Raw genomic sequence first — 72,089 nt, forward strand, 5'->3', positions numbered from 1 at the left:
CGCCGTGCGAGGACCGACAGGGCTGCCCCCAAGGAGCAATGTGAGGCCACTTCACCACCCACACCATCTGGGGGAGGCAAGGGCCCGAGAGCCCCATCAAAGGAGCGGAAGGGCAGCAGGAGCGCGGAGAAGGTGGACCCCACATGCCACATCCCAGCTGGGAAGGAGGACACTAAGGAGGCCAGGAGTCCGTCCCCGAAGGGTCCAGATACGTCACGGTCCGAGGGCGACTGAACAGGGAGTCCAGGCCAGGTCTGGCTCCCTTGACCTGCTGGATGGGCACCGCTGAACAGGGCCCGCGGTGCAGAAGAGTACCGCTGAACAGGGCCCCGCCGTGGAGATAGGCACCGCTGAACAGGGCCCGCGGTGCAGAAGAGTACCGCTGAACAGGGCCCCGCCGTGGAGATAGGCACCGCTGAACAGGGCCCGCGGTGCAGAAGAGTACCGCTGAACAGGGCCCCGCCGTGGAGATAGGCACCGCTGAACAGGGCCCGCGGTGCAGAAGAGTACCGCTGAACAGGGCCCCGCCATGGAGATAGGCACCGCTGAACAGGGCCCGCGGTGCAGAAGAGTACCGCTGAACAGGGCCCCGCCGTGGAGATAGGCACCGCTGAACAGGGCCCACGGTGCAGAAGAGTACCGCTGAACAGGGCCCGCCGTGGAGATAAGCAGCGCTGAACAGGGCCCGCGGTGCAGAAGAGCACCGCTGAACAGGGCCCGCGGTGCAGAAGAGTAACGCTGAACAGGGCCCCGCCGTCTCAAGCACCGCTCCGCTGGGCCCCGCCGTCTCAAGCACCGCTCCGCTGGGCCCTTCCTCTCAAGCACCGCTCCGCTGGGCCCCGCCGTCTCAAGCACCGCTCCGCTGGGCCCTTCCTCTCAAGCACCGCTCCGCTGGGCCCCGCCGTCTCAAGCACCGCTGAACAGGGCCCGAAGTCTCAAGCACCGCTCCGCTGGGCCCCGCCGTCTCAAGCACCGCTCCGCTGGGCCCTTCCTCTCAAGCACCGCTCCGCTGGGCCCCGCCGTCTCAAGCACCGCTCCGCTGGGCCCCGCCGTCTCAAGCACCGCTCCGCTGGGCCCTTCCTCTCAAGCACCGCTGAACAGGGCCCCGCCGTCTCAAGCACCGCTCCGCTGGGCCCCGCCGTCTCAAGCACCGCTCCGCTGGGCCCTTCCTCTCAAGCACCGCTCCGCTGGGCCCCGCCGTCTCAAGCACCGCTCCGCTGGGCCCCGCCGTCTCATGCACCGCTCCGCTGGGCCCCGCCGTCTCAAGCACCGTTGATGGTTCATTGTGCCCACCATGCCTCCTCCTTGACCAGTGGAGACTGTCATCCACATGATGGACTGTTGCTTTGCACTCCCCAGGATGGTCCAGTGGGCAATCCACCCACTGCAGAGACTTGAGAGACTGTGGCTTTGCACTCCCCAGGATGGCACATTGGGCAGCCCACCCACTGTAGAGACATTGAGAGACTGTGGCTTTGCACTCCCCAGGATGGCACATTGGGCAGCCCACCCACTGTAGAGACATTGAGGGACTGTGGCTTTGCACTCCCCAGGTTGGTCCAGTGGGCAGCCCACCCACTGTAGAGACATTGAGAGACTGTGGCTTTGCACTCCCCAGGATGGCACAGTGGGCAGCCCACCCACTGTAGAGACATTGAGAGACTGTGGCTTTGCACTCCCCAGGATTGAACAGTGGGCATGGTGGCTCCTCGTGGATCTGGCGTCGTGGACTCATGTGGCTGTGGTGCCCCCCCCTTCCCTTCCCCCTGAGGTGCCTGTAGTTTTTACATCTGATGCCCCTGCAGTGTTCTCTCCAAAGGACTCAGGTCTCCTGTGTGGGCTTTGCCCTTGTTTCTCAGGACTTTGGCCCACGGACATGCTGAATTCGTAGGATGTGCAGGACTTGGTACTTCAGTTATACACTGATGTGTATGTCATTAGTTTTGTTGTGGATATCTTTCATGGTTGTACGCTAATTTTCTGGAGCTTTTTGGTACATAAATATTTATTCCAAATATGATTATGTCCTAGCATTTTTCAGGGGTGTTTGGGTGGTGTCACTGTGACTTGGTGCTCTGCATTGGTGAGTACATGATTGGGGGGGGGGGGGCGCATATGTGTGTGCCCGTAACCTTTCGTCCTCCCCCTCCCGTGTGTCATAGGTGCAGTACTCACCGTTGTCGTCTGCGCCGGACTTCGTACTCGTGGTAGATGAGAAGGTAGACGAGAGCAGGTATGATGTTCAATTCGGGTTCCATGCTGTCCTCCGTCCTCGTGGAGTGCGTAGAGGTGAGCGTTTTCCCGTTCGTAGTCTGTTTCCGCCGTGTTTTTATCGGCGGTGCTCCCGCCCCGGAAAAGGTGGCGGATTGGTGAGTTATGATAGTGTGGGCGGTACATTGTCTGCCGCCTGCCTGTTGGCGGTGACCGCCGCGCTGTTTGTCTGTACCGCCGCGGCGGTCGGAGTGTTAAGTTGGCGGGCTGTGTTGGCGGTTCCCGCCAGGGTCAGAATTCCATTTTTTGGACCGCCAGCCTGTTGGCGGGTTGGCCGCCACTTTAACACCGACCGCCAGGGTTAGAATCACCCCCTATGTATCTACATTTAATGCACTCAGCACTTTTTAGACATTTGTATTTTAATTACAATCAAGCAGGACCATGCAGGACCAACAGGAGATTTTAACAACATCCAAAAATAACATCCAAACAGGACCTCTGTACACTGTCTAAGTATCTAAATCTTATGCACTCAGCACTTTTCAGACATTTATGTTTTAATAATACTTCAGGGTACTGGAGGAGCGCAGGGATCTCCGGTCCAATAAAGAGGACTGTGATTGGTGTTTGTGCGGTTCATTGTACGAAATGATGTGATAATACTTATTATAGTATATCAAGAAAGTGGTGGGGTACTGGAAAGATTGGGTTGAATTGTAAGACAGTATTTTTAGTCTAATTGCTTTTGAATAGTTAATGATATTTAGAGATGTTTTATATGTGTAACTAGGATGTGTAATAAGTGATGAATGAATTTTGTGAGTTACTGGACAGCTTGACTTTGTTACCATTTTGTGTGTTTTATGTATTAAGAGGGATTATATAAATAAGTAGCAGGTCTTTGAATCACCAAGGCTGCAAACCCTGAACTTCTAAGGTTGTGAACAATAACATATTTTACTTACTTACTTACCTACTTATGGTGAAGTAGGATTTTATATTACAATTGTGAAAATGCCCCTTTTAGAAAGTTGACATTTTCCTGCCTTAGCCATTTCGTGCCTGTGGCCTGTCCCTAGGTTACATGACTAGGTGTAGTTGACAGTTGGGATTTGTTTATTCCCCCTAGACATCCACACACAATAGAGAGCTTAGGTGTGCCTGGATGGGCCATCACTGGCAGAAAGGGAGGGAATGGCTGAGCACAGCTCCACTTACACCTGAATAGGCTGTGTCCTGTCTTCATACAAAGGGTTGCAAAACCCCAGTAGTTAGTCTGAAGCCAGGACAGGAAAGACAGGATGCCTGAGGGCTTCAAAGAAAAACCTCTCAAAGCTTCTCCCCACTTCAAATGCACAACTTTGTATAAATACTGGACCTTAGACACCAACTCTACAGTACACGTCTGGACCTGTGGATACTCTACCAGGAAAAAACACTGCTGTGCTGTTGGAACACTTCATCTCTGCAGGATTGCTGCCCTGCTGGACTTCTGCCTTGCTGAACTGCTGTCTTCCTGTGCTGTCCTGCTGCCTGTTGCCTTCTTGCCTGGGTGAGATCTGGACCTGCACCTCTTGAACCCAGAACCCCATAGTGACTCCAAGGGCTAGTTAGCTAGCCTCCTGATCTGAAGTCTCTGAGACATAGGCCTTCCAACAACTTGACACTGCACCTGGACTCTTCCATCTGTGAGTCTGCCCTGCCAAATGATTCCACCCAAGTCCTGGACTCGGGTGGAAGTGGGCCTAAGGTTCTGTTCCAGACTCTGTGGACACATCTACTCTGCTGCATGGCGGACCACTGAGTATAACCGATGCAGCGGCACTGCTGCGCGGATTGGAACTGCCTCAAACACCCACATTGCATGGCAGCTCATCTCCTCATTGGAACCGCTGCTGCACGATGTATCCTCAGCACTGGCCCTCGCATTCCATGTCAACTGCAGCATGGACAATTATTCTGGACTCTGCATTGCAGCTCCTCAAAACAACGCATTGCGCTGAACTCACAACAGATCCTTGATGCCAGGTTTCACATCACAAGCCCTCATCAATGGGATCCTTGATGACAATGCAGGACCTCATGCCACGGCCTTGCCACATCTCTGAACTGATGCATCCCTTAGGGCTGTGCAGCTCATCTGTGACATGAGTTCTTGCAAAGGTTTGCAAACTAAGATTTAGGGTACTTTGTTCATCAGGCCTTCCGAGGTCTCTGTAGCCAGCCTACGCTCCATGGTGGTCAGCCTGAACTTGTGCCTTTGTCCCGGTTCAGCGTGGCCATATCCACAGTTGGCGCTTGACACCATTTGGTGCTATTTTTACTAAAATCTATGAAAGTGAATATCTCCGGTTCTACTGATTGGATTGGATTGTTGTATTTTGGGCTTGTTTTATTTATTCAAACTTACTTTATTTTTCTAACAATATTGTGGGATTCTTTTGTGGTGTGTTGGTACTGTGTTGCTGTTTGAAGTGTTGCACAAATACTTAACACATTGCCTCTGAGTTAAGCCTGACTGCTCTGTGCCAAGGTACCCGATGGTTGAGCACTGGTTAGTTTAGGGTTTGCTTGTTACTTCAGCCTGAGAAGAATTGTGGTTGCTGCTTGAGCAGGGTTTTATTCCCCCTCAATCAGTAACCCAATTTCTTACAGGAATAGTTGAAATCAAAAACTTCAGTTCTGTGCCAAAAGAGTGAATTTTGAAAAGAAAGCGCAATAAAATGTTGCCTCAGAATAATTAGTTAATTGTGGCATATCACAGGTATGCTTGAAGCCCGTATGATTATGCACCAGTTATCATGCACTTTTTCAAAAGGATGCCGCTTGGCGGTCATTCATTGCCAGGAAAGAATGTGAACTGGAGACAAGTGTACTTTATAGCACAATTGTTTAGTTTAACGTTTTTATCACATTTATTTATTTATTTAATGTCATTGTATTTGGTAAGGCACAATCACCCCACCTATCAGGGTGGTGGAGGATATCATCGCCATCATCCTGAAAAGTTTAGAGATGAGTGTTCTTCCAGGGTGTGACTGATCATTATTTTTTTCTGTCCTTCATCACCAGGATTTTCCTGGCAGTGACAGACAATAGGGCAGGCCACGTAGTATCCTTCCTCTGACAGCCCCTCATCCGTCATGCCGTTGGAAGAAGTTCTTATTGTTAGCTTAGGCAACAGCAGCTCCATTATTGGAAAACTATAGGTCTGCTCATCTCTAAATGAGGTGAGCACACTGAAGGTTTGGTGGACAGGATACTTAGTCACATTTGCGACAGAGTCCCCTGTTCTTTAAACTCTAAATTGGCCCCAGACTCCATAGATTTTGCTTGCACATTACAATCTGAATGCTATTGGATTTAAGTTGTAAAAAGTCACATTTTTTATTTATTTTCAAAATTTGACATGTACAATTTGATGTGTACAATTTCTGCTTCAATATTAAAACTGATGGAATTCTAAAGAGTTGACACGGAAAACTCTGCTGCCCTTCTTCTTCATGTTTGAAGTTCCATTAGGAACTGATTTGTGGACTTTATCTTTAGTTCTGCAGGCGCAGTGGCACTATGGGATATGGCTAAATACCAAACACCAAAAGGGCATGTATGAAAGTAATTATCTTATCACTCTCTTGGGGGAAATGAGAAAAACACCTACTTAGAACTTTCAGATTAAAAATACCAAGATTTCATCAAATTTGCCACTTGATCTACTATTGGCCAATTTGAATCAATCATGATGCCAAGATTTCTTATTAGAGATATTGGATGAGGACAGGAGCCTTTGGGTCTGGACTGTAGGTCTGAATCCCAGAAGTTCAATTACAGGTGGCTAGTACTTACTCAATTTTGGACTTTCGTCTATTTAAAGTGGTTTCTTATTCACCTCTTGAGTGCCAGCTGGCCGGATCTTCGTCAGTGTGTTGATTCTGACTCCCTTCTCTACAGCTGGTTCTATACTCCTTGAGATGAAAACAATAAACATTCTTGATCTGTCAATCCTCCTCAGTGGTGAAAATGATCTCTACAATTGCGCTATTATGTTATGTTGGCATACCTGATTTCACTGCCTTGCATCCCTGGTTCCATTTATGTCACCCTGGAGCAGTAGACACTGCAGAAATCATCCTGGTAAGAGCGGGAGATAGCTGCTTATAATGACATTGTTCCACATTCCAACATGTTGAAGATCATCAGTCCTAAGGGATCATTCCATCTCTCCCAGTAAAGCCTTAAAGAGGAAGAGATGTCCTGCAATCTTATGTCACAACATTTTTTTCCTTTCCGGTGTATTGCAAGCATTTATTTTTTTCCACCCTGGAGCAATACAAACACTTTTTGGTAATTGCTGGCAGCTACAGTGGTTACCCCAGGAAGTATCCCGGTAATCCTCCAGTCATTCCGGAAATTATAGAAAACAAGTAGGCAATCTTCTGCTGATGAATAAGACTTACAGAAACAGACAGTACTACAATATTTTGCAAATATGATCTACAACATAGCCCAAGTCAGAAGAAAATGAGATGCTTGCCTTCAGTCATTGTTATTTTCTGCCATGCTGTTCTGTTTTCTGACAGCCATAGGCAGTATTGGTGTAACATATATTTGGGATAAAGTAAATAAAAAAGGCGATCTGGTACTGCGAAGATGTAAGTCATCAAACAAAAAAAGAAGTCTCAGGCCTCACATAGGTCCCACTCCAGTTGAGGACACACACCCAGTTCAATTCCTGTCACAATTCATCTTTGCGGTCTAAGACCCCAGTAAGTTAAATTGCAAACAGAAGCGCAAGAATGTGAAGCAGGACTCTACCACATCCCACCACTCTCTAAATACAAGTAAAGAGGGTGTAAAGGTTCTGATCGATGTCCATGATCTCTGATCGAGGATTCAGTTAAGCTGTTAATCCTGATGCACTCTGTATTCTCTGGGAAATAGGGGATGTCACAGCTGGTTGAGGCTTTAAGGTTGCCATGCTGTGTGTCTATGCCACTCTTCAAGCTCCCTCTGTATGCCTTCAGGCCTCAAGGTTCCACAGCCACACTCAGATAATTACCGCCAGCTGATCCATCATCAGTGCAGTCCAAGCCCCTTGAACCTGCACCGACTCTAATCCAGGTTTTCACCCTGGCTCTGAGACATGCATTGATTGGTTCCTCCTTCATCCATGCCAGTGCCAATCAATTCTGTAAGAGCTCCAATGCCTGACCCTGACTGAACCTGGTACAACACACCTTGTACCCATACAACCTGAGTCTGTTCCTGTGCTAACACTCCTGAAATGGTACCCTGAGAGGCTACATTATCTGTTTGAATTCCACTTTTACCAGAGCTTGCCACCACTCAGCAATGACGATGAAGGTGATGAAGAAGATTTGGCCTCCCTTTATAATTATGACATCTTTTACATGGATTTACAGGAGGCAAGTGGACTTGATGCTTCCTTTATTACAGGGTTTATTTCACTTTTGGGCCCCTTCGAAAGAGAGTGCTTCCTCTGCTGTTGTAATTAGTTGCACAGCAGAGGTCCTGGACCTACAGCTGCCTTTAGCTGAATTTAAGACAAATGTCCTTACTGAGGTTTTGCAACCTGGAGCAGCCTCATCTGAGCCCTAGCATCTGTTCAATGAAGCCCTTACTAGTACTTTAATGGGCATTCAGTTATAACCCTATTTCTGTCCACAGGTATGTAGGCAGGAGGCCAAACACTATGGACCAGTTCCTGAGGACCCCAATTCCTTACACAGCACCCTACAACAGAGAGTCTGGTGGTCCAGGCTTCTACCAGAAGGTGAACCCCAAGTTGTCTGCTACAACTCTCTCCTCCCCCAGACAGGTAGTCTTACAGGATTGAGGGATTTTGGAAATTGCTATTCTCTTTGGCCACTCTAGCACTGAGGGTCAGTATTGTGGTTAGTTTACTGGGATATACACACCCTATGAGCCTTGGCCAGCAAGATTGTGCCGGCGGTCCTGGAAGGATATCTCTGGCTCAAACTATTGTCGATGGTCATCGATGCAGCCAAATACATGATTCATGCTGGCCTTGATACAACAGATTGTCTATGATGGGTGGTTGGCACCAGTGCGGTGCTCTGTTGCTCTGTTGATGACATTCAGTGGCAAACATTGGTTCCGAGACAAGGCTGATTAGGCCCTAGAGTACATTAAGGAGAGTAGACCCAGGATATTCTGAAGTTAATCCAGTGGTTTGGCATACAGGTGTGGTCAGACCATAAATTCTAACACCAAAATAGATTCTTCAGTAACACACCCACGGGTGGATGGGTCGGGATGGTGTTAACCCTCAGTTTCATGAGGCAGAGTGTCCGGAGAAAAGGCAGCACAAAAATACAATCAATTTAGTAAGGTCAGACTCAGTGAAGGAGTGGAATTAAAACTGTAAAGACATTTATTATAGAAATTCAAAAGGCACTGTACCGAAATTGTAAAGAGAAGGTGCATAACTCATCGTCATGAAGCCTGTCAATAATATGACATTCATCATGGTGTGAGCAAAAGAGTTACAATTTCAGCGAACCGGAGCATGATTTTATTAGTCATATTGCCTTACCATCTAAGCACTATCCCACTTCATGAATATTGATCTGCTAATAACAGTTACTGCCCAAATCGTAAACCAAGATCTGTATTTGGGCAGTTCCCTGATGCTTCATGCAGAGACTCCACCTGCTGAGAGCAGGCAGAGACTCCAGGTGAAATTCCAAGAAAAGGATAAGATTAAGATTAAGAATTGCTATGGAATCAGGACCGGAATTACTGATTTCCCAGGTAATTTCTCATTTCTCAAAGGAAACTCATGTTCCTTCTTGTAATTTCCTTTAATTCCACATCCATCCCCCTAAATTACAGGTAAATAGACTATTGGTAATTCGAGGGGGGCGAGAATGTTTATGCTAGAGATAACGGGAACCTCATAATGAGGCCCAAAGAGATGCGTCCTCTGTGATGTTCAAGGCTCACATTCTACCAATTCCCTGTTTGAGTGACTCCATATTTACCTATACTCATTGGCCCTTTGTATTCTTATACAGCATCAGATGTACAGCATTTGAGAGTTCATGCTTCTCAAAAAGCAATCACCCTTAATTGCCAAAAATGTCCTCCCGCTCCCAATTTCCATGTACAGCAAAGAGTTAGCTAGAGCACAGTAATACGATTTCCACGCGTCTTTGTTGGGAAGTAAAGTATGAGAAGTCACTCTTTTACATCTCTTTGTGTGTGCTGGCTGGTTCTGCTAATGTCTAAATCAATCATCCAGGCCATCTATTTTTACTTCTTTCGCTTTCCCAGGACCTTCCTCGCTGTCTGGAGCTCCTAATGCGCCCTTCTTGGCTGCACTGGCTGAGCTGGGAGCTGAATGTTGCTCTTGTGTTTCCGCTCGCATGACATTTCCACCGCAGTAACAGATTGTGCTTATGCAATTCTCCAGAGGTATGCTTGATACGATGCACATAATTATATTGGTAGCTGGCTTGTTTTTCTGCGATATATTAAGCTGCGAAGGTACTGCTGAGAAATCGGCTGAAATACCTACAACGGACAAAACAAGCCAAGGTCCAGCGCTGCGGCTTTGTAATGTGCTGCGCTATTTTTTTTAAAGACTCTCTGGCTAATTAACTACTCTGTCTGTTGAGATGATTAAGGCGTCAATGCCAGCTGCAGAAAAAGTACTTGAGAGAGGGGCATTGCCCTTATTTGTTACAGTCTTTGTGAGGCATAGTCATTTATAGGTTCAGTGTACCAAGGTGAAGTCACACCCTTTAAGTTACCTCGCACTACCACTTCACATGAACCTTGCTAAATACCCCGCTTTCACATAGCAAAGCACAGATTTTTCCTCGTCTATTGCCCCGCCTGGGAGGAGCCTGGTAAGTAGAGGTGCAGATACCAGTGCTGGAGTACACAATATATTCATCCCTTTTTCTAAGCATCGCGAGTTATCAAACCCGGAATGGGGAAGAACATGATGAAATCGGACTTGACAAGACCAATAATTTACCCACTTCTATGCCGGTGTTCGCGCACATGTTCCTTCTAATTTATGTAGTCGAAAATATGCCCAGAAACACATTTGATTTTACCACAGCTGGTAAAACTTTGATTGTGCAGCACTGTATCTTCTAGAGAACTATTGCGCCACTTGACTCTGAATCAGGTCATATACGATGTTATTACAATCTGTTAAAATCATCCAATTTACCAGAACAATGGAAGGTTACATTTGCTTAGGGAGGCTTCCTCTTCTTAACTTGCAGATCGCAACCACTGCCAGAGGCAAGTTTTTACCTTAACTAGCAGTCTTGCCAGCCCACTCTGTCTCAAGCTCTGAATGTCATGTAGGCATTTTATAAGCGCAAATCTTATTACCAGAAAATAATGTGTTTTAGCTTCTTTTTGGTTATAGGGTTATTTGATCACCAGATCACGGAGCCTTCAACTCTGTATGCTTTCAGGCTTTTTCCGCCGAATTCTGTAGGCAAATGATCACCTAGCAATAGCAAAGGTGGCATTGTTCTCCTCCAAGTCTGTGTTCCATAATGACAGTAAAGGGAGTGAATTGGGAGTGTGGAAATGAGAGAAGGTACTTGTTGGACTTGGGCCTCTCTGTATTGTCATGCCCAAACCTTTTGCCTTCACTCCTCTTGTTTTTCTCAACTCGTTTTTGTTGGCCTTAGGACTTCGTGCACTTTACCTCTGCTAGCCAGGGCTAAAGTGCTTGTGGTCTCTCCTTTAAACATGGCAAAACTGGCTTACTCCCAATCAGCACATTAAATTTACTTATAAGTCCCTCGTAAATTGGTACTACATGTACCAACGGTCTGTAAATTAAATGCTACTAGTGGGCTTGCTCTTGCGTCTTGTCCTTAGTAAGTAAACTTACAAGGGGACGCGTATAGGTCGATTAATCTTTTGGATCGCTTAGAGTATCCTAGTTAAGCGGTAACCAGTGAAACATCAAGAAACATCATAATCAACATGTAAAGCCATAAAAACCTGATCTAATAGGAAAATACCATCACTCTCAAAAGGGTTTATTCGTTTTTTTTATTCCCTATGAGTTACAATTCTAATCAAAACCTTTATTTTGAGAATCAATGTCATCAAACTTTATTAGCATCATGAGCAACAATTCACCAAGATTTATTAATAAGTTAAATAACATCAACCTAAGTCAACAAATCTTAATCATTAAATAATTCAGCAATGCAAGTCAGACAGTCAAACATCACCATTAATTTGCCTTTGTCAGCCTACCTATTTCAAATTAGCATCAGAATGTGGGTATTCATGCAAAAACAATTTAGTCAAAAATCATTAATTTGGAAAAAATCTAACTAAGAGAGAAAACATTTTAAACAGTGCAGTTGGTACCTAGAAGAAAAAGCACATATTAGTAAATCAGCATTTTATAGTTACCTATCCAAGAGAGATTTGCAACGAGTCAGTCTTCATCTCCAGGTCATCAGTCATCGGCAAGGCTCGGGCTCACAGGGAGCAAGCCCAATTTTCAGCACTTCGGACAGCGTCTCCTGACATCATCAACATTCGCCTCACCACTCTGATTTCCCTTCTCGTGTCATGACTTTTTATTAGGGTCTCTCAGTCCGTCCCACAAATCGCTAATTGGTCAACCTTATCTGGGGTCATGATTCTAACCTATAGTTTTTGTTTACCACTTGTTTGCATCAGTTCAAGCATCAAGTTCCATTAATATGATTGGTCCTTCTGTCGATGAGAACATCATCCGGCTCTTCAGGCAACAAAATTGTTGCCCACAGTCTTTTAGTCAGTGCTTCCATTGTTCAAGTCCTGGGAAAGTACATTTAGCCTACTCTACATATAATTGTATAAATGTATTCTGATTGTCTCCTGTCTGTTGGTACATTGCAGAAAATTCTAGCAGAGCTCATCTGAACTCTGTACAGTTCAAGGTCATTTTCTCCAGTTCCAGTCCTCGGCGGCTCATCGCGTCTCCACGTTTAAGCAAGCAAGGCTCAGCGCTGACCAGGCCTCTAGTTCGGCTAAATTAAGGATACGAAGCATCATAAAACATAGTAATCAGTTATGACATATTAATACATAATTCTTATATTTTCACATTATTTTAGTACTGTTAACATATGTGGTGACCACTACCCATGGGCACATTTTACTCATTACATGTTATTTTCAATTATTAGTTTCATTTGTCATTATTTCTCATTAGTATGTATACGCAAATCATTAGAATATTCTCATATTAGCATATCTGCTCCAACAGTCCCTCCTCTGATGACTAAATATGTCATCACACCTTTCCTTTGTCAATCATTTACAAATTACGTTCAGCTACATTTTGATCTCTTCTGCTTATATTTTCCCTATAGATTCTTCTTCTGGGTTGTTCTTCCCTCCTCTAATTATTTTTAGCCCTTTTTAGTTGAATTTTCTGCCATAATTTACATGCCCCGATAATCCTAATATAGCAATGATCACAATTAATATTCCCTGGACGATTTTCCACAATATCCCACACCAAATTTGACTAAACCAATTACCTATAGTAAGAAATCCTTTTCCCAAACTCCTGGTTTCTTCAGCTCCTTCAAATCCTTACTTGCATTAGTTAAATTAGTAAGCACATCTTTTACCTCTTTCTCACTTTCAGGTATATATGAACAACAGTGCCATTCATTAATCATTTTGCAGACCCCTCCGTCCTTTGTTAATATTATGTCTAAAGCAAGCCTATTTTGAAGCGTCATAGCTCCATCCGCAGCTAATTCAGTGTTAAGTAAAAGTATAGCTCCTGTAAAATTAATTAACATATTATCTACTATAGTTGACAGCTTTCAAACTTTATTTGCATTAAACCTAACTCCCACAGAAGGAATTAGTGCTCCATAAATATCCCCTACTATTGCAGAGGTTGTTTCTCTCCTTTGTCTCATTTGGTGTAACTCAGTCATTTTCGGTATCTTTCCAAATCATCTATTTTATAGATCTTAGGGAACACTATTCCCAAGTAACATGTCCCATACCATCCCTTAGGAAGATGGTAAGAAGCAGTAAGTCCACAAATATAATACATTCCAGGAATCACAGGATCTGCACCATTCAGCATAAATGTCCACTTACTCTGAAACAAAAATACATGCCTACATTCACTCGTTCCCATAAATAGAGTGTCTATGCATGATTTTGGCCTATATATACAAAGCTTCCCTACATGTAATGCATCTAAAGCTAATTTCCCTTGTGTTTTAATGGTAGTGTAAACATAATCATTCTTGTAAGTTCTCTTCTCTAACCCTTTTTCAAATTTTTCTTTTATTGCTTTTCATCAATATGCCCAATAAAGCTCTTTTCCATAGGTGTTAATAAGCAAATCAAATTGTTGCGATGCGCATAAGCCGTGCAAAAGGTCAGTGTAGGCTCAAAGAATCCTCTAACTAATACTATATCATGATCCTTAGCTATCTTACTCAAATATCTAATTATAGGAAAAAAAGAAAACACCACATCATAATTAGAATAAAAATACTGAATATATTCCTGATTATAGAATCGAGTTAGTAGCAAACTACAAGTTATTCCGTAAATCAGAGGAAGACTATGATAAGTGACCCCTTCTTCCACAGAGGAAGGTATTTGCGTACACACAAGACAATCCCTTGCATTCATCGTTTCTACAATAATCACTCAATAAACGATAAAATACATTAGAAGACAACTCTCCCTTTGCATTAGTATAATCATGCAAATATTGCTCATCTATTTTAAACCTCTCTATAGCTGTTAGTGTAGTAGTCTGAAGAACAGATGTAACTTTAGCTTCTTTGACCTCATGAATTGACATTCCCACAATAATTATTATAAACAATATTCCACACACATTCGCCATTCCTACACTCAAATATCTACAATACCTAATATGTCTAATGTTATTATCTAATCTAGCCATGATCTGTAAAAATCAGAAAGCAGAGTTTAACTCTTAATTAATATGCAACACGAAAAACCCAAAATCAAAAAAATATACTTCTTTTTCCCCACGTTAGCTTCACACAACAGGACCCCTTTAATTCCTTTGTCAAAATCGGTTAGCAGCTGGTCATCTCCAGGATGTTAAGTGTCATATCAGGCTATCAATGTCTTTTACGGTAAATCAATGATCTCAATGTCTTTTTCTTTTGCTCAACGAGTCAGTCTATTGATTTTCTCCTTCAGGTTGCATCAAAATACAGATTCGAAATTTCTCTATCGAAACAAAAGGACATAAACTTGTTTTGCCAATCACTTGTTGCAGCATATGCCCACTCTGGTCCTGTGTATTTTCGACTTGCTACTCTCTTTCTTTTCAACCTCCTTCTCCTCTCAGTTCTCCATCACTCAATTTGTCTTTCTTTGTGGTGTCTAGTTCTTCCTCTATTGTCTCATTTATCACCAAGTCCTCAGGCCAATGGGCTGCTTTTCTCACACCTTCTGTCAACAATCTCTTCAAGATCGGACTTTTCTCCTTCACTTTGTCTGAAGTGCCTTCTCTTGATGGACTTGCAACGGGTTCAGGAGGAGTCAGATCACTTTTGCTTCGACCTGTCTCAACTCTTTCCCCCTCAGGTTCTGGCACTTGGTCTGCTTGCGTTTCAGCACTCTTTGTTTTTGTGAGAACCTCTCCTGTGCATGGATCTCTTGTCACTTCTGCTGCATTTATTTCTGGTTCTTCTTCCTGATTTTCCACACTCTCGTCTCTTACTGGGGTGATCGATCCTTCTACCACCAATTCTGGGTCTCCTTCCTGCTCAACCTGCTCCGGTTCTGGTTCGGGTAGAACTATTTGTTTTGCAGCTGCTGGCGTTCTCAGCAACACTTCTTCATGATCCTGAGGACTCACTACTTTCTTTGTGTGGCTTGCATGTATCCAGTTAGGCAATCCTGCACAATTCAGAGCTGTTGTAGTTGTCAGCACCACTTGATATGGACCTCTCAAGCGTGGCTCTAGGCAAGTCTTTCGCACATGCTTTTTGCTCACAACCCAGTCTCCCGCTCTTAGATTGTGGCCTGGGTAATGGATAGGTGGCAGGGTAACGGCTTGCACCTGCTGAGAAAAAGATCGAACCACATCGGCTAGACCCTTGCAGTAGTCCAACACCATATCATCTGTGATACTGTCAAGAGCATTGGCTGGTATTGCTGGTAATCTCATTGCTCTTCTCATAAGAATCTCATATGGAGACAATCCTGTCTTCCTGCCAGGTATATTTCTCATTGACATCAACACTAAAGGCAATGCATCTGGCCATTTCAGATTTGTGGCAGCACACATTTTGGCAATTCTTGATTTCAGAGTACCTTTCATTTGCTCTACAAGTCCTGACGCTTCTGGATCATAGCTGCAATGGAGCTTCTGTTCGATGTTTAGTGCTGCACATAAGAGCTTAATCACTTTGTTATTGAAGTGCGTTCCCTATCTGATTTTAAAGAGATCGGGAATCCGAACCTTGGTATCAGTTCTCTAAGGAGTAACTTTGCAACTGTGAGACTATCATGTCTGCGTGTGGGGTATGCTTCAATCCAATGACTAAACACACACACGATCACCAACACGTACTTCAGTCCACCACATGCAGGCATCTCAATGAAATCCAATTGCATTCTGCTGAATGGTCCTCCTGCTCTTCCAATGTGACTCAAATTTACCACTGTCCCTTTCCCCACATTTAGTTGCTGACAGATTACACATCTGTGACACACTGCTTCAGCTGCTTGTCTAAACTTCGGATTGAACCAATCAACCTTGAACAGCCTATTCATGGCATCTCTTCCGATGTGTGCCTGACCATGGTAATACCGAGCCATCTCAGTCAACAGACAATTTGGCAATACCATCTGACTCTCCTCAGATACCCAGATCTCATCTGGTCTCTGTACACATTTCAGCTTTGCCCACAGTTTTTTCTCTTCCTTGTCTGCATTTTCTTGTAATGTTTTTAATTCTTCTAGAGTATCGATTATTTTCAATGCAAAACTTGCACAACTGGTCTCTTCTTCTGGCATTAATTCCCACTTGTCCTTAAACGATATACAGTTCAGGGCGCAAAACCTTGCAACCTTATCTGCATACCCATTTCCTAAGGAAATGTAATCTGGTGTTTTTTTGATGCACACTGCATTTTACCACAGCATTCTCTTCAGGTAATTGTATTGCATACAGTAATTCTTTTATCCTGTCACCATTTCGTACTGGGGTTCCACTTGAGGTCATGAAACCTCTTTGCGACCACAATCGACCAAAATCATGAACAATTCCGAATCCGTACTGACTATTTGTATATAATGTCACTCGTAGCCTGGTAGAAACATAACAAGCTCTAGTAAGAGCCACCAGTTCTGCTACTTGTGCTGAATATACACCAGGAAGGCAAGATGCTTCTAGGGGTCCTGTAATGGTACACACAGGAAACAACCTTAACAACTACGTTTGAATTACTACTTGCTTTAACAACGAATCTTGAAGAACTACTGGGTTTTAACAACAAACTTTTGAACAACTACTGGTTTAACAACGATTTTACCTTAACAACTAATGCCAGAACAACGAATTTTAAGGTAAGTGAATTATTTTTTGACGAATTTTAAGGTGAGTTTTGTGTTTTGTTTTTTATTTGTTTAGGGTTTAATTATTATATGTTTAGTTTTTTAAAGTATATTGTGTAGATTAAGTAATGGATTCTATGGGTTGTGGGTGTTATGGGTGGGGTATTGTATTAATACTCAGGTATTATTTTAAGTACTTTTGTATTTTTTATGTGTTGTAATTTATGTTGTGGGTTTAGGGGCGGGATATATGGGATGTAGGGGTTATGGGTGGGGAAGTGTATTAATACTCAGGCATTAATTTCAGTACTTGTGTTTTTTTATATGTTGTAATTTATGTTGTTGGTTCAGGGGCGGGATATATGGGATGTAGGGGTTATGGGTGGGGAAGTGTATTAATACTCAGGTATTAATTTCAGTACTTGTGTTTTTTTATATGTTGTCATTTATGTTGTTGGTTTAGGGGCGGGATATATGGGATGTAGGGGTTATGGGTGGGGAAGTGTTTTAATACTCAGGTATTAATTTAAGTCCTTGTGTTTTTTTATATGTTGTAATTTAAGTTGTTGGTTTAGGGGCGGGATATATGGGATGTAGGTGTTATGGGTGGGGAAGTGTATTAATACTCAGGTATTAATTTCAGTACTTGTGTTTTTTATATGTTGTAATTTATGTTGTTGGTTTAGGGGCGGGATATATGGGATGTAGGGGTTATGGGTGGGGAAGTGTATTAATACTCAGGTATTATTTTAAGTAATTGTGTTTTTTTATATGTTGTAATTTATGTTGTAGGTTTAGGGGCGGGATATGTGGGATGTAGGGGTTATGGGTGGGGAAGTGTATTAATACTCAGGTATTAATTTTAGAATTTGTGTTTTTTTATATGTTGTAATTTATGTTATTGGTTTAGGGACGGGATATATGGGATGTAGGGGTTATGGGTGGGGAAGTGTATTAATACTCAGGTATTATTTTAAGTAATTGTGTTTTTTTATATGTTGTAATTTATGTTGTAGGTTCAGGGGCGGGATATATGGGATGTAGGGGTTATGGGTGGGGAAGTGTATTAATATTCAGGTATTAATTTAAGTACTTGTGTTTTTTTATATGTTGTGATTTATGTTGTGGGTTTAGGGGCGGGATATGTGGGATGTAGGGGTTATGGGTGGGGAAGTGTATTCATACTCAGGTATTAATTTATGTACTTGTGTTTTTTTATATGTAGTAATTTGTGTTGTGGTTTTAGGGGTGGGATATATGGGATGTTGGGGTTATGGGTGGGGAAGTGTATTAATACTCAGGGATTAATTTAAGTACTTGTGTTTTTTTATATGTTGTAATTTATGTTGTGGGTTTAGGGGCGGGATATGTGGGATGTAGGGGTTATGGGTGGGGAAGTGTATTAATACTCAGGTATTACTTTCAGTACTTGTGTTTTTTTATATGTTGTAATTTATGTTGTGGGTTTAGGGGCGGATATGTGGGATGTAGGGGTTATGGGTGGGGAAGTGTAATAATACTCAGGTATTAATTTCAGTACTTGTGTTTTTTTATATGTTGTAATTTATGTTGTGGGTTTAGGGGTGGGATATATGAGATGTTGGGGTTATGGGTGGGGAAGTGTATTAATACTCAGGTATTAATTTAAGTACTTGTATTTTTTTAATATTGTAGTTTATGTTGTGGTATTAGGTGCGGGATATATGGGATGTAGGGCTTATGGGTGGTGAAGTGTATTAGTAATTGGGTGTTAATTTACATAGTTGGGTATTTTTATTTTGTTTTGTGAAATTGGTGTGGGGGTAGTATATTCATATTTGAGTATTTTATTAGGACTTTAAGTATTTTTTTAATCTTTTATTAAGGGTATATTGTGGATTAATTTTTGGAATGTATGGGTTGTGGTTGTTATGGGTGGGGAAGTGTGTTAATACTTGGGTATTAATTTAAGTAATTGTATTTTATAAAATTTTGCAATTTATGTTGTGGGTTTTGGTGTGGGATATATGGGATGTAGGGGTTATGGGTGGGGAAGTGTATTAATACTTGGGTATTAATTGAAGTTATTGTATTTTATTAAAATTTTGAATTTATGTTGTGGGTTTAGGGGTGGGACATATGGGATCTAGGAGTTATGGGTGGGAAGTATATTAGTAGTCTGGTATTATTTATTGTATTTGGTTATTTTTTTATTTTTTTTTATTGAAAGTATATTTAGAATTAGGGGTGGGATATAGAGGAAGTAGGGTTTATGGTTGGATATGTATTGATAGTTTATAATTTTTTATTATGGGTGAATTATTTTTTTGTGTTTTATTTTTAGGTTTTGTATTTTTTTGTTGTTGTTATTGAAGGTGTAAAAATAATACTGTTTAAAAAAAGTTATGTTTAAAAATGTATATTTGATTTTTTAATAGTATAGTAGTTGGTATAGTAGATTTTGGAATATAATAATGTTACTTTTTTTATTTTAAATATTTATTAGATTTTTTTTAAAAATTGTGAATTTTAAAATTTGTTAAAATGTTTTTTATTTTGTATTTTGATTTTATTTGTTTTTATCTGATGTTATTAATATTATTCATATTTTTTAATTATTTTTTGGATGTATAATTTTATACATATATTAATTTGTCTTAATATGATTTCTAAAAATTAATTAATTAAATAATTATTTGTAGATTATATATCGATTTTTTTTTTTTTTGGGGTGTTAGAAATGTTTGCATTTGCAATAATGTTTTTTTTCATGTAAATAAAAAAAAAAAAAAAAATATACCATTCATTTTTTTTAAATATATTTTTTATTTTGAACATAATCAAGTTTAAAAAATGCAAAAAAAATGTTTTAAATTATTGTTTGATATTTACAGATTTATAGAAATGTTTTATTTATTTTTTTATATTTCTTTATCTATTTTCTGTGGTATTTTCTTATTTTCCCTATTATAGTCTATGAGTGAAATAGTCAGTTTTCTATTTTTAGTGCTCTTCCATGTTTACGTTGTTTGACGTCTTCTGTATTCAGTTGGTGGAGCGTCGCGGTCAAGATAGGACGGAAGCGGAGACCTCGTTCAGGTAAGTGGGATTATAATTTTTTTTTACAGTATGCAGTAGGGTATTGTTATTACAGAAATAGTTGTCGGAGGTAGTTATAAGGTATGTAGTAGATTTTCGGTGTTTGTTATGTTTCTTATGTTTAATTATTTGTTATCGTATATTTTTGAATACGATAGTGGTTTCGTAAAAGTAAACAAATTTGTTTAGCAGTGTTTTATCTTAGAAATGATTATACTGCTTTTGTAGTAGTTGGAAAGAATTGTATATTTTTTTGATAAATTTAGTTTTGGGATTTTTGAGGGAGTTAGTTGTTCGGTTTATGAATTTTTTTTTAACTTCATTCTAATAGGTTTTGTGATTAATTTTTTATTTTGTGTTAGTAGTATCCTTTATATTGTTTTCATGTCTTTTTGTTGATAGTTAAAGTTTTAATTAATGATGTGGCTTTGGTTTCTAGGTGATTAATTTTTTTACTTTTTTTTGGTAAAAAAAAGTATATTTGGTATTTTACGTTTTTTAGATATTTCTCGAATTTCTGGTTTGGTAAAGTATTATATTTTATTTCTTTCATTGTTTTTATAGTATATTGAGTTGTTTTTTTTTATCATCCATGCAATATGAATATTTTTTATTTGTTTTTGGATGACTAATGTTTTTTTTTTCTTTTCTAAGTATGAGATGCTTCTTTCTATATTAATGAAGAAGATTTATTTGACATCACATGTTTGGATAAAGACATGAAAACTTGAAAAGTAAGAACAATTTTTGTTGTGTAAATTTAGTGTAAAGAAAATTTGAAAAATGCCAATTTAATTGATGGTGTTTGGTGTTTTTTAGAACTGCAAAGTAATTTTTCAGTAGGTTAGTGGTTGTTAGTAATGTAGAATATATGCTAGACTGTTGAGGTACTATGATGGTGTTATTGTATCAAATTGTTGTATTTTTGCCAAAATTCTTTCAGTCATTTCTTTGCTTTTTTTACTTGTGCGTGGGTTCAGGCTACCTGACAGTGATTGAGCAAGTCTCATTTCTTGGAAACTTTGTTCCTTTTTCAAAATTTCCATAAAATGATACAGGTTTGGGTGGGGTTTACCTATTACTTTATTGAAGGCCTTGTGCCATCCTTCAATGGCATTATTTGTCTTTGCACCACTTTCTAAACAGGTTTGGTAGCAGTTCCACCATTCTATTGGAAATCTTGTCTTTCGTCTGCGACCAGATCCGTTTAGGTGTCCAATCCAGGTTTCTTCGAAGTAATTTAGTAAGGGTTCTAATTTGTCTTCATTTTGTGTATAATAGTTAGACTCTGTTATTGCGGTGTAATACTCATCTACTTTTGTAGGTGGTACAAAGCATAATGCTGTGAGTTTTTTTAATTCAAATTGTAGTATGCAATCTGAGAAATATTCTCTACTTAGGGATGATTTTTGTATTCTACGCCAATATGCTTGTGAAAAGTGGAAAAAGCATCCTTGAATTTGGGTTTGTGGATATATGTTTAGTATTGTATTTATCATTGATAATTCGAAATCTAGTATTACTTTTCTAGGTGTTTTATTTAATGTTTTGTTTTTGATTGTTGATAAAAATTCATTGTATGTAGAGGAATGTTTATCAGGTAGTAATGCATATACTGGGGGGATTGTAGTGTTATTTTTAGTGGCATGTATGGTGTAAATTTGAGTGAATGGATGGGGTGTAGATTTAAAAGTGCCATCCATCATCCAAATTTCACTATTTTGTAGGATTAGTAAGTTGTGCTGAATAATACAATTCTTTTTTTAGGGTTTTCGTTGTCGTGAATGAGGAAAGTTTCTTTGGAGAAGGTAATTGTTAGTTCTGGGGGGATGTTAATGTCTTCATAGGTTTGTGGTGTTATATGTTGGGGATTACTTGCCAGTCTTTCTCGTTGAAAAATTCTCCTAAGGTTTGGTACAGAAGGCATGCTACCAGAAATCTGTACTGGAATATTTTGTACTACCTCCCTTATAGCTTGTCCGCAGGAGTCATTGGAGGTGTGTGCAATGTTTTTTATTTTTTTTATGTTTTCTCTTATCTCAATTTTTATTGCAGAGGCAGAGTGGTTGTGATCTGATGTCTTAACAACTGTGTTTTCTAGAGTTACAGCTCTGCCTCTACAATGTGAAGAGTAGAATTGTACACACCTCCAATGGCTCCCGAGGTTGACAACCTTGTCTCTGCAATAAAGATAACCTTCATACCTTAGTAGCTGGTTTCCGGTTCTTGAGGTTATGTAACTTGCTTCTCCTTGCGATGCCATTTGTGAAATATCTGTAAATAATATAAAAGAAATAGGTTAAAAGAAGTTTGCAGTTTTTATTATTAAATTTGTGGTGGATTTAGTTAACTACTTAGTAAGTTAATTAATATATAATGTGTTCTATTTGTAAGTGTTTGGTGTAGGTGGTTTGTTATCTTTTATATTTGGTGATTGTGTGTTATTTATTGAGGTAATTAGGTTAGTGGGGGTTTTAGGTTTTGGGGAGGGGGTGGGGGTTTAGGGGGTTTTAGATTTTGGGGTGGGGTTGGGGGGGCGTTTTTGGTTTTGGGGAGGGGGTTGGGGTGAGGGGGTTTTAGGTTTTGGGGTGGGGTTGGGGGGTGGGGCATTTTTGGTTTTGGGGAGGGGGTTGGGGTGAGGGGGTTTTAGGTTTTGCAGTGGGTTTGGGGGGGTGGGGTGTTTTTGGTTTTGGGGAGGGGGTGGAGGGTCAGGGGGTTTTAGGTTTTGGGATGGGGTTGGGTAGTGGGGCATTTTGGGGAAGTGGTGGAGGGTGAGGGGGTTTTAGGTTTTGGGGTGGGGTTGGGGGGTGGGGCGTTTTTGGTTTTGGGGAAGTGGTGGAGGGTGAGGGGGTTTTAGGTTTTGGGGTGGGGTTGGGGGGGTGGGGCGTTTTTGGTTTTGGGGAGTGGGTGTGGGGTCAGGGGGTTTTAGGTTTTGGCGTGGGGTTGGGGTGTTTTTGGTTTTGGGGAGGGGTGGGGGGGTAGGGGGTTTTCGGTTTTGGGGTGGGGTTGGGGGGTGGGGCGTTTTTGGTTTTGGGGAGGAGGTGGGGGTAAGGGGGTTTTAGGTTTTGGGGTCTGGTTGGGGGGGTGGGGTGAGGGATGTAGCGTGAATGGTGATTATTAGTAATGCTTTTATTAAGAATGCTTTTACAATGAAATATTGTTGTTAAGGCATTTGTGGTAAAATTATTAGTAGTAAGAACAAGGTTGGTGTTCTGTCCTTGTTGTTAAGGTACTAGTTGTTTTGGAATTTGGTGTTTTGTTGTGAAATTTATTTATATTTATAGTCCAGCAGCTGTTTAGAGGTAAGTGTTTGGTGGAGTTGTAATAGTTATTTTTTTTATATAATATATGTACTGTGTTTGTGAAGTGTTTTTAATTTTATTGAATTTATGTGTTTGGTGTTAAGTTAAGGGGTATTTGAATAAGAATGTTTGTTTAGTTTTATTTAACTAGAAAATCTGGTTGTATGTTATAATGAAAATATTATACTTACTTTGAGTTTATTTTCTTATTTCAGATGTTATTTTTTAAAAATTGATTTATTTCACTTTTTTATGTCTTCTGGTGTTTTTTTGGGTTCTTGGAGTCTGTAAGAAATAAGAAAGAGTGTATTTTTAGTTTATTCTTTTGTTTTATTAATTATTTAGTTTTTTTGATTTAGAAGTAATTTTTTTTAGTAGGTTTGAATTTTGGTGAATAATATTTGGTTTTTGGTTAAATTTATTAGGTGAATTATTATTTTTTTAAACTAATTTGTAGATTTTATATTTTATATACACATTTTAATTATATTAGTGAAATTGTTTTTGAATAATGGTAATGGTTTACCTTTGATGGTGAAGGTGTGGTGTTTATCTTTTTGGTCAGATTCTTGATATTTATGCCTGTAAGAAAATAGTACGAAAGGTACATTAATTATATATTATTTTAGCTGTGGTATAGGTTAGTAAATTTATTTATATTTATTTATGGATATTTTACCTTGTTATCTCAGTAGATGGCGGTGTTGGATAGATTATATTTTAATTATTTTCCGTAGTGATATGCTCGTCTTCTCTGTAAGTTGTTCGGTGTAGTAATGAGTAGAAAATGGAGGTTGTTGGTATTTATATGTGTTTTTGTAAGTATTGTTTTATTTGTAAATTGAATGTGTTTTCGATGTGTTTTTTTATTATGAATTCGTTTGTGATGTTAGATATATATAATTGTGGAGTGTATTTGTTTTGTAGTTTGTATTTTTTTTATGTTCGTTCTCGTTTGTTTAGTAGAGGAAGTACTTCATGGGTCATGTAGAAAGTGTTGTAGGACTATCGTTTTATGTAGGTTTTTTTTTTAGTGTTGTGTTTGTTTTATAATTATTTAAGTATTATTTATTTTGATTTAAAACGGTGTTTATATGTTTTGGATTTTTGTGATGTTTTGTTTTTTGTATGTAGGAAATATATTGTTATTTTCGATTTCGTTTATTTTTTACATAGTACTGTAGTGGTTTTAATATTTTATTTATTAATCGTTATTGTTTAGTTGTGATATTAATTATTAATATTTTTCGTTGTTTGGAGTTCGTTTTAAATATATTAGGTGTTTAGGCGTTTTCGGTGTTGGGTAGCATTTGTTTGGGTATTCGTTGTTTGGCTAGTCGTTTGTTTGGGTAGTAGTTATTTTAGGATTCGTTGTTTAAGTATTCGTTGTTTGGGTAGTAGTTTGTTTGGGTATTCGTTATTTGGGGAGTCGTTATTTAGGTAATATTTTTTTTGGGTAGTCGTTGTTTAGGTAGTAGTTATTTGGGGAGTCGTTGTTTAGGTAGTTGTTGTTTACATAGTAGTGGTTTAGTGGAATATTCGTGATTTAGTGGTTTTCGTAGTCGTTAAACAGGTGTTCGTTGTTTAGGAATAATTTAGTTAATGTTTTTTTTCGTTGTTTAGACTTCGTTGTAAAATAATTCGTTTTATAGGTTTTTTCGGTGTTGGTAAGTCGTTGTTTAAGTAGTAGTTGTTTAGGTAGTAGTGGTTTAGTGTCATATTCGTACACACAGCATATCCTGCTCTCGAGGTGCCTGTTCCATCTCTAAGGCATGAACCATCAACAGAGACAATTTGGTCATTTTCTAATCGAGTATATCTGATATCAGATCTAGGCTTTGTACATAACTCAGTCACGTTGAGACAATCATGTTCTATATCTTCCTCTTTTTCAATTTCAACAGTATCACTTGGCAACAATGTTGTTGGATTCAACACTGTACATCTTTTCAAAGTTACATTTGGAGCTCCCAATATGCTTGTCTCATACCTTGTCTGTCTGGCCCCGTCAAATGTTTTTGTTTTCGTTCTTGTCAATAAGATTTCAACAGAATGTGGCACCATTACCGTCACTGGATTTCCCATGACCACTCCTTCACATTGGAAAAGACTTTGACCAACTGCCACTACTGCTCGCAGACAACCTGGTAAAGCTGCTGCAACAGGGTCCAAGGCAGCTGAAAAATAGGCTACTGGGCGATAAGTACCTCCATGGACCTGTGTCAAAACAGACAAAGAACAAGCATCACGTTCATAACAAAACAATGTGAAAGGCTTTGTGTAATCAGGCATTCCCAATGCTGGAGCTTTGCACAAACTTTCTCTCAATTCAGTGAAAGCCCTCATATGATACTCGTCTAAGCTAATGTGATCTGTAACTCCTTTGTGTGTCAACTGCTGTAGGGGTTTTTCTATCTCAGCAAAATTCGGAATCCATTGTCTGCAGTACCCTACCATTCCCAAAAACATGTGCACATCTTTCTGGGAAGTCGGGGGATTTCTCTGCAAAATCATTGTAATCCTCTCTCGGAAAATTCTTCTCAGCCCTTTCTCAATTTTTTGACCCAAGTATTTGACAGATTTCTGACAATACTGCAACTTCGCAGGTGAGACCTTGTGTCCAAAGTCTCCCAAATGATTCAACAGGGCAATCGAGTCATGCTTACACTCGCCCCTTGTTCTGGAAGCAATCAATAAGTCATCAATATACTGCACAAGAGTCGATTGGCAGGGTAATTCCAATGAATCCAAATTCTTCTTCAAAATCTGATTGAAGAAGGATGTTGACTCCGTATATCCTTGTGGAAGCCTGCACCAGCTATAGACTTTATCTGGGAATTTGAAACTGAAAAGAAGCTGACTATCCTCATGAAGTGGCACTGAAAAGAAAGCTTGTGACAAATCAACCACCGTGAACCACTCTGCCTCACAAGGAATCTGAAACAGTATCACTGCTGGATTGGGCACTATCGGACAGCACTTAACCACCATGTCATTCACTTTTCACAAGTCCTGCACAACCCGTACTTTCCCACAAGGCTTTTTCAATCCCATTATCAGTGAATTACATGGGCTACTCCACACTTCCCTTAGAACTCCCTGTTTCAGGAAATCTCCAATTATCTGTGCCACTTTTATCATTACATCCTGTGCCATGTTATACTGTGGAAGTTCCGGGAACTCAACATTTGGCTTCAAAGTGATTTTAATAGGTTCCACTCCTTTGATCAATCCCACTTCTTTCCCTGTCAAATCCCAAACTTTCTCCTTTACTGTTCCCTGCAGGTCTGCATGCAACTCCTTTCTTGTGAACATCGGAATAATTTCAATCAATGGGTATTCTTCGTAAGCATTATTAAGTACCATGGCTGAAGCCTGTTCCTCCTCATCATCACTATTTGTCTGGACTTCTATCCCTGCATCTGTGCAGTTTATGGAACATTTGGTCTTGCACAATAAGTCTCTGCCTAACAAGGACACAGGACTTGAGTCGCACACCACAAATCTATGCAATCCCAAATAATTTCCGATTTCAACTTGCACTGGTTCTGTGATAGGGTTCGTTAACTGCCTATTCTCCACTCCCACAACCTGAACTGTCTTGCCGGAAAGGGGTAAATCTGGTACTTCCTCACTCCTCACTGTGGAGCGTGTAGCTCCAGTGTCAACCAAGAACGAGACCTTATGTCCCATTACCTTTCCCTTCACAAAAGACCCTCTCTGATCTACTTCTAGGGACGCAGCAAGAATACAAGCTCCTTCATATGAACTGCCACTCATCCATTCATCGTTTATTTCATCCTCACTGTGAAATGGGAACTGGTGTACTGTATTGTTACTATTATCTGGTCTCTGACCTGTGATCTGTTGAGTAAGCATAACTTGTTGCTGCTCCATCGGTGCTTGGGGTATGTGCATTTGCTGTCTAGGCACCATAGAAATATGCTGCTGTACTGGTGCTAAGGAAGTAAATTGTGCTCAAGGCACCTGTAACTGTTGCACGGGAAAGAAATTCTGACCTTGATTTTGAGCATTCAGAACTATGCCCCTCATTCTAGGACTCTTACAGTTTGAGCTGAACCAACATCGCTTTGCTGAACCATTCCTTCCTGCACCATCAATGGGCACTCCCGCTTCCAGGGTCCCACGTTTTTGCACAAATGACATGGCAACATCCTTTTCATGCCCTGCATGTCATTCTGAACAACCACAGTGCTTAGATCTGGACCACTCATCATATCCATCCCACGCCCTCTACCCCTCACTTGAGGTTGAAGCATCACAGCTTTTTGTTGCGGCGGAATTGGCGGCACTAAAGCTCCTTGTACTCCTGATTGTGCTGCCTTAATCTGCATTACCATTGCCTTTTCTTTCAACTTCTTTTGTTTCAATTCGATCTCATGACTGCAATATTTAGCACACTGCAACACTTCATCAATTGGCTTTGCCTGCCCGCAAATCAAGTGATTCTTAATCATCTGCCCTACTTCAGGTCTCAATCCTTCAACAAATCTAAACACAAAATGCAAAATGTCTTTTGGTTCGATCGCTTCCTTGCCACCAGTACTCCTTGAAAGCCTTTAACAATCTTTCATAATAAGTGTGTATTGACTCTTTAGTTTCCTGTACTGTCCTGTCTATTCTCTGCCGATCAATGTTTTTAGGATAAATCCTAGTTTTCAGAAACTCAATCACCTTATAATAATTTTTCATAACCTCAGGGGATGGTGCGCCTGTAATCTTGTTCCTTTCAGGTTCACTCTTTGGCCAGTCTACTGCACTCTTACATTCGACCCATAAATCGGCTGGCACAGCTATCTCAAATAGGGTATTCAAGTCTTCCCACAAACACTTGGAGAGTTTCACAAACCTTGCTGTCTGTTGATACCATTCAACTGGCTTTTCTCTCAATTTGGGATAATCGTTTGTAAAAGACAATGGGGGTCATTCTGACCCTGGCGGTCATTGACCGCCAGGGCCAACGACCACGAGAGCACCGCCAACAGGCTGGCGGTGCTCTCAAGGGCATTCTGACCACGGCGGTTTGGCCGCGGTCAGAAAGGGAAAACCGGCGGTTTCCCGCCGGTTTTCCGCGCCATGGGGATTCCGACACCCCATACCGCCATCCTGTTCCTGGCGGTTCGCGGTATGGGGTGTCGTGGGGCCTAGCAGACACTGAAATTCGAGACGGGTGCAACTGCACCCGTCGCACCTTCCCACTCCGCCGGCTCCATTCGGAGCCGGCTTCCTCGTGGGAAGGGGTTTCCCGCTGGGCTGGCGGGCGGCCTTCTGGCGGTCGCCCGCCAGCCCAGCGGGAAACACAGAATCACCGCAGCGGTCTTTAGACCGCGGAGCGGTGTTCTGTCAGGGGAACTCTGGTGGGCGACCTCCACCGCCCGCCAGAGTTGGAATGACCCCCAATATGTCACTTCGGTGCCATGGGACATGAACAAACTGACCCCCTGTAATCTCTCTCATCGGTAGCATTTTAACTCCTTCCCCTTTCTCAGCTCCCTCTGTTTCTTCTTGAGAATCTCATTTCCGTTTCTGTTTGTTCCTTGCCCATCTGCCTTCCCACTTTTCTAATGCTCCCCAAATTTGAGCACTCTGAAGCAAGTCCCTCAAATGTGCTTTCATTCCTGCTGATCTCATGCGTTCAAAATCTTTTGCCTCGAAATCTAATCTGTAACTCCGTCTCCAATGTTTCGTCGTTTTAAGATCAATGTCATGCTTCTCTGCTACTTCCGCTAATTTCTGGTGTATTTTCCCTACTTCTTTTGTAATCCTTGGGCACAAATACCTAAGCTCTTCCTCAGTGTAGGACTCTAACCTATTCAATCCTATTGTTCCCTCAACTATTTCATTCACTTCAATATTTAGTCCCACACTGTTCAACTGATCTTCCCCATTCGATGCACCTTGTGAAGAATTTAAACTATCCAGCCAACTAGTTAGCTGCTGAGCTGTGAACCCTTGTAATGAGATATTCCTCGCATTAGCCACGGGCAGCTGCTGTGCCACTGTACTCAAGGCTTGTGGTGTCAAGAGTCTCAAGCTCTGATTTGCATTAGAGACATTTGATGCATCTGGCAATGTCACAAGAGGACTAAAACCCATAGGAGATTTGAGCTCACCAGGACAAGGTCCTGAAGATGATGTGGAATATATTGAATCTCCCACTCCCCTTCTCACCAAACTCTGCGACATCTCAGTCTGTTCCCCTGCTTCTGTTTTCTGTGCATATAAAGGTACCGCTGGACCAACAGTAATCAGTAGCGATATGGCTGCTCTAGCACCTGCACCTTGTGTGAGTGGTACTTCCATTGCCTGGTTCATAACTAGTGTGAAATTTACTGAAGTTCATGTCAACAGGTTAAACTTCGATATACCCTGCGTCTGTGCTGGTGGCAATAACATTGGGGGTCGGGTCAGTCTGGACCAACATTGGCTTCGAGAGCACCTGCTCCCCTGGCACTACGATATTTGAAACTGTCTCCAGAACTGTCACATCTGGATAAATCCTTGTTACTGAAGGTGTATGTACTTGTGCCTGAGCTACCGCACTCGTTCCTGAGACTGGTGTACTCTGTACTGCCCCTGGTAACTGTACTCCTTCTTCTTGTACAGCACCTGCGGCTCCCTGGGAGGTTCCAGGAGTAGCAGGTGGGGCTGTAGCACTAGTCCTTGGACCCCCTGCATAAGTCGTCATAGGTGGAGGTCTATCTCTCAGCAACTGTGTAATGAGATCCTCAACATCAGAATCATCGTCATCCACATAGGATTTCTTTCTTTTCTTTTTCTCCTCACTCTCCTCTTCCTTGCTATTATCCCCTTTGTCTGAATCATCACCTTCTGTGACAGCTGGGAACATCTTAATCTCTTTCATAGTTGCCATTCTCCAGCTGATTTGCTCCCAATCCCACCTAGCTTCTGCTAGTGACTTTTCTATCTTCTTCACCCTTCTGTTGAACTTCAGCTCTTGCTGCTGTCTGGCCACTAACTCCCAAACTGCTAAAGCCTCAAACTGTGCCTGTCTTGGCAAGGGTCTCATGTCATACAATGATAATCGTAACTGGTCCAAAATTCTCAATTTGAACGTTCCATGCTCCGGAAAAGCTAATGTCCCTTGATTCTTAGTCAATTTACTCCATTGCTTTAACCAAAGATACAAAACTATAGACTTTTCTGTCATCACGAGATGCGCCAGAGTATCCTCCGGAGGGGTTGGTTTTCCCACTGATGCCTTGATGTATGAATCACCTTTTATCGCACTCTTAAATGCCTTGAAAAACTTCATTTTGCCTGTTTTTATGTCCTACAAATTCAATAAATGAAATGACTTTTACTCCCTAGTTCCCCTTCACCCGTTTACTCAACCAATTGCCTCTCAGGGACGGATGCCAATCTGGTTGCGGCTCTTCTCACTAACCGACCTATCCCAGCATGGCACACACTGACGTCACACTGACTCACAGCGGCTGACAAAGTCTTGCGGCTTTTACTCCTCAACTCAATTTCACTTAACTAATGTAATTTTATCGCGAGCATCTTCACCAAGTAATAACTAAAACAAATCTGCTAGTTTACTACAGGAAGGGACACAATCGCTTCAGGGACCTTACGGATTTTCACTAATGTCACTTTCTTGCTCTTTAGCTATTCCTCTTTCTCAGACCCCCACATTTGCAAGTAAAATTCGTCCCGCAAACTTTACTCTCAACTGATCTTTGGGTCTGTCCTGGTGCACATAGGACTCGCCAAATCTCAGTCAAAGCTTCTTTTATTCATCTAGCATTCACTCCGACTTGTTGACCACGCCTGATCAACCTACTAAACCAGACAGATTACAACATATACCTAAGTGTCTCCTACGCTTGTCAATATACTCCGGAGTCTTAGACCACGCAGGGTCCGCACATCACCAACAACCATGTGGACAATTTCTTTAGCACAAAGCGCCACACACATATGAAGTTTGACGACTTCCCTACTCTCACACTTTGGAGTACGCACACTCCTACTAACACTGAACAGGAGTACGCAGGCTCCCTACTTTTACCTTACATACATCACAATTCACCTGCGATTTGCTTAAGCCCATGCAAGCGCAATCTACTACTCTCATACTATTTCAGAACATGCCGGAACATACTCAATCTTACCCACGGGATCCAGGATCTGGGAAATACATTTCTGGGCTTAAGGGGACATCATCTTTGCTATCATAGCCATTTTAGAAAAACAAAATTCAAACCTCATAAAAATTCAAACAATTGTACTCAACTTTAAACTACTACCATACCCACTGATCACCACCTAACTAGTTCCCTAAGGAAACTAACCATCAAGCTGCTACCAAAAACTGCTAGCGAGCCTTGTCCTTAGTAAGTAAACTTACAAGGGGATGCGTATAGGTCTATGAATCTTTTGGGTCGCTTAGGATATCCTAGTTAAGCGGTAACCAGTGAAACATCAATAAACATCATAATCAACATGTAACGCCATAAAAACCTGATCTAATAAGAAAATACCACCACTCTCAAAAGGGTTAGTTCATTTTTTTAATTCCCTATTAGTTACAATTCTAATCAAAACCTTTATTTTGAGAATTAATGGTTTATCAAACTTAATTAGCATCATGAGCAACAATTCACCAAGATTTATTAATGAGTAAAATAATATCAACCGAAGTCAACAAATCTTGATCATTGAATAATTCAGCAATGCAAGTCAGACAGTCAAACATCACCATTAATTTGCCTTTGTCAGCCTACCTATCTCAAATTAGCGTCAGCATGTGGGTCTTCATTCGAAAATAATTTAGTCAAAAATCACTAATTTGGAAATAATCTAACTAAGAGAGAAAACATTTTAAACAGCGCAGTTGGTACCTAGAAGGAAAGGCTGATTTTAGTAAATCAGCATTTTATAGCTACCTATCCAAGATAGATCAGCAATGAGTCAGTCTTCATCTCCAGGTCATCAGTCATCAGCAAGGCTCGGGCTCACAGGGAGCAAGCCCAATTTTCAGCACTTCGGACAGTGTCTCCTGACGTCATCAACTTTCACCTCTCCACTCTGATTTCCCTTCTCGTGTCACGACTTTTTATTAGGGTCTCTCAGTCCGTCCCACAAATTGCTAATTGGTCAGCCTTATCTGGGGTCATGATTCTAACCTATAGTTTTTGTTTACCACTTGTTTGCTTCGGTTCAAGCATCAAGTTTCATTAATATGATTGGTCCTTCTGTCGATGAGAACATCATCCGGCTCTTCAGGTAACAAAATAGTTGCCCACAGTCTTTTAGTCAGTGCTTCCATAGTTCAAGTCCTGGGAAAGTACATTTAGCATACTCTACACATAATAGTATAGATGTTTTCTGATCGTCTCTTGTCCGCTGGTACATTGCAGAAAATTCTAGCAGAGCTCATCTGAACTCTGTACAGTTCAAGGTCCTTTTCTCCAGTTCCAGTCCTCAGTGGCTCATCGTGTCTCCACGTTTAAGCAAGCAAGGCCCAGCGTCGACCAGGCCTCTATTTCTGCTAAGATAAGGATACGAAGCATCATAAAACATAGATTATATAATCAGTTATGACATATTAATACATAATTCTTATATTTTCACATTATTTTAGTACTGTTAACATACATGGTGACCACTCCCCGTGGGCACATTTGACTCATTACAAGTTATTTTCAATTATTAGTTTCATTTGTCATTATTTATCATTAGTATGTATATGCAAATCATTAGAATATTCTCATATTAGCATATCTTCTCCAACACTCTAAAGGAACAAAGGCCCCTTGAGTTCAATACAAGAACATAGGGAAAAATAGAAATCTCCAAATAATGTCCAAATGGACAATTTTGCACATTTATTTAATCAAGATAAGAAAAAATACAAAATATATAAAGGGAGAACAGCCACAAGGCAAAACACAAAAGATTTCCATACTCAGGCATTACAAATATGATTTGTGCAACGCGTTTGCAAAAAAACATGATGATAAATATACACCAGGAAGATTATACAAGATTTCCATGCTCAGGCATTGCACGCATGACGCAAGCAGCAGAATAGCAAAGTCATTAAATCACAGTACCTAGGCTCCTGCCAACTCATGTATAAACATATAACAGCTTTAGGTTAAGGTACTTTTGGGTGATGACTTTTCAGTCCCCTAGACAATTATTGGAATCATCATCAGGACAACAACAATTAAGCCTGAAGAGCACTGTAAAGCTAATGTATGTATGTAACCAAAATATCCTGTGGAGAAAAATTAAAAGAAAAAAGAGGAGGGGCTAAAGAGAAAGTAAACAGTGGAAAACTTTAAATTAAATCATAAACCTACAACAGGCACACTGCAGATGAATTCACAGACTGTATTCATGCACTCTCATCTTTAGACGACTACATCCAAAATCAAAAATCAAAAGGCACACCATGCACATGGTTATAAAAGAGCTTGCACGTAATTGTGTGCTCAATAGTGAGGTGGAGATCCAAGGGTGCATGCATTCCAAATGTGGAACCAATCATAATGTGGCACATAGTGAGCAACCACAAATTATATTCATAGCGCATCCATTTTGAAGTCAACATGCCACATGAAAAATGTGGAAATGGCCAGGCAAAGTAAAGAGGGCTGTCAAACTATCTCTTATGAAGAAAAAGAACCAACCAATAGTTACCTCAATCTCTGTTCCAGCGCCCATTCCTGGAAGTGGCACAATAGTATGGAACATCAAGGAGACGTGCTTCAATAGCACAATGCTATATATAACTTAAAGAATAATGAATCAGAAACCATGTAAGAAAAGTCACAGAGGCAATGTGTGCACAAACAGGATGATAAGGCGGCCACCAACCTTAAGATACGCTATGTCAGTTCGGTTGACAAAATATTAGAAAACACTTAGCTGTGAGAGTATATGAACCTAATCAAGGCTGTAGCTCCTGTAACCTGCACAAGAAAAAAACACATACACCGGAATTAGGTCATCAAAAGGACTAAACAGGACAGAGTCATGCACCAGGCTAGGGACTCACTGGGAATCAGTAGACACCCAGCAGCAGGGGCCTTTTCAGATACCACTTAAAATAGAAAGTGCATGCACGCGCAGTCATGTGGGAGCAGCCATGCAGGAAATCTGAAAGGCATACCAGGGGGATAGGAAAGGGTTCGGCCCTATTTAAACTTCCGAAGCTCAATAAAATACTCAAGCCTACCACAGTGTTAACCTCAAGGACAACTAAAAATAGAGCGATTGGTGCCATACATAAATAAATTAGAAGAGGACACACATGAACAGTAGAAAAGAGAAAGCAGGAGACAAATATTACTTATATGACACCCTTAACAACCTGCAATGAAATCGGTTTAGTGGAAATCCATACCACAAGGTTTACTGGCCAAGATGTTAGCTTCCTGAAACAAGTCTTACTTTAAGAAACAGTTCCTGCGAATACAGAGAAACTGAGAGAAGGGTAAAGAATCCCTCAATGCTTTTGGATGGTGGCTAGCATATGCAAGAAGAGTTTCTGGTGTAATGACGTAAAGAGTTCCCCAACATGGATGTCAATAAGAAGGTTTAAGAAGACAATTTCAGAACAGCTATGTGCAAGAGTGAATATGAGGCCATTGCAGCTAAACTTAAGCCATTGACAGAACTCCATCAGGGTTGCCTCCAAAGTGTTCCAGATCATGAAAATTATGTCAATATATTGTTTTCAAATAACAATATTGTTATGGAAATGAGTGTGGTCAGAAAGAATGGTGTTCATTTCTAAATCATACATAAACAATATGGCAACATTAGGGGCAAACACAGCTCCCACAGATGTCCCTTTTGTTTGCTAGGACAAATGACCATCAAATTAGAAAAAAAACTATTGTAAGGCACAGTTCAAGGAGTTCAATAATGAAGGAAGTGGGAACAGAATTTGGGCTACAATCAAGGGTTTCCTGAATAGCCTGAATGCCTCCCTTCTGTGGAATATTGGTGTAAAAGGACTTAACATCTAGGGTACAAAGAATACTAGTCTTAGGGTTGAAAGGAAGATGTTCTACCTGGTTGATGATATACAACGTGGCCAGATTTAATGTGAAATGGTGGTGGCGGCCCTGCGCCAAATTTGGCAGTGTTGTGCACTGTCATTTTCAAAATGCAGGGATGAGCCGTATTTACAACAATATAGCGTGCCCCTGTGTTTCCCCCTGCATCAATGCTAAATTTGCTGCAAAGCGCCAACAACGCCAACTTTGTATCAGAGTGCAAGGATAGCTGCATTGAGGGGAGATTGTTTTTGTGCAGGAAGGAATACCTTCCTGCACAAAAACAATCTTAAATTGCAATTTGCTCTTTCTATGTGTGCTGCAAAAAATGCAGCACATATATGAAGAGCAAAAAACGAGGAGAAAAGAAAGCATTTCTCCTCGTTGTGCCACTATAAAGTCACCCCAGGGTGGCGTTAGAATTTCGTGCTGCCTCAGGTTTACGAAAACTCATAAATCTGAGGCAACGTAAAAATGCAATGGTTGTCGCTGTGGCACGCCAACCGCAACATCTATTGTACGCCCCTTCCATGCCAAGTGCTGCATGTGAAGGGGCCGTATTTACAAGGTGGCGTTATTAAGCCACAAAAAGTAGCCGAACGCTACCTTGTAAACACGGCGCAGGGCATAGCGCCACCAGAGCGACACAAAAAGTGACGCTCCGTGACATTAGGGGCTCTTAAGTATGCCCCAAAGTCTTTAATGAAGAGGTCCAGATTGCGGCCGAGTGGTTCAAGATTCGACCCACAGCTTGAATCAACTGAGTGTGCTGGTGGTGCTTCCATGACTTTGTGTATTTTGGGTAAAGTGTAAATTTCAGGTGTTCCGGAAAATTTCGCGGTAAAGTACTGAAACTCACTTTGCATTAGGAACCCCTCTGTCCTCCCTCTTTTTGTGGGATCAAGAATCAGCTGTTGGATCTCTTTTGTAAGATCAGAACCCAATCGTAAGTAATGATCAGTACTGAAAAGCTGTCTGGCAATTTCAGCCTTACATACATCAATGCCCTGGACAATTGATACCACTCCCCCCTTGTCAGCTGGTTTTATAACCAGAGATTGATTGATTTTGAGTTAATTGATTGGATGTTTCTCTTCCATAGAGAGATTATAAGGAAGGAAATCATATTTTTGATTCTGTTCAAGTCTGTACATTTCATTAAGGATTAGTTTCTCAAATGTATAAATCTCTGGGGGTGAGCTGCTGGATGGTGGTGAGAATGAAGGGAGTGGATGGAAGTCTGGACGTTTCTCCCACTTCAAAGCTGGCACCAGGTATAAATATTGGACCCTCTGATCAATGCTTCATTACACTCCTGGACCTGTGGATACTGTAGACAAAGGCCTACCCTGTTTGCAGAGTAATGCTCTGCTGCTTAAGGCCTGCCTTCTGTCTGAGAAGGAAGATTACACCTGCTCCCTTCATCATAGGTTGAAGTGACTTCAAGAGTCAGCTGACTGACCTCCTGTTCTGAGCTACACAGACATAACAAACTTTAAAGGCCCAAATGCAACTTCCCAGCTGACCTGCTGCTTTGGACCTGCCGGGACCTGCAACTGGACCTATTTAAGCCCTGCTAGCCTCTGCTGGAGTGAGTTCCTGATCCCCAAGACATACCTCCCCAGGTACTGAACCTTGGCTGGCATCAATTGAGCTCCTCCTTGAAGAAAAGGAGAAGTCCTGTAGGATACAGCTCTTCATTACAGTGAAAGGGTCTGTGCAGGAAGCTGGCTCTTTATATAGTGGACCAAAAATAGGTACGTTGTGTAAAGAGTCCAGGCAAACCCCAAAGGAATTACAGAGGCACAAATAAAACCCCAAATGCTTTATTTTGTGGTAGAGAGGGCAAGCAGTTAAGCATATCACAGGGTAGTGCTAAGCATGTATTGCACACACAAAGGCAGAAAGCGAGACACACACTCAATAAAGAAATCCGACACCAATTTATAAAAATAACACATATTTTATGTGAATTATGATACTAAGATCATCAGAGTCAGGTAAGTCCTTTTCGAGCGATTAATTTTAACAGTTTTCAAAAGTACATTTAGTGCAATTATTGGGTGTGGTAATGTTATGCTATAGGGTAAAACATGTACTGCATTTGGGCACTTAACAGCGACTTATAGGACTGTTCTCCAGGACTTATGGTGAGTGTGGGGCAACGTCCAAGGCCACATCAAGAGGTCACTTTGGGAGGCTCTGGGGCATCTGGGTGCAGAGATGTGTTATATCTTTGGTTGTCTCATTCACTACAAAGCGGAATTGTCCGGTCTGGAAGAGGCTGCAAGCTGGGACTGGCGGGGGAGGGGGCAAGTCTGGTGGATCCCACAGTGGGCCTTGGCCGTTGATGTCCTCCTGCATGTAGGGATACCATTGGTCCACCTCTTAGGTTGTGGGGCTCGGGTGCAGTGGTGTCTTTTGGCGTTGTATCTGGTTCTGGAGTCACTCATGGTTGGAGGGGGCCTGCAAAAAGAGGCTGCAGACAACCACTAGAAGTACAATCTGGCTGAACCAACAAGTGGGCTCAGGTCTCATGATACTCGGGGACACCATTGGTTCTCTTCTCCTTGAGCTGAGGAGGCCAGTGCAGAAATGCCTTGAGGCAATCGGGCAGCCGGGGCAGAGGTGTCTTGAGGCATCGGGTTTCTGTCAGCTGAGGCACTCGCAGAGAGACAGGGCCTGCAGAAAGAGGCTGCAGGCGGTAACTGGAAGTCTAGTGTTGGCAAACCCAAGGGTGGGCTTAGCCTTAGAGGGTCTCAGGACTCTGTTGTCACCATTACCTCCCTCATACTCGGACTGTGGGTCACAGTGCGAATGCTGCTCACAGTTTCTACAGTAAATGCCCACTTACACTCAGTTATTCACCCGCAACACTTTGCTGCTTTCAGCGAGTGAAGGGTTTTGGGAACAAACGCCAGACCTGAGTTGTTCCTCTGGATCCAGGACCCTTGATGGAGCTCTTACCAGTCCCAGCATGGTTAACTGGACACCCATAATACGTCCATCACAAGCAAAGTACTGTCAGTCCCCTAAAAACATTGGCTCTTGGTGGAAACTTGATTGAATAGTCATTGCCTTGCTCAAAATAGCTGGAAAGAAGTTTGTGATGAACAACTGTATAACACATTATTGACGTGCTAAAGATATAAGCTCCAACCAGAGTTGTTAACTTGTAAAAAATAATTATTTCATAATATCTTAAATATAGAAACTCATGCATAATAAAAATAAGAATCCAATGGCGTAAATTGCACACACTGAATAGCAACAAATGTTTCAATGTTTTCAATTAGTATTATGGGAATAGGCAGCTTTATGAGACTGGGAAACTAACTTGTCTTTAGAGCTATGGTTAACTGGTACCTAGAAAAAGATAGCCTGCTACTGGGGGCAGCCTTTGGGATTCAAGCTTAATTACTTCATGTCTTGGAGGACTGATCTTGATATTTAAATGGAGCAGAGACTGACTGAACCTTGTCAACATTGCCTGTATGTCCCTAGGCACAGGGCTATAGATTAGACTTCACATGATCCTTCCAATTTACTAGACATGGCTAATGTGGAAGGTAGGATCTGAGAACACCCAAATGTGGCCCAAGAATGCTTCTTACACTTCCCATGTCACATAGGCTAGAGATGGACCTGTGCTCACTCCATGCTGGGTATAAGACAGAAATTACTGGGAAGAGAACAGGTGTCAGGGGAAAAAGGAAACAAATCACTTACCTACATTGTACAGTTTGAGTACTTTGTGCCCGATAGTTGCTGATAGGTTTGCGCATGTTGCTGATAGTCTCACACAAGCGTGCCTGCATGAAAACAGAATAACACAAGATACAGGAGGGTCCATAGAAGATGCTATTTTGGAGTAAGGCATGAGAAAACGCAATACTAACGAAATCATGACTGCCATCTTTAAATCTGGCAACATTCACATATTTACATTGAGGCAGCCATTTGTAGATCAGGCAAATAGCGATTTCAGCATATTTTCATTAAATGCTCACAGATTTCAAGCTAAATTGTTCTAAATAAATATATGATCAATTAATTGACAAAGGAGAAAAATGTCATTTTGAGAAATAAGGAGTCAAATAACAATAAACATGGATACGGAACCATAGAATAATGAAGAGCATATAGAGAATGATTAAAGTATGATTTTTTGAAGGGTCTTACCATGTGATATGTCAGATCAACAAGTTATTGAGCAAAGACTGAAAAAATGGAGAAGGAAATTCAAACATTTCTTAAAGGCTACATGCAAAAGATGCTCTTATAAACAGGCAAAAGATCTATTACTCAGTTTAGTGGGTAATGATGTAGAGGATTTAATAATAAATTTGCCAGAATAAAAAAGAAACACATGCTAAGGATGCATGGTCTGAATGAGAAATTTGATACTCAAAGAAACCTGGATTTCAAAAGATATAACTTTAAGATGGTCTACCAGGAAGATGAACCCACTGATGAATATGTAACAAGAAAGAAAATTTGTGACCTTTTGTGAATCTGAAAAGTTCAGTAATGAAGAAGCAATAAGATTGATGATAATTCAAGGATACAATCCAATAGAATTTAGAAAGAAATTGTTGGAAAAAATGTATGATTGCAAACAAATTTACAAATGGTTCGAGTGGATGCGCAGGCAAAAAAACATGCTGCTGGTATATAGGAAGGAAGGATGAAAGCAATAGAGCAAGTTCAACAAATTTGAAGAAAAGATAGTAAAATAGAAAAGACAGAACAACTAAAAAAACAATTGTTATCAAAGTGGGTTGCAGTTTCCATATTTAAATGTTTCTCCAGCTTTAGGATAGCAATGCAGAGAATGTGGAAAGCCAGATCATTGTGCGAGTGTGTGCAGACTCAAATGTAACAAAAAGTACATGTCAAGAGTTGGAATAGGTGAAGTAAATTAAGTGGCAAACTTTAAGACAGATGGAAAGTATTAAATATACCTGTGCTGAATCTAAACAGCCAGAAAGGTTGTTCATGATGTATTATGTATGATGAAATCAAGGGCAAGCAAATAAATTTGATAAGAAGAGAAAGTATTAAAAAATGACTTATGTTGAAATAATAATTGAACCTCAAAAGGTTCCTTTCATCCTTGATAGTGGGGCAACATGTAATATAATGTGTCACTAAATATCACAAAACACAAGAATAGCCTCTATGAACCTTTTCAAATGTCAGGGGTTTTCAGTGGGAAGTCTAGGAAAATTTGAGGAAAATCTGTAGTATTGAAACATTTGTAGCAAAGAAGAAATACATATTCTGGAAGGTGAAGTTCCTGGTCCCCGTCTATTAAGTAATCACTGCTCAAATAACAGGCTTATTAGCAATAACTTGTAATGTTACAATAGAACAAATATCTGGAGTTAATTAAAAGACTTAGGAACATTAAAAGATAAGACAATCACATTAGATTTCAGTGAAGCAGGGAAGCCTGTTGCATAAATACTCAGAAGAGTTCCAATACATTTGAAAGCCAAACTAGAAAAATAAATAAATTAATTACTTAAACAAGATATTATTGAGCCTGTTACTGGCCCAACAGCATGGGTATCCCCAATAGTAGTTATTAAAAAAAAAGAAAACACCATTGGGGTTGATATGTGTGTAACCAACACACCAACTGAGAGGGAGGGACATCCAGGGCCACAGTTCAATGACATGATTAGTAGTATTAATGAAACTGTTCATTTTCAAGATTAGATGTGTACAAAGGATACCACCAGTTAGAAAATGAAGAACAATCAGACATATAACAACATTTTCTACGTACCTTGGATTGTTTCCCTATAAAAGGTTAAACTTTGGAATATGTTTGGTGGCAGAATGTTTTCAATAAATCATAAAAATGTATTAAGGCCATTGGAAAATGCTATGAATGCTAGTGATGACATTTTACTTTATGAAAAAACACAAGAAGAGCATGATCAAGCTTTGAATGATGTATGTCAACAACTTATAAAAGCTGGTATCACATTAAATCTGAAAAAACTTAAAATGAACAAGTCTGTGTTAACATTTTATGCCACATGTTTTCAAGTGAAGGGAGAAGACCAGATCCAGCAAAACTTTTGTCTTTAAATTCTGCCATCAGGCCTAAGGTTACATCTGAATTGTGTTCTTTTCTAGGGATGGCTAGTTACTGCTCAAGTGATATTATATTAAGGATTGTGCCACTGCTAGTGCAACACTTAGAGAATTAACCAGAAAAGGACAACCACTAAAATGGGACAGAGCCTGTGATAATAAATTCAAAATGATAAAAGAAGATATATCTTCAGCAGCAAACTTAAAATATGTTGATCCAGAACTTTGCACAGAACTGATAGTGGATGCTACTCCTGTGGGACTTGGTTCAATTTTGGTTCAACCCAAACCAGGCAGAGAAACATCTTGAAATGTAATATCACACACCAGTAAAAGTGTAAATAATAAAGAATAAACATATTTGCAGCCTGAAAAAGAAAGATTAACTTTGGCATAGGCTTGTGAGCATGTTCATGATTTCTTTTATTGGAAGCCTTTTGTAATGATAATGGCTCATCAAGTATTGACCACCATGGGCAAGGCGATTAATGGCCTACAATTAAGCTGAAGAATACATATGTTTTATTACCAGATCAGCAGTGCCAGAAATTATTTTATAAAAGTAATTAGTTGATGCTTCTTTAAAGGATAAAACGGGTTCAAGAAATAAAAAAATAATAACCTTAAATAGGTGGAAATACATAAATAATGTAACAAAATTTCCACCTAGAATAAGAAAACGAGATATCCTTGCATGTAAAATTATTCAGGCTGAGTTAACAATGAATTCATTTGGCATCCAGTTGAGAACTAATAGATTGGTTAGTCATCTTAGTTTGCAGAAAAGTGTAATTGATTGAGCCCATAAAAATCACAGAGGGGTATCAGTGCCAAATACAGTTTTATGAGAAAAAAATGTGGTTTTCAAGACTAGATAGTCACGAAGAAGTAATTGTTTGAACATGGCATCTATGTCAGTGTACTACTAAAGAAAGGAACATGGGAGAGTTACACATGCCTGTAGTGTCTTTGATATCATGCCTGCCAAGGAATAGTCCTGAGTGGACTCTAGACAGGAATTACATAATCAGATGGGAGGTGTTAAAATGTGGTTATAAAAGTTTTGACACAGTGCATGTAGAGCATTATAGTAGGTTGAAGGCTAAAGTCTTCTGTTACATAGCTCTGTGTGTGGCTAATTCGTTTACATGCTATCTGGCTGGGAAGGATGCTACAACTGGCGATGAGCAGGGAATACATACTCTCAAGAAATTAAGCTACTCTGCCTGAAAGTTTGCAAAAGTGCAGCAAACTGTTTTTGTGTTTCACCTGCTCCTCAAATCGGTGCAAAACAATCTGCCATTGGCGTATGTGGAGTCAAAGACTCACTCCAGCCTATACACAGGATTTGAAGAAGTTGAAGGCCCTGCAGAGAAGCATGTTTGAAAAGCCCTCCAAAACCAGTTGGTAAGCCTGAAAGGAGAGATACTGCGCAGCACCATAACACAGAGCCATCATCAATACAAAACAAACGCTAAGGGCAGTGATGACCAGGTACGAAAACAGAAGCTTACTTACCGGCACAAGAGAGAGAAGTGCTATACAGCCTTGAAAATTGGGTGTGATGACCCAGCGAAAACAATTGGGTGTTGCTTGGAAAGGTTGCCAGACCTGCTTTACAAGAGGAACATTGCCTGAACAGCACATTGCTCTCAATGGCGACAGAAGGAAGTGCAAAATATGAAGCAGCTACATTCTTGAAGCCACCACCTTTGTTTGCGAGCACGAAGAAACAGGACATTGTTGCCAGGCCGACTGCATGGATTGAAACGTTTAATGACTTCATAGGTGCGCTAGGAGAAAAAGAGTATAAGAAGATCATTAAATATTTAAAAAACCTTGCTGGTGATGGAGGGAAAGAAGTGCTAAAGAAAGTCTCACAAGCTGATGCAACATCATATCAAAATATAAGAGAAGTAGATAACAAGCTCAATCCGATGCCGAATGTTGACTACGAAAGGTACATCTTCAGCCTAGCATGACAACAAGCTGGTGAAACGATGGATGAATTTGTGTTGATGCACTTCTCGAACAACGTAAGTTCTGTGACTTTAATGTTGAAGAAGCCATGCGCCACCTAGTCACTGATGGCTGCCTTTCAGTTTACTTTAGAAGGGGCATGTTGAGATAGCGACTCAGTTTGAAGAAAATGCTAATGGTTTCAAGAGCAGAAGAACAAGCAGATCGACAAGCTGCTTGTATGAAAGCAGAAACAGCACCTAATGAATCAGCGTTGATCATGAAAAGCAAGCAAAAGCACAAAATAGGTGCACTCAAGTCGATGTCTGCGAAGAAGAAAAGGCTGTGCTTCCAGTCTGTGTTTTCATTTCCCCATGAAGGTAATGATCGAGCCGTAGGACAGATATGCAGAGACTATGAGAAAGAAAACTACTTCATAACAGTCTGCAAAGCGAAAAAGAAACCAAATACGTCACAGCGAAAAGAGAAAATGCCCCCCAAAAGGTTCCAGAAGAGTTCTCACCATGCCCACGAGGCCAAAAGGCAAAAAGGCAACATCAGTTAAGACAATTAGAAACCAAGCACAGTCAAGCATCATCAAGTTCATCATATATAGGCTCTTTAAAGTCATTATCAAGCACGAATGAAGAAGAAGGATGAGCGCTAATGATTTTCATTAAGGAACAAAATGCACATGTTGGGAGAGCTGCTTGCAAAGAAGATCAAAAGTTGAGAGAGAATTGAAAAATGAAGCAACAAAATTCATTTGGACATTGTCCTAAAATCACATTAAAGGTGAACGTTTGCCCCATTACCTTCAAAATACAGTGGTGCATTAATTAACATCTTGCCAGTAGAAAAGTTCACCAGCCTGTCAGATGTGCATCGCCTTATGCCGTCAAACATGAAGGCATACATGCCAGCTGCTTCGTAGTCGTTACAGAGTCAAGGGTCATTTACAGCAACCATGGGACACAAAATGACACCAGTGCAAGCACCAATTCATGTCATTCAAGGAACTTCATCTAGTGCGTGCTTACTTAGCTTAGACACTGCTCCTGACATGGGACTTACATCTTCTAACTAAAACATCCACTCTCTGGCTGAAAATTGTGAGTCACTTTCCGTTGATGTTTTATGGTCTAGGAAAACTCAAAAAGATAAAAGGCCCACTTCATTTTATTGAGGACATTCACTCTCCTGCTCAACGGCACAGCAGAGTTGCTTTTCACTTACAGGTGGCCATTGAGAAAGAACTAGAAACAGTGTTGAAACATGAAAACATTGAACGCTCCACCAGTCCTATGGGGTCAGTTTCACCTAACATTGTAGTGCCAAAGAAGGACAGTGGATGAGCATTGCACATTTGTGTTGATATGCCCCAGGCCAACCAAGCAATTGAGAGAGAAATACATCCTGGTCCCCACATAGCGGACATAATCATGCAGCTGAACGGAGCTAAAATCTTCTCCCGTCTGGACCTGAACAAAGGATTTCATCAACTTGAGCTATAGGTACATTGCTACGTTTTTGACTCATGCTAGTTTATTCAGAAACAAAAGATTGAGTTTTGGAGTATCCCACCTTTCAATTGCAAAGAAATCAAGGAGACCTTGATCGACTCAATGTTAAGTACCAAAAGAGTACACCTGTCTGGCCCCAATTCAGTGGTGGAGAGCGCGATAGTCAGTTAAAGTGTGGTGTATTCATTTACATGCTCTCTGGCTGGGGAGGATGCTACAATGGCCAGATTACCAGATGCTGTGTGGACTGTTTTGGCAGGAGATTTTTATGGACCTTTAGAATCTGGACATTATTTTTTGGGATAGTTTAAGAATATCCTTGCTTTCCAATTGTAAAAGTGATATTGTGGAGTTCAACTTCGGGAGTGCTTCCTGTTTAGATGACATTTTCTCTACATGTTCTCCACATGGGGAATACCAGATGTATTTAAAAATTATAATGGACTACCTTTCAGTGGAGATGTGTTTAAAAAGGTCATGAATTGTATGGAAATAACACACAGGAAAATACCTTCAATGTGACCTCAAGCAAATGGAATTGTGGAAAGGTTAATGGCCACTGTTAAAAAAGTTATACAAAGAGCAAAACTATCTCAAAGTTCTATAAAGAAGGCTTTGTGTCAAGTCTTGCGTGATTATAGAAATACACCTCATGAATCTACATGGAAATGTCCTTCTAAATTAATGTTTAAGCAGTCTCGACAAATCGGTCTACCACACACCCAACAAGTCTGCCAAAGTACCATGATGAAATTGTGAATTCAGACAAAGAAGTTAAAGAAAAGATGAAGTAATATGCAGATCGCAAAAAAGAACATTCAGAAGCAAAAGTATCAAGTGGGAGTTCTAGTGTTGGTAAATCAGTGACAGACATGAAAACACAAAGTAGGTTTCATCCAGCTCCATTAAAAGTGATGAAAATACATGGATAAGCTGTTCCAGCACAAGACAATAGAAGAATAGTAACAAAGAATAAAACTTTTTTTGATGAATGTGAACTGAAAGATAATGAAAAGAAAAGCATGCAAAGTGATGACCAATTTTAGCATAACACTCAGATCGGAAGATCCGCAAGAGCTTTAAAGAAACTAAACGATTCACTGAATATTGTTAAGGTTATTTGGGACAACATGTTTTTCTTTCTATTCATTTTCTCGAATTTTTCTTTGTTTTTTTCCCTTTATTCTTTCTGTAAAAAAAAGGGCTGGAAAAACTGTATTGATGTAATGTCGTGCTAGAATTAGAATGTTGTTTGTGGAATGTAGACTTAGAATGTTATGATTTAGAAGCGTGGTTGTTGTTAGTACTAACATGGATAAATAAGGCGTGGAGAGCAGTGAGAGTAGTGTTAGCGTGTTAGACATTAATAAGTATACGTATACTTACAAGGGGATGCGAATAGGTCGATTAACCTTTTGACTCGCAATTAAGAAGTTCTTACCATAGCTCCAGTACATAATCAATAATCAATACACAATAATCAATAATCATTAATGATCAATACAATAAATAATCAATGGAGTAAGGAATTGTCATGCAACATGACCTTTCAGTCATTTGTCACCATACCTTTAGTAAACGTTTAGTATGTTTATTTCCCTATATTAACAATGCTAAGGTCATGTAAATTAATCTAAGAAATCAAATGAAACACATACAGAAACAACACTGGTTGTCCAAAGCAGCGGAACAAACGCAATACAATCAAAGCTCTAACGACGACTCATTCTAAAGTTATGGTGCAAATCAACAGCCGAGTCAACTGCGACAAAGTTATAATATACATAAAATTCCGCAAAGTAATTCAAACATTTAGTCCCTGCAATTGTGAGTCAATTATGAGGGCGCTTAACTAACGTCAGATTAGCGTCAGCATGTTGGGCTTCATGCAAAACATTTTAGTGACACAATTTTGGAAAAATATCTAACTTTGGTTCTATTAAAACAGCACAGATGGTCCCTAGAAAGAAAAAGCAAAATGCATAATAATCACATTTCAATATTTACCTATCCTTAGTATGGGTCAGCAAAGCAGAATCAGACTTCGTCCTCAGGGCATCAGTCGATCAGCAAAGCATCAGTTCTCGGTCAGAAACTATGGGCAAAGTAATTTAGCATTAAAGATGAGCACATCTCTATTAAAGACTCACAAGAAAATAACAACCTTTCAGGTCAGGAAGAATAAGGGCAAAGTGCTACTCTCCTCTCAGCATGAGCTTTGTTATACTAAAGTCACCTAAACTATCGCCTAATTCCCTATTGGTCAGTTTATCGTATGTTCACACGTTGTCCAATAACAATTCTATACCAAATCTATGAATTCTGATATGTCAACATTCACATACAGTTGATTGGTTCACCTTACAATGTTCTCATCATCCGGCTTGTCAGGTAACAATATTGTTGCAGCTTCCACTCCAGTCAGTATCTTCATTGTTCTTGTCCTGGGAAAGTCAATCTCACACACATATTACATATAAAATGTTACCCTAGCAGGAAAATCATCTCCTTGCAGTTGGTTCTCAGAAAAAGCTTCAGTTAAGCACATTTAGCAAGAGAATTGACATTTCACAGTTTAATTCCCATGGTCAGCATTTTACTAAACGCTAAGAAAAACAGATTCCGCATGAGGCCTGGCAAAATAGGCCAAGACACTAGCTAAGTTAAGGCCTACAATTAATAAGCTAAAACATACTTTATAACTCTTAATATGACATATTACTGCACTAATCTAGTACATTTTCAATATTTCATAAGTATTCATCATTAATTAGTGCACTTCATTAACATTGGTGGCCTCTCTTCGAGGTCACTTTTCAAATGTGTGCATTCATTTTCTACGTTATTTCATTTTTTGCATAAACTTAATTTTTCAAAATACATAAACACTCATTAATAAACATTATTAAAGACACCTGTGCTAGTAATCCCTCTAACTAAATGTATCATCACACTAACTATTACCCACAAATTTCGCATCAGCTAAAATCTTTATAATTCAATTTCATCCTAATTTTGTCTTCTCCTTGAATTTTCTCTATTAAAGCTTTCCCTTTTCTTTTCTTCCCTCCTCTGATTATTCTGAAACCTTTTCAATTTAATTCTTTGCATAATTTGCATAATCCCCATATCCCCAATAGACAAACCACAACAATTAATATCCCTTGAAATATTTTCAATAGTACCCCATTCCAAATGTTGCTGAGCCAATTTCCCACTAAAGCAAACCCTTTGCCAACCTTTTCCCAAACACCTGGTTATTTCAATTCTTTTAAATCAGTACTTGTATTAGTCAGATTAGTAAGTAGGTCTCTTATCTCTTTACTATTGTCAGGTATATACGAACAACAATGCCTAGAATTAATCATTCTACAGACTCTGCCATCTTTTGCTAAAAGAATGTCTAAAGCAAGAAGATTTTGAAGAGTCATAGCTCTATCAACAGCTAATTCAGTATCTATGAAAACTTTGTCAGCATGTTATCCACAATAGTTGACAACTTTTGAATCTTTATCAAATTCAGAATGATTCCCACTAAAGAAATCACTGCTCCAAATATATTTCCCACTATCGCAGAAGAGGACTCCCTCCTCTGTCTCTCATGATGTAATTCAGTCACTTTCTGAAACTTTTTCGAATCCTCCATTTGATAAATCTTTGGAAAAACTAGCCCCAAAAAACATGTCCCATACCATCCTCTTGGAAGACGGTAATAAGAATTAAGTCCACAAATATAGTATATCCCTGGAATTGCAGGGTCCTGTCCATTCAACATAAACATCCATTTACTCTGAAACAAAAACACATGCCTGCATTCACTCATACCCACAAATAAAGTGTCAGTGTGCGATTTAGGCCTATACATCCATGTCTATTTTCTCTTACTCAGAAGATTCCCTATGTGTTGCGCATCTAAAGCTTAATTCCCTTGCGTTTTAATTGCACTATAAGCATAATAATTTTTGTAAGTCTTTTTCTCTAAGCCTTTTTAAAATTTCTCCTTTAATGCTTTTCTCCTGTCATCTGTGTGATCTGAGAAGCTCTTTCCTAAAGGTGTAAGCAAGCATGTCAGATTGTTGCGGTGTGCATAAGCTGTGCCAGACATCAATGTAGGTTCAAAGAACCCTCTAGCTAATGCTATGGCCCTCATTACAACCCTGGTGGTCTTTGACCGCCAGGGCTGTTTTGTCGGAAGCACCGCCAACAGGCTGGCGGTGCTTCACTGGGAATTTCGACCGCGGCGAAAGCTCCACGGTCGCACCGCAAGGACCGGTGGTTTTACGCCACTTTTGTCCCAGCGGTTTAAATCCCCCAGGGCAGCGCTGATCAGGGGATTACGAGTCCCCCTCCCTCCAGCCTTTTCATGGCGGTTTGAACTGGCATGGGCAGTGCAGGGGCCCCCTGCCACGGCCCCATACAGCTTTTCACTGTCTGCATAGCAGACAGTGAAAAGCGCGACGGGTGCAAATGCACCTGTCACACAGCCGCAACACCGCCGGCTCCATTTGGAGCCGGCTCCCGTGTTGCGGCCGAGATCCCGCTGGGCCGCCGGGCAGAAACCAGGTTTTCACCCGCCTGCCCAGCAGGGATCTCCAAATAGGCCCCGCAGGAGTGCAGCCGCATTGGCGGCTGCCTGGTGATTTCAACTTGGCGGGAGGGGTTGCCGCCCGTCAACATTGAAACGAGGGCCTATGTCATTATCCTTAGCTACTTTACTCAAATACCTAATCATAGAAACAAATGAAAACACGAAACCATGATTCGAATAGAAGTATCAAATGTACTCCTGTTTATAAAACCTTGTTAGTAACAGACTACAACTTATTCCATAAATTAGTGTCAGACTATGATAGGTGACTCCTTCCTCGACTGATGAAGGAATCTGCGTACGCACAAAACAATTCCTCGTATCCATTGTCTCAACATATTCACTCAATAAGTGATAGAAAACGTTAGAAGAAAGCTCTCCCTTCGCATTAGTATCCTCATGGAAATATTTCTCATCTAGCTGTGCCGTTTCTTAAGTGAGCACGATATTAAGTTACACCATTCATTCTTTAGGGTCAGCTGCAGATAATATCTCATGAAATGCCACATCCACAAATAAATACATAGAACTCCTAAGCAGGCACATCAATCAAGCATTTGATGCTCATAATCACCACACAAAACTTAAATGACTTACTGGCAATCCATTTTAGCATTCAGAGGCAAACCCCTTCTCTTGAAAAAATATGCATAATTTTGTCAAACAGGATAAACTGAAATACACTCCTGCCTCCTAGACACAGACTCACAACCACAGAAAATGCTAACCTTACCCTTCATTCGATAGAATACACTTGAATAGGTCAAACAGAATGAACTGCCAAGCTTGATCGTAATTGATACTCCTGATTCACACTTTTTATTGTGGACGGATTCTGAGTCAACTATGCCTAACAAATCATATTGCTGTTTTACAAACTCCTGCTTCAACTTTTGTGGGTGTGCTTCATCAAAGTTTGATGAAGAGCAAGGACATGGATTTTCAGTCCACACTGACTGACTGAGACATCACCAACCTGACATATTCCACACAACATAAATGGAAACATCTCTATTTGTGATGCAAACTAAAATTGTTGTTTGGCATACTGAAGTGCCAAAACACACCTTGCATGTCTATTTTCTCTCACTCAGAAGGGACATACGTGTTCCCATAGTAATCATGATGAAACAAAAAAAACAAGACGATGGAATACCTCATTTAGCAATCCTGTAAGTAGAAAATGTCAGATAACCTCACTTTTCCTCCAAAATTCAGTGTTATCACAAGTTTTGGAATCCTAAATTACTTTGAAAGGTGAACACACTGTCGCGGAGTCACAGACTTAGGCAAGAGAGATAAAATGACAGCTCAGATGGCTTACCTCCTTTCCAAAAAAACACAGTCAGGGCAGGCACAGGAATAAATACGGGAGTGAAACGAATCAGAAGGTTCTGCATTCCAACTATTCTATCTAGTGAGACTAATCATAATAAGCAGCAATTCCTGATCTTACAATCCAGACTGAACAAACTGGATGCACAGTATGGCCTGCTGTATCCAATCGCAAATGCCCCATACTAAACAACATAAAGAGGCTTGTTGGACTTTTTTGCTTATGCAGGGTCATCCCCAATCTTTTTGCCTCCTGCCTCCTATGTATTCTGACCTGTTGCTGGTGGCTTTTGAACTCTGGGCACTTTACCACTGCTAACCAGTGCTAAAGTGCAAATGCTTTCTGTGTAAATTGTATGTAATTGGTTTATCCATGATTGGCATATTTGATTTACTAGTAAGTCCCTAGTAAAGTGCACTAGAGGTGCCAGGGCCTGTAAATCAAATGCTACTAGTGGGCCTGCAGCACTGGTTGTGCCACCCACACAAGTAGCTCTGTAATTATGTCTCAGACCTGCCATTGCAGTGTCTGTGTGTGCAGTTTTAACTGTAAATTCGACTTGGCAAGTGTACCCACTTGCCAGGTGTTAGACCTGACATGCCTTAGGGTGGTCACCCCTAACGTTTTGCCTGCCTCCCTCCACTTTTTGGACAATGTTTTTGCTGGCTTTTAGACTCTGCGCACTTTACCACTGCTAACCAGTGCTAAAGTGCATATGCTCTCTCCCTTTAAACATGGTAACTTTGGATCATACCCAATTGGACTATTTAATCTACTTATAAGTCCCTAGTAATGTGCACTATATGTGCCTAGGGCCTGTAGATTAAATGCTACTAGTGGGCCTGCAGCACTGGTTGTGGCACCCACTTAAGTAGCCCCTTTACCTTGTCTCAGGCCTGCCATTGCAAGGCCTCTGTGTGCAGTTTCACTGTCACCTCGACTTGGCATTTAAAAGTACTTGCCAAGCCTAGAACTCCCCTTTTTCTACATATAAGTCACCCTTAATGTGTGCCCTAGGTAACCCCTAGAGCAGGGTGCTGTGTGGGTGAAAGGCAAGACATGTACCTGTGTAGTTTACATGTCCTGGTAGTGTAAAACTCCTAAATTCGCTTTCACACTACTGTGAGGCCTGCTCCCTTCATAGGCTAACATTGGGGCTGCCCTCATACATTATTGAAGTGGTAGCTGCTGATCTGAAAGGAGTAGGAAGGTCATATTTAGTATGGCCAGAATGGTAATACAAAATCCTGCTGACTGGTGAAGTTGGATTTAATATTACTATTCTAGAAATGCCAATTTTAGAAAGTGAGCATTTCTTTGCACTTAAATCTTTCTGTGCCTTACAATCCACGTCTGGCTAGGTTTAGTTGACAGCTCCTTGTGCATTCACTCAGACACACCCCAAACACAGGGTACTCAGCCTTACTTGCACACATCTGCATTTTGAATGGGTCTTCCTGGGCTGGGAGGGTGGAGGGCCTGCTCTCACACAAAGGACTGCCACATCCTCTACTGGGACCCTGGCAGACAGGATTGAACTGAAAGGGGACCTGGTGCACTTCTTAGCCACTCTTTGAAGTCTCCCCCACTTCAAAGGCACATTTGGGTATAAAACAGGGACTCTGCCCTACCACCTCAGACACTTACTGGAGAAGAAACCTGAACCAGAACCTGTATCCTGCCAAGAAGAACTGCATGGCTGCTCAAAGGACTCACCTGACTGCTTTCTACAAAGGACTGCTGCCTTGCTGTTGGCCTGCTGCCTTGCTGATCTCTTGCCTTGCTGCAGAAGTGCTCTCCAAGGGCTTCGATAGAGCTTGCCTCTCGTTCCCTGAAGTCTCAGGACCAAAAAGACTTCCATCTTTCAACTGGACTCCTTGTGCCCTGAAAAATTTGACGCACAGCTTGCTCCGCGGTGAAAAATTCACCTCACGCCGATACGGAAAGACACCGCTCGCCCCCCCAAGGAAAAGATCAGCCGACGCCTGCGGTACGACCGGAACTTCGACTCACGGGCCGCCTGGACAACGCCGCCCGACTTCTAGAGAGGAGTGTTGTGTGTTTGGGAATGAGTGCGTGTATGTCTGTATGGATGTGTGCATGAATGTTTGAATGTGGATGTGCGTGCCTGATTGTGTGTGTGGATGTTGGCATGTATGTCGGTGTGTGTGCGTGTATGTGTGTTGGTGGTGCGTGCGTGTCGGGTGTGAATGAGTGATGTGATGTTGGGGGTAGAGGTGGGGAGGGGGGTCCTGCCACCTTTGGCGGGTGGCAGGGGTGGTGGGGGTATAGGGGAGGGAGTCGGGGTGGGAGAGACCCCTATCAGTGTCAGGGAAGGAATTCCCTGGCACGGATAGTGCTTACCGCTATGGATTTCATGGCGGTTCCAAACCAGCCAAGCCAGCGGTATAGTGACGACCGCCGGGCTGGAGACCCAGGTCTCCAGCCCAGCGGTCTTCTCTGCCCTGGCTGGCGGAACAGAGAAGAGGCGGATGACCATGGCGGTAACCGCCATGGTCATAATTGCAAAAATTTGACCGCCAGCCTGTTGGCAGTCTTACCGCCGCTTATCCGCCGTCCGCCAGGGTCCTACTGACCCCTTTTATATCACTTTTCAGTGATATCTCTACAGTTTCATATTGCAACTTTTATCTTTTTGACCTACAAATACCCAGATAAATATTATATATTTTTCTAAACACTGTGTGGTGTATTTTTGTGGTGCTATATTGTGTTATTGTATGATTTATTGCACAAATACTTTTCACATTGCCTTCTAAGTTGAGCCTGACTGCTCAGTGCCAAGCTACCAGAGGGCACAGGATAATTTGGATTGTGTGTGACTTACGCTGACTAGAGTGAGGGTCCTTGCTTGGACAGGGGGTAACCTGACTGCCAACCAAAGACCCCATTTCTAAAACCAGGCCTAAACCTTCCCTTTTCTTACATGTCAGACACCCCTAAGGTAGGCCCTAGGTAGCCCCAAGGGCAGGGTGCAGTGTATGGTTAAGGTAGGACATATAGTAATGTGTTTTATATGTCCTGACAGTGAAATATTGCTAAATTTGTTTTTCACTGTTGCAAGGCCTGTCCCTCTCATAGGTTAACATGGGGGCTACCTTGAAATCTGATTAAATGATCAAATTCCCTTTGGGAGTGGATGGACATGTGAAGTTTGGGGTTTCTGAGCTCACAATTTAAAAATACATAATTTAGTAAAGTTGATTTTAAGATTGTGTGTTTGAAAATGCCACTTTTAGAAAGTGAGCATTTTCTTGCTTGCACCAATTCTGTGACTCTGCCTGTTTGTGGATTCCCTGTCTGGGTCAGTTTGACAGTTGGGCTGGTTGCACCTCACACTAGACAGTGACACAAAGGGAGCTGGGGTGCAGCCTGCATATCCTGATGAGCCATCTGTGCTAGGAGGGAGATGAGGAGTGGTCACTCACACATGAAAGGGCTGTGCCTGCCCTCACACAATGCAGTCTCCAACTCCCTGGTGAGTGTCTGGGGCCAGGCCTGGGCAAGGCAGGATTTCACATTCCAAAGAGACTTTACTTTGAAGTAGACCTCCTTTAAAGGGGAAATTGGGTATAAGAAGGGCACCCAAAACCACAGACTTTAGAAACCCTTCTGGAAACAAGAGGAACCTCTGCCTGGAGAAGAGCTGAGGAAGAAGAGCTGCCCTTCCTGTGACTGTGCTTTGCGAAGCTGTCCTGCAGTTGCTGCTTCTGCCAGAGTAAGAAGGCAAAGACTGGACTTTGTGTGCCTTCCATCTTGAGAAGAAATCTCCAAGGGCTTCAACTAGAGCTTGCCTCCTGTTGTTTGAAGTCTCTGGGACAGCAAAGACTTCTCTCTGCCAGCACCTGGAGTCCCTGGAGAAACTCCTACTCTGCCCTGTGGTGCCCATCCAGTTCCTGGGACCCTGAAAGGAGAAGCTGGCAGCCTAAAGACAAGGAAATCCACGCACAGAGCGCCGTGTGGGGAAAAGATCGACACAACTGCGATCTGCGGCTGAAGAAACGATGCGCCGCCAGCTCCACAGCTGAGAAACGACGCTCGCAGGAAACGCGATGGAAGAATTGACCCATGGAGCAGGAGAAACAATGCACAGCATCACTGACGGAGGCTGTGAGATCACAACCCGAGCTGCGGGGTTTTGGATCATCATGCGGCTGGATTTTCAACTCAAGTGCCGCTGTGCGGGGAAAAACAACGCAAGGCCTGCCCGGACCCGAGAGTGCTGACCGGATTGACGCACAGCTCTCCTGCAGAGAGAAGAACGACGTGCCCGACCCGGTGAAAGGAGAAATGACGCACGGTCCCGCTCGTAAGTGGAATCAACGCCTCGCAAGCCCTTTTTGATGCGCATTCGCCCATGTGGGGTTATTTTTGACGCACACCAGGTACAGGTTACAGGGACGTTTTAGTTAGGAAATAGAATTTTAGAAAACATTAGAATTAACTTAAAAAACCAAAGGTTACAGGTCCAGCTTTCAGGAACAGGCAGACTTGAATCAGAAAACCCAATTTTTCAACACAATTTTGGCATTTTAGTGGGACATACCCCATTTTTACGATTTTTTGTGCTTTCAGCCTCCTTCCAGTCAGTGACAGAAATGGGTGTGAAACCAATGCTGGATCCCAGAAACCTAAACATTTCTGAAACGTAGACAAAATTCGGAATTCAGCAAGGGGTAATTTGTGTAGATCCTACAAGGGTTTCCTATAGAAAATAACAACTGAAAAACAAAAATATTGAAATTAAGGTGAAAAAAACAGCAATTTTTCTCTACGTTTTACTCTGTAACTTTTTCCTGCAATGTCAGATATTTTAAAGCAATATACCATTACATCTGCTGGACTCTTCTGGTTACAGGGATATATAGGGCTTGTAGTTTCATCAAGAACCCTAGGTGCCCAGAGCCAATAAATGAGCTGCACCCTGCAGTGGGTTTTCATTCTATACCGGGTACACAGCAATTAATTTGCTGAAATATAAAGAGTGAAAAATAGCTATCAAGAAAACCTTTGAATTTCCAAAATGGGCACAAGGTAAGGTGTTGAGGAGCAGTGGTTATTCGCACATCTCTGAATTCCGGGGTGCCCATACTAGCATGTGAATTACAGGGCATTTCTCAAATAGATGTCTTTTTTACACACTCTCTTATATTTGGAAGGAAAAAATGTAGAGAAAGACAAGGGGCAAAAACACTTGTTTTGCTATTCTATGTTCCCCCAAGTCTCTCGATAAAAATTATACCACACTTGTGTGGGTAGGCCTAGCGCCCGCGACAGGAAATGCCCCAAACACAACGTGGACACATCCCATTTTTTGACAGAAAACAGAGGTGTTTTTTGCAAAGTGCCTACCTGTAGATTTTGGCCTCTAGCTCAGCCGGCACCTAGGGAAACCTACCAAAACTGTGCATTTTTTGAAAACTAGAGACCTAGGTGAATCCAAGATGGGGTGACTTGTGGGGCTCTGACCAGATTCTGTTACCCAGAATCCTTTGCAAACCTCAAAATTTGGCTAAAAATACATGTTTTCCTCACATTTCGGTGACAGAAAGTTCTGGAATCTGAGAGGAGCCACAAATTTCCTTCCACCCAGCGTTTCCCCAATTCTCCCGATAAAAATAATACCTCACTTGTGTGGGTAGGCCTAGCGCCTGCGACAGGAAAAACCCCAAAACACAACATGGACACATCCCATTTTTTGACAGAAAACAGAGGTGTTTTTTGCAAAGTGCCTGCCTGTAGATTTTGGCGTCTAGCTCAGCCGGCACTTAGGGAAACCTACCAAACCTGTGCATTTTTTAAAACTAAAGACCTAGGGGAATCCAAGATGGGGTGACATGTGGGGCTCTGACCAGGTTCTGTTACCCAGAATCCTCAGCAAACCTCAGAATTTGGCTAAAAAAACATGTTTTCCTTAGGTTTCGGTGACAGAAAGTTCTGGAATCTGAGAGGAGCCACAAATTTCCTTCCACCCAGCGTTCCCCCAATTCTCCCGATAAAAATAATACCTCACTTGTGTGGGTAGGCCTAGCGCCCGCACCAGGAAATGCCCCAAAACACAACGTGGACACATCCCATGTTTTGACAGAAAACAGAGGTGGTTTTTGCAAAGTGCCTACCTGTAGATTTTGGCATCTCGCTCAGCCGGCACCTAGGGAAACCTACCAAACCTGTCCATTTTTGAAAACTAGAGACCTATGTGGATCCAAGATAGGGTGACTTGTGGGGCACTCACCAGGCTCTGTTACCCAGAATCCTTTGCAAACCTCAAAATTTGGCTAAAAAAACACGTTTTCCTCACATTTCTGTGACGGAAAGTTCTGGAATCTAAGAGGAGCCACAAATTTTCTTCCACCCAGCGTTCCCCCAAGTCTCCCGATAAAAATGACACCTCACTTGTGTGGATGGGCCAGGTGCCTGCAACAGAAAAAGGACACAAACTTGTAGAGATTATGGGGATAGCACAGCGAGTTGATAAGCACATATTCTTCTTTTATACATCTTTAGGCTGACTCTGCTTTGGGGACCAACACAAGTGAGCTGTCATTTTAGTTGGGAGACTGAGGGGAACACTGGGGAGTAGGAATTATGTGCTGGAGTGGTGATCGTACAAACAAAAGTCAGGAAAATATGCTTTTTTAAGCAAATTTGAGGTTTGCAGAGGAGTCTGGGTAAGAAAATGTTTGGGGATCCACGCAAGCCACACCTCCCTGGACTCCTTGGGGTGTCTGGTTTTAAAAAATGTCTGGGTTTGCTAGGTTTCCCTGGATGAAGGCTGCACCCAGGACCAAAAACATAGGTGCCCCCTCCCCCCCAAACACAGGTAGTTTTGTAATGTATCATTTTGATGTGTCCACATACGTCTGTGATGTGCCAAACACTAAAATTGTGAAAAGAAACGCACTTAGGTTATGTGAAAAAGACCCCTCACCCACCAACCAAGTTGGTGGCATGCTTCATCATCGGGGTCCCACCTGAGACACCTAGCGTTTTACAAGTGTGCTGCGACGTCTGATTACAGCGGAGCAGGTTTTGTCATTTGTACCACACATACTGGTTGGATTTGGCACGAGGGTGAGTGCAGTAGATCAAATTTTATTAACAAGAGATTTCACAAAAGTGAAATGCACTGGTAATAACTGAAAGGCCAAAAAACGGAACCAATGACTCACAGCTCGTGAGCTGTAAAGCCATGGCAAGGCACCAACCGCTTTACAGTCCATTCACACACTTTTCATACATGACATGCACAAGACCATTAATGCCGCCAGCCACGGGCCCAGCACATTACAACAGTCGCATCGACAGACAGCGCCAGTCAAGGGCCCATCACTTTCATACGCTCACATGCCTGATACAGCAATCACACCAGCTGATGAGTGTGTGGACTGGCGTTTGGCTGGCACCGCTAGCCAAGCGCCACCCCACCCATACCGCCAGCCAAGCGCCATCCCACGCACACCGCCAGCCAAGCGCCACCCCACACACACCGCCAGCCAAGTGCCACCCCACCCACACCGCCATCACTTTTTTTTGTTTCTAAACAACAAAGAAACCACTAACTAATCATAAAATAAGTACAAAACTCCAAACACAAAAGCTCTAACTAAATACATGATAGTAAGGCCAACCGTGAAACTGAACATATGAAAATATAAAACAGGCAGTTTACGCTCACTGTATTTCCCAAAAACTTTTCCTAGTGTAGTAACTTCTAAAACAGCCGGCACACACAGCCCAGGCTTTGATGGGCATTCGGGGCAGTACATCCGGCTCTCCCTCCGGATTGATCTCCGGGCACATACTCTACATTTCTTTGTGGGCAAGTCTTTTTTTGAGTGGGAGGAATGTGATCTGGAAAGTGGTGATCTTTCAATCTAGCCACTTCCTCCACCACTTCTACTCTAGGAACTCTTGCCCGTTTCACCACAATAAGGCTCTCTATCACTGACTCCTGAAATTTAACAAATGTCATCCTTGACTCAGGTGGACAATCCTTGAACACAATAAAAGCATTAAAAAACGCCAAATGAAATAAATGTAGGGCCAACTTTTTATACCACACGTAAAACTTACGAAGAGCAGTGTAAGGTTCCAACCTCTGATCTACTCTATCAACACCACCCATGTGCCTATTGTAGTCCAAAATGCACGCAGGTTTGCGCACTTCCGCAACCTGACCCCAAACAGTCACAGGGGAAGTACTCTCATCATGGTTGGTAGATAGCTGGTACACATCCCTCATGTCTGAAGATTTCAGAGCTAGCAGCTCAGTATTCCGCAAGGCACTGCACTGTCCCCTCTCAAGTTTTTTACAGACAAGCTCCCTTGGATAGCCTTTCCGGTTAGACCGGATTGTGCCACAAGCAAAAGTGTTTACTCTAAACAACTCGTTGAATAACTGCACTCCAGTGTAGAAATTATCTACGTACAAATGGTGACCTTTGTTAAACAGTCGTCTACTAAGTTCCCACACAATATTTTCGCTAACTCCAAAAGTGGCCAGACAACCAGGAGGGTCAATACTGGAATCCCTACCAGTGTAGACCCGGAAATTATACACATATCCTGTACTGCTTTCTGACAGCATATACAATTTAATCCCATACCATGCCCTCTTACTAGGAATGTCCTGCTTAAAAACTAAACGCCCCTTGAAAAGGACCAAAGACTTGTCCACACTTTTCTCTTTGCCTGGAACATAGACCTCTGAAAACCGATCTACAAAATGATCAAGGACAGGCCTAATCTTAAAAAGACGGTCACAATCAGGGTGATCTCGTGGCAAGGCTAAAGCATTGTCTACAAAATGCAGCATACGAAGAAGAAAAAAATAGCGATTACGTGTCATAGTTGCAGGAAATATAGCCATTGTCATCAAGGGACTAGTAGACCAATAAGAAGCCAGTGATGGCTTCCTGATCAACCCCATCAAAAAAGTCAAACCTAAACACTTTTTCATCTCTTCCAGATATGTGGGAACCCACTGAGTAGCTCTAGACTGAGGCCTAAGTCTGGCAGCGTTGTCCCTCAAATATTGCTCTGCATACAAATTAGTCTGGTCCACAATCTCTTCCAAAAATACATCGTCTGTAAACAAGTGAAAGAAATGGACAGGCAAAAGCTTTCCGTATTGACTCTACACCCTGGGAGACCAGTAAATGTAGGTAACTGTGGCTGCTCCATGTTTGGGGCAATCTAGGTGTCAGGTCTTCTAATGGGAAACCCTTCAGCCCAAGGCTGCTGCACTTTTGGCACATCAATGTCCTCCTCTAAAACAGGCCCTTCATCTGCAATGAGAGTAGCTTCCTCATCAGAAGAATACTCTCGGACAGAAAACTCACTGCCAGAATCTCTCACTTCCTCCTCTGCCTCAGATGCAGAGTCAGTCTTGTAATCATCGTCTGAAGACGACTCAAAGAGCATGCCAACAACCTGCAGAGTGGTCACTCTGCGGCTAGCCATGATCCTCACTAACAACAAATGGATTGCCAACAACTAGCACTAAAATAAGTAATAAACAAAGTGTAGCTTTATCACAAAGGGTTATGTACTAAAACACTATACCACTCACTTGCCTGAAAAAGCTACTCACCAGCAACTACTCTGCACAGACACAGCAATCACCAATGATATCCCACTAAAAAGAAAAAAGAAAAAAGCAAATTAGACATATGACAACACAAATATCATTGTGCTCAAATCTAAGGACAATTTCACACACAATACTGCATTTAGTACACCACCTACAAACATGTCATTCATGCATGTCAACAGTACTCCTTTGGAGTAAATTGCTTTCACTTACCTAAAACATGCAACTATGCAAACCGCAGGACAACTACAGCAAAAACCGCAAGGATCCACAGCAAAGGAAGCAAAAGCTTTGAACTAGAACAAAAAGAATAAATAAACTGTTATAATCACAAATACAAATATTTCGCCAGTTGACAAACACCCCGCCACCAAGAACTTAGAAATTGTCCCTGGTGCCTAAGTGGCTTCTGCCCTACTAGGAGGCAGATGGGCCTAAAAAAAAATAGGCTGATTTGCCCCCAAGTGGGGCAGAAATGGGCAACAGCTCTGTAACCTGTTTGGGGGGCGGCCCTTGCCAAAGGGGGCGAATGGGGGTGCCACCAGCACACAAAAAAGAAAGGGAACCAAAAAAAAAATCTCTGACATCTTGGTGCCTTCTGCCCCCCTTGGGTGCAGATGGGCCTAACAAAAATAGGCTGATCTACCTCCAAGGTGGACAGAAATGGCCATCACTAATGAGCCCCCTTTGGGGGGGGGCGACCCTTGCCAAAGGTGCCGCCACCCCACACACACAAAACACACACACACATGATCCCTGGTGTCTAAGTGAATTCTGCCCCCCTTGGGTGCAGATGGGCGTAAAAAAATATGCCGATCCGCCCCCAAGGGGGGCAGAAATGGCCAACAGCTCTGTGCCCCCTTTAGCGGGCGACCCTTGCCAAAGGGGGCACCCCCCAGCACAAAACAATAAAAGGGGAACAACAACAAAAATCCCTGGCGTATTGGTGGTTTCTGCCCTCCTTGGGGCAGATGGGCCTACAAAAATAGGCCCATCTGCCCCCAAGGGGGGGCAGAGATAGCCAATACGAAATTTCCCCACTTTGGGGAGGCAACCCTTGCCCAAGGGGTGCCCCCAAACACACAAAACACACACCACACAATCCCTGGCGCCTAGTGGGTTTCGACCCCCCAGGGGCCAGATCATCCAAAAACATGGCCGATCTAGCCCCGGGGGGGCCGAAACATATAAAAAATTATTGCCCCCAGGGCAGCGACCCTTGCCTAAGGGGTCGCTGCCCAAAAACATAAAGAAAAGAAAATCCCTGGTGTCTAGTGGTTTTTGCCCCCCCCCCCCCCCCCCGGGGGTAGATCGGCCGAAAAATCGACGATCTGCCCCTGGGGGGGCAAAATAGGATAAAAAAAATAGCCCCTCATAGGATCGACCCTTGCCCAAGGGGTCACTCCCAAAATAATTGTGAAAAACGAAATCCCTGGTGCCTGATGTTTTTCGCCCCCCGGGGGCAGATCAGCTGAAAAATCGGCCGATCTGCCCCCAGGGGGGGTCAAAATACGGAATAAAATAGCCCCCCATGGGAGCGACCCTTGCCCAAGGGGTCGCTCCCAAAATCTAATAAATAAACAAATCCCTGGTGGCTAGTGGGGATTCCTGATCCACGATCAGGAATCCACTGAAAACACGCACAGGGGGAAAGGAAAAACCCTTTCCTTTCCCCCGTGTCTGTTTTCACAACCCCCAAAGAGGGAAGGACTTACCTGCAAGTCCTCTTCCCTTGACGCGCTGGAAGCAAATGGCTTCCAGCGCGTCCCTCTGCAATATTGGATCAAGTCGCTCCCAAAATACATATGTAAAATGAAATCCCTGGTGTCTAATGGTTTTCGCCCCCCCCCCACCCCCCAAGGGCAGATCGGCCGAAAAATCAGCCGATCTGCCCCGGGGGGGGCGAAATAGGATAAAAAAATAGTCCCCCATGGGAGCGACCCTTGTCCAAGGGGTCACTCCCAAAATAATTGTGAAAAACGAAATCCCTGGTGCCTGATGTTTTTCGCCCCCCGGGGGCAGATCAGCTGAAAAATCGGCCGATCTGCCCCCAGGGGGGGTCAAAATACGGAATAAAATAGCCCCCCATGGGAGCGACCCTTGCCCAAGGGGTCGCTCCCAAAATCTAATAAATAAACAAATCCCTGGTGGCTAGTGGGGATTCCTGATCCACGATCAGGAATCCACTGAAAACAGGCACAGGGGGAAAGGAAAAACCCTTTCCTTTCCCCCGTGTCTGTTTTCACAACCCCCAAAGAGGGAAGGACTTACCTGCAAGTCCTCTTCCCTTGGCTTCCAGCGCGTCCCTCTGCAATATTGGATGACGTCGGCACGCTGTGAGTGCGCTGACGTCATCGGATTGCCAAGGGGGGTGGAAGGGGAAGGGATTCCCCTTCCATCCACGACTGGGGGTTGTGTGAGGGGGACCCATGGGCGGACCGCCAGCGCTCCCCGTGTCCTGGGTGCTGGACAAGGTGATCTCGTCCAAGGCACCCGGTAACCGGTGCCTTGGACGAGATCACCTCGTCCAAGGCACCCAACAGGTTAAACGTCCCAAACTACAAAAATTCACCTGTTAAAGTTATAGTTATCTAAAGTAACTATAACTTGTGCCCTAAGGTAACTATAACTCACACCCTCGCTGTGCACTGCAAATTACCCCACAGAATACAGCACTCATGGCATCTTTATTTCCATCATTGATAATGTCACTGAAACATCTGCAGTAAAAGTATTGCTCAGGTAACTGTGCTTGGAGGGGGTATGAGTTATAGTTACCTTAGGGTCATGGATCCTCTGCAGATTCAACAGATTTCATTCTGAGAGCTGACTGGCTGCCAGCACTTCAACCAGGAAGTGCTGGCAGCAGTCTTGGGACTAGGACTCAGCTGAGTACCAAAACAAAAGTTTTAAATAAAAACAAATAGAAGAGGGCAGGGTAGGATGACCCTGGCCCCCTAGGCCTGGTGGTGGCGTCCCACGTGGACCTTAAGACACAAGTTATAGTTACTTGAATTAACTCTAACCATAACAGCTGAATTTCTATGGTTTTGTGCATGTAAATTCTGATCCTAACTATAATGTCCCTGTAACGATCAATGGTATAGACAGAAACAAAGAGTGGCGATGGGAGCCAGATTCTCCCTTTCTTATGCCAATCTTTTCATGGGATGGTTTGGGGAGAGGTGGGTCTGGGGAGCTGGTGCCAGAGAGTTGCAAGACTTTATTCTATACTGGGGGAGATTCATTGATGATTGGTTCATGATTTGGACAGGCAAACAGCACAACTTGTTGAATTTTGTGAATATTTAAATAATAACAATGTGAATATTAGGTTTACCTACATATATAGTAAACACAAAATAGAATTTCTAGATGTAGAACTCTTTATTAATGAGGATCAGATTCACTGCAGACTATTTAGAAAACCAACTTTGTGCAATGCAATATTACATGATTCCAGTGCCCACCCAAAACACCAAATACAAGTAATTCCATTTGGGGAGTTTGTGAGGGCAAAACGCAATTGTAGCAGGGATGAGGATTTTGAGAAATGTTTACACAACATGATTGTCCGCTTTGAACAAAGAGGCTATAACAGGATTATTATCAAGGCTGCACAAGAAAGGATCAAGAAAATCAAGAGAACAGAGACTTTATTACCACGCCGGAAATCTCGAGAGGAAGATACCAATAAGGTATGATTGATTACAGACTTTTATGATAGTGCATTTATCGTGAAAAAGATGATGAAACGACACTGGAACATTCTGAAACAGGATAATATTTTGAACAATTTTACATCGTCAGGTCCGCTAATTACATATAGAAAAGGAAGATCCTTGAAGAATCTATTGTGTCGGACCTACCCAAGACCCAATATCAAAGAAAATTGGCTCATAGCAAAGAATTTAGGGCCAGATGTAGGAAGACGGCAAATTGCGACTTGCAATTTGCGAGTCCGAGCGACTCGCAAATTGCAACTCGCAATTTGCTATGCAGAACGGTGTCTCAGACACCGTCTGCGAGTCGCTATGGGGTCGCAAAGACTCACCTCATTAATATTAATGAGGTGGGTCGCAATTTGCGCCCCCATAGCGACGCTGGGCACTCACGGGGATGGAGGCCTGCTGGGAACAGCAGACCTCCATGTCCGTGACTGCTTTTAAATAAAGCAGTTTTTTTTTGTCCAAGTGTAGCCCGTTTTCCTTAAAGGAAAACGAGCTGCACTTAGAAAAAAAAAACGAAACCTTTAGCTTCGGATTTTTTCAGGGCAGGTAGTGGTCCCTTGGACCACTGCCTGCTCTGAAAAAATATTTTTGGGTCCACTCACAAAGGGGAAGGGGTCCCATGGAGACACCTTCCAGTTTGCGAGTGCGTTACCATCCACTTCAAGTGGATGGTAACTGCGACTCCATTTGCGACCGCGTACGCGGTCGCAAATGGAATTGCATACCACTGCGACTCGCAAATAGGAAGGGAACACCCCTTCCTATTTGCGAGTCGGAAATGCATTTTGCGAGTCGGTTCCGACTCGCAAAATGCATTTCTGCATAGCAAACACACGTTTGCGACTTGCAAACGGCGATTTTCGCCATTTGCAACTCGCAAACAGTTTGCTACATCTGGCCCTTAGACTTCTACAATTGTGGCCATTGTGGTGTTTGCAAATGGGCTTGTGATGGCATAACGGAGTATGTTGACTTCAGTGGAAATGTTTATCAATTAAGATCACACATGACCTGTGACACTAAGTACGTAATTTATATTATTAAATGCAAATGTGCATGTATCTATGTTTGTAGCACAATACGTCCATTGAGAGTAAGCATTAGTGAACATCTGAGGGCATTTAAATGGATGGATTAGAGATATCCGATTGTACAACATATACTGTCTTGCATTGATCAAAATACCCATGCAAAAATAAAATTCTTTGGTTTAGAACATATTCCTATGGGCCCCAGGGGTGGCAACAGGGAACTACAGCCGAGACGTAAGGAATCACTATGGATTATGAAATTACAAGCGGTGGAGGTGGGTTTGAACACAGACCATGAGCTGGAATACTTTTTGGGAACACAAATGCAGATTTTAAGAAAATTCCATACATTAGATTAATTAGCAAATGAGCACACATCATTTCTAAATATACATTAGTAGAATTTGTAGCTTACAATTTATAGTTATGTACAAGTAATATTTTAGATGAAGTCGATCAACATCCGCGGGCATTAGTTAGTGGAGTAATAGGTATATAAAGTAGTAAAAACATTTAATAAGTTTACTACTGTCCTTTTGATAATATTTATATACTCAATAAATTACATTGAATTAATTTTTCTGGTAACATGATCTGGAATTGGTAATGGATTAACACATAGGTATGATAGTATGAACTCAAATGGTTTGTAAATTCCTCATTCAGCGTTAATGTCCAAAAACTACTGAATATTGTTAGTTGCCTTATCTGAATGACAGATCTGTTGATCTAGGATTCCATTTGAGGCTAGAGTTATAGTATTTATGTATGAGCGAGATAGACAGTTTCAGTATACAGAAAGAAGACACAGCATTTTAGTACTCGTTCTATTACTATGCATGGGTGCATAGACACAGAAATTGAAGTAGGGCATGGTAAAATGGGATACTGGAACATGTGCGCAACACGTAGACGCTGGTATTTAGCTTCGGGTGCTTATTGCGCCATACAGCAAAAACTACTGACCAGAGTTGCACCAAATTCAGCAGAAAGCTAGATCTTAGTCTGCAGACTTTTTGTGATTTGGTACATTCCTGTTCAGTAGTTTGTGTGAAATTAAGGCTAAAAAATAATTATATATTTTGGCAGTTGGGCTTGTGAGAGTGTCTGAGACTCTTGCAGACATGCCAGTTTAATAATAGAGCATTCTGACTGGCACAGGGAGCTTTATTTCCCTGGGGCCATCTCTCTTCTACAGGAGTCAGACTCCTGCAAAGCGAGCACTTTGATTGAATGCCAGAAACATGAGAAAAATGCTCTGCCAGTCATTACAGGACTTAGGGACATAGGCCCCTGTTCTTGAAGCTCTGTAAAAAAAAAAAAAAAAAAAAGGCATATGGGGACCGGGTAGGGATACCGTGACCCACTAGACCTTGGGGGGACTCAGAGGGACCCAGACAAAAAAAAGAGCATATTTGCTGCAACGCCACAAGACTCCTGCGGGATTGAGAGACAAAAAGCCAGAATGATGGCCTGGCAATTTTTTTTTAAATATAAGCCCGTGGAGCCTACCCCATGGCCCAAAACTATATTTAGAGTGAGGGGGATGCACAAAACCCCACCCAATAGGGGCCCAGGGTAACCTACCACCAGGCCTGTTCTTATTATTTGTGTTGGGCACACGGCCCCCCTTCCCAAGGCTGAAAAGGCCCTGGGGAGCCCACCCCTAGGGTCCCCATACATTCTTATGAGCTACTAATGGCCCCAAAAGCCCTCAATGATGTAATTTGAGATGTCATCATTGATATCATAAATGTTGTCATCAAACTTCATGAGTGATGTCATATGTGAGACTGTAAGCAGTAAATGGTAGAGACTCAATTTATCGTTAGTACTGCTAACTATAACTGGTGAATTTCTGTGGTTTCTTTTAGTTTAGAATGTACATTTTGATACTGACATTTCAACTATAACATTACTTTAACCTTTGTTTTTTTCAATATATATACATATTTATTGTTAGAAATGGGGTTTCTGGTTGGCTAGAGTATGCACCTAAGCCAAACAGAACCCACCCACTCTAGTAAGGGTGAGGGAGTTACACACCCAAGATAACCCCTACTCACCCACTTGGTAGCTTGGCACTAGCAGTCAGGCCTATCCGAGAGGCAATGTGTAACGCGATTGCACAACACACACAACACCCGTGACGCACTATCCCCACCACAAAGGAAACACAGCACCAAGTTATATAAAAATAAACTGTATGGTGCACAATATTATTAGCCCAAACACAACGTGTCAGTAACACCCTGCTACCCAAGCAGTTGTCAAAACATTACACAGTACTGTTACTCTGTATAAATCAGCAGTAGTCTCACATAACACACAGGTTATTCATTATTCTGCAACATAAGCAGTGGTCAGGAGTCACATTACCACAGTAATGCACATGTCATAAGATTCTCATAAATGCTCATACCAGGAACATTAGGAAATACATGGCAAGTCATAAAAACATATTAGCCTAGAATGCCCATAAGAGGAACATTAGCAAATATATAGCAAATTATACAAAACAGGTTAGCATCACATTCCCAGAGGATTCATAAAGAGCATGTGGCCATTCACAGTACCTGTTTTTATGATGAAGGCACCTCCAGTGCCATGAAGAAAAATGGGAGCTGTTTTATGGTTGGGGGTGGGGGTGCCACGCACCTCCTCTGATTTTTCACAGGGGCCCTTCCTGGGGACTATGCCCAAACCGAGCGCCACCATCTCTGCTGGCCTCCCCGGGACCATGACTGGCCCTCCTGGGGGAGAGAAGCAGACCCTGCGATCCGGGGGGGGGCCTCCGATGAGGCTTCTGAGTCGCCCACGAGTCCTCCTTATCCAGTGGGGGGCCAGCAACAACAGGGCACCCCTAGCACAACAGGGAAAGGGCCTGATAGCAACAAGCCCTCAGGCTATGAAAATCAGTTCCTTCCCGGCTTCAGGTACCTTGATTATGGTCAGGGGCGGGAGTCTGGCAGACGGCCTCTCAAGGAAGGGGAATCCTAATCTTCTCCACTGGTGGAGAAGGAGGGGGTGCACCACGAGCTCTCCTGAGCCCGGCGCCTCACTCCACAGCACGCCTCCACCTGATCCTGGTCACAGGTCAGCACAGCAGCAGCAGTCCAAGGCGGTGCCTGGTGAGTCCCTCCAACAGCATTCTGTGTCCAGTTACAAGCAGCTTCCAGTGTCCAGAGTGTCTCTAATTGTGGGGAAAAATCCTTTGTACTCATACTCAGTTTTGCCAAGGTTTAACCAAGAGGGGGAGAGGAGGTTCCAACCAGTTCCAACTGGTTCTGGGAGTGTCCGCTCTCTCCTCCAGCACAGGCTCCGAACATCAGTTGGGGTAAACCGGCCCTTTGTGTGAGGCCAGCCTTTACAGATGCAAGTGTGCCCCGCATCCCCTTCTCTCAGCCCAGGAAGACTATTCAAAATGTAGATGCACCTCTGTGACACCTCCACCCTCCCTGTGTATAGGCTGTCTGAAAAGTATGCACAAAGCCCAGCTGTCACTCTGCCCAGGTGTGGATTGAAGTCAAGCTGCAAAACACCAGTCATAAGCACAGAGAAATGCTCACTTTCTAGAAGTGGCATTTCTACAATGGTTATAAAAAAATCCACCTACACCAATAAGTAGGATTTCTCACTATCATTCCAAACATGCTAAACATGCCAACGCTATTCCTCATAGTTCAGAAGATACCACTTAGACATATGTCAGGGTATTTTCAATGCAATCCTATGAGAGGAGCAGCGCTCACAGTAGTGAGAACTAAATAGGCTGTTTGTCACTACTAGGACATGTAATACATAAATGCATATATCCAAACTTTTACATACACAACACCCTGCCCATAGGGTTATCTAAGGCCTACCTTAGAGGTAGTTTGATTTGCCCAGTCAGTGTGGCAGTCAACTGCACATGCAGGCTCTGCAGTGGCAGGCCTGAGACAAGCTTGAAAGGCTACTCCTGTGGGTGGCGTAATCGGCACTGCAGGCTCACTAGTAGCATTTATTTGAGTGGTTTTGCAGCTTGACTCCTATCCACATCTGGGGCAGAGTGACAGCTCCACTTGGTGCATACTCTCCAGACATCCATCACATAGGAGGAGCTGGGTGTGACAGAAGAGGCATCTGCATACTGATAGTCTTCCTGGGCAGGGGAGAGGTTGGGTCGTTCACACCTTATATGCAAATACGCTGTGTCCAGCACTCACGCAATGGACTTATTACCTTTCACTGATATCTGGAGACAGGGCTGGGTTGAAAGAGTGTTGTGCTTGACTTGAAAAGGCCACTTTGAAGTTACTCCCTGAACAAAGGCATTTTTGAGGATAAGAAGAAGGGCTCCTGCCCCCTGATTGGAGACCACTTTTGAAACTGGGACCGAACCTCTGCCAGATGGACTGCTGGATTGCACAAACACTCATTTGGGCTGCTCTTCTCTTGTTGAGTGCTGGACTTGGTGGTTCCTGGAGCACATGGTGAGCCCTGCCCATTATTGTACTCTGCCTCCACAGCACGATCCAAGCGCTTTTCATTCCCAGATGGGGGTGGGCCATTGCGGATGCCCTTTCACAGGGCTTTGTTCATCCCAATGGGGCACAAGCAGGCACCCCCTTCAGTTTTGGCAGCCAGAGGCAGTGACACTGTGCTCCTGGGCACCTTAAGCAAATTGTCAGGTGCAGGCACAGGAGCATAAGGAGCTCTCCAGTTTGGAGGAGTTTCCCATGTGTGCCGGAGGTGGGTGCGTCACCCCTCACAGCAGGAGGAAGCACTCCGAAGGGGCAAAGGAGGACCTTATTCTGCGTACTGTGGCTGCTCCATTCTCGCGAATAGCCACCCGAACCACGTTGCATGTGGGGAGATCAGGAAGAGTCTCCCCGCCAGTACTCACGGGGTGAAGGTGCTCCCGCCCCCCTCTTTTATTACCTGCTACAGGGGCATTCAGGTACAGCTAGCGGGACGGGAGGGAATCCTCAACAGAGGTCCTGTCCCAGTTAAGCCTCTTTTTACTGCATTCATCATAGTAGGAGTGCCAGAGCCCCTGTGTCCGAATTGTGGGATTTGTTACTACCCCCTACAGTGTAAAGAAAGCACAGACACTCCAGGACCTTTGCGTAGAAGGTGTTTCTGGGGGATTGCTGTACAGGTTGCAGTTCCCAAGTGTATTCTTGTCCCTTAATGCTGTTGCGAAATCGCCCTCGCCTGATGTGATTCTAGCTGTCGTTTTCACTCAGGATCTGCATTACTTGCATAGGGAGGGAGTGTTTAGGATACGGGCAACCAAGATACTTTCTCTAGTTGTATTACTGTAAAGTGATAACATGTTTCATTTGACATGCACAATGTGGGAGTATTTCTGAGTGGTTGCACTGTGATGGTTTTGGCAAGTGCCTGTTTGGTACAGTGTTACTGGTTTATGTTGTTTTTGGACTAATGTTTTATGTGCAATACAGTTTATTTTTGCATAACTTATTGTGGAGTCTCTTTTGTAACATATTTATTGTGGCACTGAGTTGTGTGTGTTGTGCTAACGCTTTACACTTTGTCTCTGAGGATAAGCCTGACTGCTCTGTGCCAAGCTACTGGGGGTGAGCACAGGTTATCTTTGGTGTGTAACTTACTCGCCCTGACTAGAGTGGTGAGTTCTGCCTGGCTGAGGTGCATACCCTAGCCAACCAGAAACCCCATTTCTAACAGTTTTTCTGTGATAATGTGAATCATCCTTTATATATTTTGGACATTTGTAACACAATTCTATCTATCCTTGACACAACAGGGTTGGAAATCACTACCCTTTTTTGGACATTCCTGGTGTTTGAAGTTGATGATACAAGTGCATGAAGGGCAGACTCCTTGTTGCGGAGCGGTGGAGGTGAGGCGGCATCAGTGTGAAACGTTGGATCCATGCACTTCTGGGGGAGCTGAAGTCTGGCGGTCACGATGAGGTGCGATGACTTCCATGGAGTCTCAGACTTCAGTGATGCTGCAACAGCGTCGGGCCTGCGTGGTTTTCGCAGTCCAGCGAGGACCACGGCTTCGGTTGCAGGAGGCGTCATGGGATCCGGTAGCGTTTCGGTCCAGAGTCATCCAAAGTTGACTTACTTAGTTTTTCTTGGTGTTTCCACCAGCTTCTCCTTTCAAGGGTCCAGGGACTGAATTAGACACCACTTGGCAGGGCAGGAGTCTCAGCAGAGAGTCCAGGTGCTGCAGGGGACGTCTTTGATGGCCCATAGAATTCAGAACAGGGGGCAAGTTCAATCCAGGCCCTTCAAGATTCTTCTCAAGCACGAATATACCACAAAATCCAGTCTTTCTCACCTTTTACAGGGAGAAGCAGCAACTGCAGGATATCCCAACAGAGCACCGTCACAGGCAGCGGCAGCACTTCTCCTCAGCTCTTCATCTCTTCTCCTTGGCAGAGGTTCCTCTTGAATCCAGAAGAGATCTTGAAGAAACCTAAAGTATGGGGTTTTGGGCCCAATACATATACCCCTTTCTACCTTTGAAGTTGAACTTCAGAGAAAAGTCTCTGTTGTTTACAGGATCCTGCCTTGCCCAGGCCTGGCTCCAGACACAAACCAGGGTGTTGGAGACTGCATTGTGTGAGGGGAGCCACAGCCCATTCAGGTGTAAGTGACCACTCCTCTCTCCACTCTAGCCCAGATGGTTCATCCGGATTTGCAGGCTACACCACAGCTCCCTTTGTGTCACTGTCTACAGGAGATTCACAAACAGCCCAACTGCCAGTCTGACCCAGACTGGGAATCCACAAACAGGCAGATTCACAGAATGGTGTAAGCAAGTAAATGCCCACTTTCTAAAAGTGGCATTTTCAAACTAACAATCTAAAAAACAACTTCACTAAAAGATGTATTTTTTAATTGTTAATTCAGAGACCCCAAACTCCACATTTCCCTCTGCTCTCAAAGGGAAACCACAC

This window comes from Pleurodeles waltl, chromosome 6 (genome assembly GCF_031143425.1).
Source record: "Pleurodeles waltl isolate 20211129_DDA chromosome 6, aPleWal1.hap1.20221129, whole genome shotgun sequence".
Classification (NCBI taxonomy): Eukaryota; Metazoa; Chordata; class Amphibia; order Caudata; family Salamandridae; genus Pleurodeles; species Pleurodeles waltl.